The 60,948-nt window shown below is 41.3% G+C and overlaps 2 protein-coding genes across 2 annotated transcripts in view; both read left to right on the top strand.

Moving 5' to 3' along the window:
* The first annotated feature begins 22,302 nt into the window (after nt 1-22,302).
* LOC113154559 (ubiquinol-cytochrome-c reductase complex assembly factor 1) lies at nt 22,303-37,679 on the top strand. The gene is made up of 9 exons (XM_026348826.1): nt 22,303-22,515; nt 24,087-24,194; nt 25,655-25,762; nt 28,257-28,329; nt 29,310-29,367; nt 29,804-29,912; nt 34,357-34,434; nt 34,692-34,805; nt 36,763-37,679. Exons 1-9 carry the CDS (start codon nt 22,444-22,446, stop codon nt 36,895-36,897), a joined length of 855 nt encoding a protein of 284 aa, XP_026204611.1. The 5' UTR covers nt 22,303-22,443; the 3' UTR covers nt 36,898-37,679.
* Nucleotides 37,680-53,166: 15,487 nt separating this feature from the next.
* Nucleotides 53,167-60,948, top strand: part of fam83c (family with sequence similarity 83 member C) — a 13,091-nt gene continuing 5,309 nt past the window's right edge. Inside the window, exons 1-3 of the mRNA XM_026348997.1 lie at nt 53,167-54,034; nt 56,571-56,738; nt 58,399-58,523. Of these exons, the coding sequence (XP_026204782.1) occupies nt 53,489-54,034; nt 56,571-56,738; nt 58,399-58,523 (839 nt within the window). The 5' untranslated portion in view covers nt 53,167-53,488. The remainder of the gene's footprint in view (nt 54,035-56,570; nt 56,739-58,398; nt 58,524-60,948) is intronic.

Below are 60,948 nucleotides of genomic sequence, written 5' to 3'. Positions count from 1 at the left end.
CTCAGTTTGACAATCTTGTTGCATATGTAAAAGCCGTAAACTGGAGATCTCACGTGTACAAACAGAACAAACAAGTCAAAGATGAGTCTGAAAAAAGGACCTTCCTCTGTCTGGTTCACCAGAACATGGACTTCTGCTGCTACAGGTATAAATAAAACTTGCCACCCTTCTATTTCCAATGTACCATACCAGCAGCACACAAAGTACAAACCAACTATAATGGTATGTCAGGGGATATGCCCCCCCCCCCCCCAGTATTTGAAAAGTGCCAAAGTGCCTTTTAGGTAATTGCCTAGTTCACCCGTATGGTCATGCCGGCACTGGATTTGGCAAGAAAAGAGATGTGAATCAAAAATCCAAGTTGCTAAATTTCTAGTTGGAAATGTTGTTGTTGGAAATCTGTACGAGGCCAGTTTGGCCCGAAGTTGCATGGTGAGAAGATTGTAGACTCTCTGGCAGTTATTCAGACCAACAGTAAGTGGACTCAGAAGGGTTTGTCTCCGTCTCCAAGTGCTTTTTCCTATGATTAAAAAAAAAGTGAATTCTGGAGCGAACTGACAAAAGTGCGGGAATTTTGCTGAGCCAAAGACAGAATATGAATCCAAAGTGTTGAAAGGGAATCAGGTAAATGATGAGAAATGGACCCTACAACAGGTTTCAAGAAAATATTTCATTCCTACTGTGCAGAGATTGCAGTTTGTGACATATTCATGCAGGCCTTTAATCATTACAACAATTCTCCTTACTCTTTATACTTTAAAGGGGTCATGCTGAGATTTTTGCGTTACACATGTACTTTTGTATGTTGGGTGTCCATGTTGCACATTGTCAGAGGCCCAAAGCTTGAGGTGAACATTTTGGATGGTGCCGTGTAATGTTGGTTTCAGTCTGGACATTTTGCTTTAATTTTGTCACAATGCCGCATCAGTTAATGTCAAGCTGTGTTAAAATCCATCTGGGCTCTTCTATAACCACTAAATCACTCAGGTTAGCCACACACATAGTCTGAGTGCTTTTGCAGAAGTCCATTTGTCTCACTCATTTGTGTCACTGACTATATCTGTATCTGTATAAGTAAATTACCTAAATACAAAAGCATAAATCAACAATGGTTTGATTAATGTTTTTATCCGTTCATGGCACTTCACAGACCACTGTTTTTACTACCTGCCCCACAATGCATCAGGATTTTTATCTAGGGTGTAGCTGAAGGATGATGTTATTCCAATTGACCCCCAGTAAGACTTCCACAAGTTGGCCAATCAGAAGAGTGGGAGGGGGGAAACGGGCCTTATACGTCTTATTTAATTCAATTAAATGTAGTTAAATTACATTTCATTTATATAACATGAAATGACAACAGAAGTAATCTAAAGGCACTTTACAGTGTTTAAGGTTTCATACCTTACAAAATATAACTGTATACAGAATTATATAGAAAACCCAACAACCACTGAGCAGCACCAGGAGACAGTGGAGAGGAAAAACTCCCTTTAGAGGAAGAAACCTCCAGCAGAACCAGGATCGGGGTGGGCGGCCATCTGCCTCGACCGGTTGGGGTGAGTGAAAAGAGGAGAGAAAAACAAACAGCAGGCAATAAAAAACAACAAGCAGCTAAAACAGCTCCAAGGAGGAGGATACCTGCAGAGGAGAACAGAGAGAGGGAGACAGAGAGGAGGAAACACAACTACAGGAGAGAGAAGACACAAAGTTAATGACATGAAATGGTGGCATTTGAATGGAGAAAGGAGAAAGGAGAGAGGAGAGGAGCTCAGTTTATCAGTAGAGTTCCCCCAGCAGACTAAGCTATATCAGCAGAACTAAGAGATGGTTCAGTGTCACCTCATACTCGCATTCACTATTACACACAGTATTAATAAATCTGTAGTCGTCTAGAACCGATCACCACTCCCAGTAACATTAGAGCGCCTGTTCTCGGTTTTGAAGCTGTATCTGTTGTTGATTCCTCCTGAATATGTGGATTTTTACCCAAACCAAACACAGAATTTGTTTCCACTGAAAACACATGAGGATCAATAAAAAGAGGTAAAGTTTGGTTTTAAGAGCAGATGAACTTTTTGCCCTGTCAGGTACCAGGTTAATTTACCATGTATATGCTATGCTAATGTGGTTTTAATAGATGTAATACCTCAGGTGAAATGTTTTTAAATGTTAACATTGTAAAGATACAGGCAGCAGGTGAAAACTCTGAGGATGTCGACAGCCGACTTAGTTGTTAATGATTAAACGTGAAATGAACTGACGTCCAGGTTCAGCTCGGTGCATGCATTATGCTTTTGTCTGCACATGCATGTGTGTATCTGTTCCAGTGTTTTGATAAAAGTGTCATAATATTATTATGGGATGGAGATGCCAAGAAAGACACCAGTGGTGTAATCCATTCCTCCTGTCAAACACACTTAAAACCTGGACAATGAAAGGTAAACTAGACTGAGCTCTGCAGTGTGTGTGTGAGATTCCCCTGGTGGTGACAAGGTGTGGTGGACCACCCTGTTGAAGAGCCGTCTTTTCTGGACCATTGTTATTGATTTCAGTGTTGTAGAGCCAAATGTTCTGAATATGCTGACTCGAAGCCACTTCCATCTTTCCCAGAAACAGCTTTGGAAGAAACATCTGTAGATGCATCTGTATGTGCGTGTTGTTTGTATCAAACAGAGCGGAATCAAACGCCTGCTGTAATCACTTCAAGACTGACCACTTCTGTCTTTTGACATGTGTAAACAACCCGTCCATCAGGACAGATCCCTGCAGACGTGTAGGAAAGTTCCTAATTATAAGCAGGTACTCATTTCTGCATTAATGTGTTCTTCTCAGATTTATGGATGAGAACATTACAAATGTACTGTATGTCTAATTCCAACGATAAAACGTGTGCATGTCCCCTTGAAAAAAAAACTAAAACAGCCTTAAAATCATTAATTGGTGCCTGAGTTTAGAACTGGGGACCTTGTGTCCTGCTAATTAACAAAAGCACCAGTAACTTCCTGTGATTCAATTCATGGAGAATAAAAGATTTGAAAGAATGAATGTCTCCTTCATCATTGACTGGACATGTGTTGGCTGTAAACACTGAAAGAGACTTTAGAGTTTAAGGTCACGGTGTGTTCTGCTGCTGTAAGACAGGAGCAATTGAGAATGAGAATAGTGTCAATGAGACTCACATGAGATGAAAACATTTCAGTTTGAGTGAAGTCACCTCCAGGTTTTATGAATGAGTTCCAGTGATACTTGCTGCTGAGGGTGAACCCACTCTCTGTGGACACGGCCAGCAGGGACCTACTGCATGATACCAGCTAAACTATCAGAATAAATCTCTATGGACCAGAGATAATGCTAAATATATTGCAAGGGAATGCTTAAGTAAAATTTTGTGGCTCCATCTTATGTTATCTGTGTACATGAGCTCCATGATGCAGCAATGTACCATCTTTTAAATAAATGTACTTACTACTCAAAACTCCCTTGATAAAACAAACGAGGTTTGTAACTTAAGCATTTCATTTTCAGAATCATATTAACTATTAACTGCTGAATTCAGTTGGTGGAGCAGTTGTCCATTAACTGCAGAGTCAGCGATCTGACTCCTGGTTCCCTCTGGTCACATATTAAGGTATTGGACAAGACACCAAAACACCTCTAGAAAGTCCATCCTATTTGTGCAGCTGTCCATTATAACTCATGTTGTAATAAGGTATCTCATTAATAATAATATAGGGAATGGTTTGTCATGTCATTAAATTATAAATATTATATTGAACAGAGACTAAATGCCTCAGTTGTTCTTCAGTTGTGCCTCAGTTGTGCCTCAGTTGACCATAGTGCCATTCTGTTCCCATGTCTCCACTGTAAAATCAAACAAAGAACTAAGAAATATCCTAAATCTGGGAACTGCAGTCAGCGTGACGCCTCCTGTGCCGCCTCGTAATGTCAGCACTCTCCCTGGACTAATGGTCATAAAATGGCCAAACTCACTAACCTGCTGCACAATTTCCCAAATGCACCAACATTCACTCCCCCCCCCACTGACCTGCTGTACAATAGCACTACGTTAATGTAAGAAGCCTTTGGGCAGCCGGGCAGAGAGGTGAGTGTGTTAATATGAGCCGGGTGCTGACAGCTGGAGGGGGTCATATAGGCTCATTATAGGAGCACAAACTGTGGGGGTTTGTATCCAGCTTCAATAAAATGATATGAGCTTTCTCTGTCTGTTTCACTTCTGTCATTCAGTCTGAATTTGAGGCTGCCCCTCATCGCTGCCCCTCATCTTTTCTTTTCTTTCACTGGTCTTTTCGTGACACAGCTGTGATCATCCTGTTTATAAAAGCGAATGGGGTTCACCCTCTGAAACCGACGTTAAGCAGCACCAGTAAACCGGCTCTCTACTAAAGAGACGTCTGAACACTACACAGTCACCTACTATTAAAACACAAACACGTGTGTCAGAACCTGTGGGTTTGAGCCAGTTCTCTGAGAGGCAGATCAGAGGACTTCTTTGGATAAAGATGACTGTAAGTTAATAACTTGACAAAGGGCTGAACCACTGAAACGCCTGTGTCCTATAACACTGATCCACTGTCCGCTCAGCTTCTGCTGTGATCTTCTCATTAACTCTTTGCTGCCATCGTTTCCCCTTCTATTGCGATCTTCTTCTTCTCTTCTTCTTCTTCTCCCATCCTGTTTTATTTCCTCCAGTTCAGCTCCTGATCTCCTCGTCCTTCAAAGTGGAGAGGCTAAACTTTTGCTCCAGCAAAGGAAAACATGGAAAAGGCAGCGGTGCCCTGTATCTGTCATGATGTCATTGAGTCCCACTACTCAGCTTAAGTTATCTGGAACTGCTTTATGACTTGACTGTGTGTGTGTGAGAGAGGAGAGAGATTAAGTTTGTGTGTGTGTGTTTTATGACAGGCCAGGGGCTAGGTGTGCTTACCTAGCCTAATAAATCCTGACAAGCTCTCTACAATAACCTGGATGAGGTTTCTCTCTTCTCTCACTCACACACTTTTTCCCTTGACGGCCGGCCTAACCTCTGTGCTCCGCTGCATATTATACCTGCCACCTACTGTTTCCTCAACTTCTGGATAGGGGGAACACACACACACACACACACAAATATGAAGTTACGCTGAGCTGGAGGACGAACGAGAACGGTGTAATATTTATTGACTGAATGGGATTTGAACCCTGCTCTGCTCTCGTCACAGCCAAAGCTGACTATAATCACCAGACCTGGAGGAATACTACTGTTTGTAGCCAGTCACTGATCCCCACTATGGATTTTTAATGGGTCCGATTGGCTGAATCATCCAGCCAGACTGCGCCATGACGCTCGAGCTGTTTGCAGAATGACACAGGTTTTGGCTCAGAAAAGACTCATCAGTCAGTTTGACTGCAGCAGTGTGAGAAATCAGCGCTGCCACAACCGTGGAAATGATCATAACTGTGATCGTGTGACCTATTTAACACGTATGTTACGCTAATCTTTTATTAGAAGGAATGAAATGGAACGACTGTCTGAAGCCTCTCTAGCAGGATGCTGCTACAGATGGAAATGTGTGTCGGATTCGTCCAGACTGAAACTTTTCATCTGGTGCCATTATCCAATAATTTGGTTTATGATCAGTTATGAAGTTATGACGTCTCCATCAGCTTCAGCCGCACGTGTTTATGTGTTTACTGCTGATGTGTAACCCTTTACAGACACTCTACAGCCCTTCCTCCATTTAGTTTCAAGTTAAAAACATGGAGAGAGCCCCTGATGTGTTGTTACTGCTGATGAGCCACACTCTCCCAGTCAGACTATCTACTATCTCTTTTAATCAAGTAGGGGTTCTTGTAGCAGCACGATTCATCACCATATGGAAGTGTTGGGGAGAGCACACATGACCAATACAGGTAAAGACTTCTTCATCAGAAGTCGATGAATGGAAACGACTTCCGTCTCCATCTTGTCGTCACCTTCTTTCCTCTAACCTTTTCTCTCTGCTTGCCGTCGCCCTGTTTCTCCCTCACCTCTCTCGCACCAACAAACTCTCTTGCTCCCCCTTTCGTCCCCTCTCTCTCTTTCTCAACACAAACACACAGAGGAGTAGCGAGCGGTGAAGTCATTATCAGCTCTAATAGGTGACGAGGCAGCGAGTTCCACACGGCGCTGCAGGGAAATAACATGACAGCAAAGCAAACAGCCGCGTTAGTCATACTTAACAGCACCTGTAAATCAGCTCTGTGTGTATATGCTGCATGAGCTTTTATGACGGGTTCATGTGGTGTGTTTGTATGCTGCTGTGTACTTAACAGGTTATTTGCTCCACAACTGCAACCAGTGGAAAATATGAGCCTACACATGACTGACAAAGTATGATGAATGCACTTTAAACACAAATTGTTGGTGAGTTTTACACTCTGCTCATGTTTTGCTGAACACAGATTATTCACACACTGTGACCAGTCCCTGTTAATATTTTCCACTACAGAGCTAAATGATTCAAGCCAAAGCTCACTCAGTTACTAATTTGTCACAGCTAGAATCCTACTGGGCCAATGAACATACATTATGAGCTTAGTTACAGGGCCGAGCAGGTCTACTTCTAATCTGCTTGTCATCTTACTTTCTACTATGGTACATGCCTGAACGGGGCTACTCAGCATTTTCTCTTTTAACGGTAACTTATCCACACAGACTGACTTCACTCAGTGGTTCCACAGAAGGTTCTTTGGCAAAATGTGTTGGATTAATGAAATGCAGATTCCTCCAGTCAGTCAGTGCTGCTGAGTGCTTGTAGCTCCTCTTCTGCAGAAACCAGTGTTGTTTCTCCAGGAAGATGTGAATCTATGTTGAAGAAGAAATCACTATGATGTGAAGCACTTGGAAGAGGTCTGTTATTTTTTGGAAGTTGAGGCCAGGTCAGCTGTTTAACGTGACCCCGACCTCCCCCAAAGCCTGAACAGTTGCCTGGTGCCGCGTTGTGCTGGGTTTTGTGGAGTTTAATCAGTTCATTACAAACGTGTCTCAGTGTGTTGTGTAAAAACGTTCGATGTTGTGTTATAAAAAAAATCTGATTTTAACAAATGTGTCATTTAAAGAGAAAAATCATGAAACGAAGCATCATAATAGAAAATCAATGTTTGTTGTGCAACTGTGTTACAGATGATTCTCATTAAATTGTTACTTTATTCTTTGAATATTTCAACTTTCCGTCTTGAAAGATGATTTTTTTCTTAGAACATTACAACGTACAACTATTGAAACATGACTTATTATGTTTTTATACTGATTTAACTCAAATTATATGAAACATGACAAAGACAGGAATTCTATGCCCTGTTGCAAAAGGTGACTAAGAACCTGTTCCTGCTGTAGATAAAACGTCTGGTTTCATTTTGGTAACAACACATTTAGAAATAAGTTAGCACATCGGTGCAGACATTTGTTTTCTTATCAGCTGTGTTGTTCAGTCTGGATCCTCCAAGTTCAATTATAACCAATAATGTTTTGAACCTTTTCCGTGGAGGATCACAACTTACAGTAATATCTGAGTTCTCTTCAAGTCACGGGTCCAATGCTCCACCTGAAAACGTAATAGCGGTGAGAGGCTCCTACTGGCTGCACGGTTTCAGTCTGTTCCTGTGTTAATCCTGCATAAACTCTCAGCAGCTGGACCTGAATGTGCAGCAGCATGAAGCTGGAGAACTGCTGAAGTGTAAAGAGTCTGATGGGACTGTCAATGAAAACCAGGCTGCAGCAATAAAATGCCAACCAAACAACGAGCCACTCAGCACAGCTATGACCCCCTACATGCACACACACACACACACACACACACGTGCTATTCGAGTCATACTCCCAACTAAACAATAAAAACTGAAACTCCAGCATTGTCTTACTGTTGACTGAAGGGGCGGTGGTAACAATGGAAAAGACAGAAGCTTTGTTTTAGACCGAAGATGATTTGTCAAACTCTGACAAGCAAAAGTTAAAGATAACAAGTGATGGAGAAGAATGTGTGTGAGCGAGCTGAGAGCGAGCAGGAAGGAGACGAGGAAACAGCTCCACTCACTGTTTCCAGCCAAACACAGCAAAACAGCTGACACGATCTTTTAACGTGGCTCCAAGTGATTTGAACTATGTGAGGTTCAAACAGAACACGTAACTCTCAGCATGACCAGTGTCTGTAGGTGAAATCAAGTGACCTGATCGCAGAGCAGTGGTGACATAAGAAGAAAACCTTCAAAATAAAGTCGTACTTTTGCAATATTTTTTTTTATATATATATTTTAAGAGTGAACAATAAATTGTATATATCATTACCTTACAATAATTATGGTCATCATGTTATGAGATAATTTCTATGGAATACGATTAATAAAAAGTCTTAATAGAATATTTAAGGAATCAAATCCCAGTTTGTGCTTGAAAACAAAATCCCAAAAGGAGTAAAAAAAAAAAAAACATCAGAATTAAGTTAATATAATTAAGTCTTATTATAACTGAGAATAAAACTATAGTGGTGAGGTGTTTATCACCTCACAGACAGAAGGCCTCGGGTTGAATCCACTGGTCCAATCCAATGTTTGTCTCTCTCCTCCTCAAATTATCAAATGATTCTTCTCCTAACAGTGGTTACCTCATCGTAAAATAACGAAGCATAATTAGTCAAAGAATAACATTTTCTCTGATGTGGTCGTTTTGACAGAGAGATGGTTCCGACTGAATGAAGTCACTTCAGGTTTTAACTCCTATGGTTGTGTTTCAGGTTAATACTGTGGTTTGGCGTGTGTGTGTGTGTGTGTGTGTGTGTGTGTGTGTGTGTGTGGTGTGTGTGTGTGTGTACATGCATATTTATATGTGTGTATCTGTGTTTTGTGTGTATTTGTGTGTCCTTCCTGAGCCCTGAGCTCTGGGAGTTTATAAAGCCTCTCTGGACGTTCAGTGGGTGATTATATGTTAGCACAAACTTTACTGAAGTGAGGTCACCTCTGTGTGTGTGTGTGTGTGTGTGTGTGTGTGTGTGTGTGTGTGTGTGTGTGTGTGTGTGTGTGTGTGACAGTGTGTCGCCAACACCAACAATGTTCTGACTGGACTGATCAACCTGTTGGCTCGTCACTGGCTTCAGTCCCTCCCTCCTCTTCTCTTCTCTTTGCTCCTTCCACGTCTCCCTTTATATTACAAATTATACATATGTTAAAACATTGAAGTAATGATAAAAGGTTTTTTAGTATCAGGTCTTGATCAGAACTCTTCTGGGCTCAGTGTTTCCATCTTCAGTTCAGTATTGGTAACAGGACCAGATTCCGCTTTTGCCTTTTTCTTAGTAAATTTTAAAACTAGTTAACACCATGAGATGATCTCATCACTGATAGGTGATTTAAAATGATATAAAGGAAGTCTGGGTATCCCTGCTTAGATTGCTGCCCCTGTGGGCCGGCCAGGATAAGCAGAAGAAGATGGAGGGATGCACTGACGTTACATTAGTGAATTGTTGCAAGAAACGTTTTGCCCAGAGTTGTCAGTCATTCACTGTTTATTGTGCCAGCTAGAATTAACTTAATATGATATTGTAAAATTGTGCAACTGTGTGATATACGAGTAAAACATGTGGTTAGCAGAAGTTGGGAAGTTGTAAAGTTCCAGGTGATCATTCAAGTTTATAGAACAATAAAAACACAAGTTTCTGTGCAAGATTCACTGAAAACTACACCGAGTTTTGGCCCAGACCTCCTGCTGTTCTGGACGTGAGTGAGTGTGTGGACCTCAGTAAATTCAGGAGATCTTCAGTCAGATTATTTGGATGATGTAACGGCTGATTACACGGTGGTTTTGTACACACTGCTTCACTGTTCCCTCTGTTTTATTGGATGGTTTTGTTTCAAGCAGATTAATTATTTTTTCCCAGAGGAATTTTGTGATTGCCATGTTTGTTCTTATTGTTTTTTCTGCCCTCAATTTGAAAAATGGTGTTTAACCACAAACCTGCCAACTGGAAACAAATCTACACTGGAACTAATCTGTGGGCACAGAGGCACCAACGTCATCCTTGACCAAGACGCCGAATCCTGGTTTCCCTCCATGGTTAGACCAGAGCAGCCACTGGTGTAAAGTACAATATAAAGCAGTGTTTTCTTACTCTAATTTACATTTGTATGATTTTAACATTTAAAAAAATAAATCTTATTTTATCAGTGTCAAATCCAAAATATATAATCACTGCTATAATAGTAAAATTATGTCTATTGGTTACATTAGATTAAATAATGACCCCCACAAACAGGTTCTGTGGTCTATCTTTAAACAGACGTCAGGTTCTCTGTGCCAAACACAAAAGACCAGCCAGACTGTTACTAGTGAAAGGTGCAACAGCATCTGTGACAGTGGCCACACAATGGGCGACTTGACCGTGTGTGAGGTACAATCGCTGCAATTATTTGGGATTTTAGAGACATCAAAGCAACGTCGTTAGGAACTCAGTGGATATTTCAGTTTAGTTCTGCACGTACAGCAGCATGACATTTACATTCAGTCATTTGGCACTGACAAGCAGGGTGCAAGGTACAAGGACCCCTACTGGAGGTAGACCACAGCCACACTACACCAGCCAACCAGCACGACCTACAACATGTGTGGAGCATCCTGAAGAGGAGATTCAGACAAGACACACAGTTATCAGTTCCCAAAATACAAAAAGTGCCTCTAAGATCTGTTCTGTCATACACCAACAGAATTTGGGAACACGAATTATCACTGTAAAAATGCTGCATCACATTGATAATAAAATTGTCAACATGCTGATGTATAACAGCCATAATGTTCACCATGTTCACCACCTGAGTTTAATATGTGCTATAGCAAAATTAGCTAATTAGCTCTGTCAATAGGTTCGTAGGGATCTGGTCAAAAAACAAATCATTTACAAGAGAAAAATTTGACCTGATGATGGCACAAGTTGTCATGGGAATACATCCCATGGTTGGCGAGACCAAACTCATTAGATGTCATCCTCGCAGTACCTTTGTCCCAGTCCATCTGCTGAATACTAAAATATTCACCAAATGACATTGTTTACATTGTTGTGTGTGTGTGTGGGGAGGATGACCAAAGTTCACATTTATTGATCATACACACATGTTGTACTGACTTCGTGAAAATCTAGGTTACCTGCATGTGTCTTAGAATATTCCAAGGTGAACAGGACCAAATAATCCTAAATGTAAAACAAACAGACAGAGAGGTTATGTAATTGGTAAATTAATAGTAAGCAGACATAACCGTCTCAGAAACACTGTGCTCTAGTGGGAGCAACATTAACATTGTTGTTAAGGTGATGTTGACTACAGGGCCTCATTTATCACATGAACACACCATTAGTCCTTTTCCACTACAGAACCCTATTGACCCATAACTGAACTTACCCATTGTATCGGGTTCTTCTTTTGTTCCCACAGACCTCCATCCACTTTGGGGTGGAGGTCTGAAGTTCCAGGAACCTAATTTCAACACCCTTTAGGAGGTGGTACTATATCAAATTACCCAGTTAGCACATACTCCACATGCGCTCTCACCTACCTGTGAAGGTGATCAAGAAGAAAGAATTAGTTCTTTATTTCAGATGTATTACTGTCTGGATGAAGAGATGATGAGCTTCGTCTCACTGTTTCATGCTGCTGTTTCTGTCCCGCTAACAGTAACGCTCAGACTTCAGCTTGCACTTTAATCCTATTAGAGTTTTTCAAGCTTGGAGCGTCCACTCAAGTATGAACTATAGAACTCAGGTTAAATAACCTTCATTTTGCAAACTGCAGCATGAGCATTTCTTATAGCATATAAGTCGTAAAGGTGACCGTGACAAAGTACATGTTCAGATGTTCATGGAGTACAACTGAAGTTTTCCGTTTGTTTGGTTTATTAGAAAGGTCGTCACAGATTTTGTTTTCCTACTTGGCCAGATTTGCCACACTACCATCCCCCAATCTCTTTGTTACTGAGCCCCAAACTGCAGATGCTTTTAGTTCCCAGGCATTGGCACACACACACACACACACACACACTACTGCTTTTACTGTGTGTGTGTGTGTGTGTGTGTGTGTGTGTGTGTGTGTGTGTGTGTGTGTGTGTGTTAGCTTTGGCTGTGTTCCCGTAGTAGCTATAATCAGGGGCGTCTTTGACATGTCACAGTTTCCCCATCTAGGCATGACCTGCCCTCAGCCAGGAAACACTGAACAAACCAACTCTGCCCACACGTGTGTGTGTGTGTGTGTGTGTGTGTGTGTGTGTGTGTGTGTGTGTGTGTGTGTGTGTGTGTGTGAGACAGAAAGCAAGAGAATAAGGGAAAGAAATTGTGAGTATAGGTATCATACAAGTACATTCACTGGAGCTCTGAGCATGACTTTTACTGAATCAGTCATATTTTCACTCTGTAGACTCTGAACAGACACAAATGTCTTTTTGAAACATAAATTCATCGAATGCACGAACAGTGAGTTGACAGAGTAAACTACATGCAATGATTAAAAGTACATATAAATACCTGATCTTAAAATATTAGAAGACCCATGTGAATTAGGATGAATACTTCTGAGTTTGGAGTCCTTTCTTCTAGTGAAGTGCCCCCTCAGGATGAATTCACCTTTTGTGATGCTCAGATCTTTCATCTTCACATCAGTCCAAAAACTAGTTAATAACTTACTTTTACTTTATGTGTGCATCAACAACTTTGAACAAAGCCTGAGCTGCTGATTTTTGTAAATTTATTTTCACAGTAGTTGGAAACTCTGCTGATAAATAGCTGAACACGACAGCATCAGTTATAAAACAAACCAGTAAATGACAACATGAGGTTCATAATGTAGGCTGCAGTAAATTCTAATAACTTCACAAAGTGAGAACTTAAGTCTTAAAAATAACTTAATGACGCCTAACATCTAAATTCTATTAACTTTGTTACTAGACTGTCATCAGTGTCACATGATGACAGGTTGCGTTCTGTTCGTGACTTTCACCGCAGCACAGCATGAAGTCCAAGGTCCCTGCTCTGCTTTTCTGTTATTTCACTGTAATCAACAGCTGGCGTTGTCTCTCACACGATATAACAAGTGGAAGGCCAAGACAAACCGCTGATTGTAGAGTTCTCCTCATTCCTGCACGATTCCTCTTTGTGAGATGTGAGAGGCACTACGTTGGTGTCACATCAAGTACTTTATATTTATAAGAAGTCTGTTTAAGCAGGTTTCCATCCACCTGGTTTCTATGCACATTATTTCACAAGTAAGAATAAGAAAAGTTGGTGCATTGATCTAAATAAAATCCTATGAAGTTCAACACAAGCATGAATTGTGTTCAGGTAGGGTTCACTCAGGTGGGTCAAACCTTTTGGACAAAATAATTAGCTACATGAATCTTCTTTAGTCCAAGTTAAAGTAGTATTAAAATTACAATTAGGTATTGGCTGCGGTGCTTCTGGAAGAAAAACAACACAGACTTAAATGCATCTAGTCAGCGGTTCCACAGACAAGCAAGAAAAATAATAAACATGGAGTTGAGCACCGTCGACATCAGAGTCAACTCAGGGCAACAGCGTCTGTGCCCAGTGTGAGAGCCACACATGATTATATAACTGTCAGTGGATGCATGTGTCCAGAGCATGAAGCATGATGAGCAGAAGACTTTCCAGATATGTCCTAAAATGTCAGATGGGTCTTTAAAAGGATAAAGATCCAAGAGGATTCACACACAGATACTCACATGAACACACACACACACACACACACACACACACTGCATTGCCAGGAAACACTTTAGTGAAACTAAGAGGACTGAGGAGGCGATGAAGTTAAGTTCTGTGTTATTTCACATCTCAACCTCTCTCTCTTTCTCTCTGTCAGTGTGTTTCCGTCACCTTTTTTTTTCATTTCATATTTGTTTATAGATGGATGGTGGGGGTGTGTGGAGCTTAGATGATTACAACTTCTCTGTTTAATACATGAAACGTACAGACATGCTTCATTACCATCATGTCTTCTTTTTTTCTGCCGGTCTCCTACAATTTATGTAATGTTTTAAAGTCCATTTTCTTTTCAGATTTTCACAATTTCGTTAAAATTCATGTAACATTTTGATGGAAACTCAATGTTTCTCTCTAATAACACAGATGGAAGCGTTTCCAAGCCTTACTGTCAGCACATTACCGTCACCTGTCGACTGCTTTAAGCCTTCTAGTGTTTCCTCTGGCTTGTGTTTTCTTAAGTACAGAGGATTAAATATCAGACCAGCTGCAGCAGGGATCAGGCGTGAATAGGCGTTATGAAATTCATGATATAAAGAGTTTATTATTGGTTGATTTGGAAATGTTGGCTGACTGATCAGTCGGAGCTGTAACAATCAGATCAAACAGCCTTGATTAGTATCGAACCACAACTACAATTCATGGAGATAGAAATCACATTTTAACAACATGACAATCTAAACCTGATTAAAGTAAATGAGTTGTTTGGGTAACATCATCTAATATGATTAGTCCTACTGATTTGATTTATTTACAGAGAAATGCTGAATTATTGACCAAAGGGAACTGAATAAGGGACCATGGTTTAAATGCTAAAACCTACTGATGACTGTTACTGACGACATGATGATACATGATGTTTATCTGAAAACAGACTTCCATCTTCTAATGTCTCCTTCCAGCAGACCACACTCATTGTGATAAAGCACATGACGCTAGTTGCACCAACATGACAGTAAACCAGAACAAATTCTAATTCTATACAACTAAAGTATATTCATGAACAAAAACTCAATCCAGAATGAAGTCCTTGGGGTGGATGTCAGACAGGATGTGATGAACTGCACCACAGATCTGAGGTAGACTCCAGTCTGTGGTTAAGGTTAGGAAAAGGCACCAGGCAGAAACAGGTGAACATTTTGCAGCTAAACAGGAGCTGGTAGAGACCAAAACGGAGCTAAAAAAGAAGTATTGTTGAATGTGGATTCACCAGAGGGACATGAAGACCACTCCAAACTAATCATCCTGTAGGACTGCTGAAGATAGGGAATAATTTAGCTTCAGAATATGAACTTAAAGTTGGTTCACAGCTAGTTTCTGCTACTCCAAAGTTCAAGAGAATTAGTGGTTACAAGGTCAAAATAGTTAGAACATGTTAGTTGGGCCTGAAAGATCTCATAATGTGTTCTGGCAACAGTAACTTTGTGTGGAAGAAAACTCCCCAGCAGAGTTTTCTTCCACACTTAAACTTGTCTCAGCTCCTTTCCTGCGTTCTGGATGCCACTGCCTCTTCGAACAGCTGAAGGCATATTATGTTTCCTGACTACACACACCCTCACATACAATGTCTGCATGCAGACACACACACACAACACGAACACACACTGCCACACAAACACACCGAGTTGGGCTCAAACCCAGCAGCTGTGGTGGTTAGATCATCAGTTTGTACAGCAGGCTGGTACCCAGTCCTGCGTCAGTAGGTGTTAGTGGTAACACTAGCCAGCGGAGTGAAGGAAGGAAGAGCTGGGGGCTGACGGAGGAGGAGGATGGAGAGAGTAAAAGAGAAACAGAAAGAGAGGGAGAGGTGGAGTGTAATTTAAGGCTTAAACGTGTCATTTGTGTTGTTGTTTTAGCCCCACCATTTAAACACTCAGGAAATCAGGCTGTCTTAGCAGGAGAGCCGCTCTGTCATCACACACTCAGACACCCTCTTATGTTTCCATGTTGTTTCTCTGCACCCTTCTGAGCGCTCCTTGCTAGAGTTACTCCTTCTTATCACTCTTTCTTTCATTTTGAAATCCACGGGACAACTTGTGGGCAGGTTTGAAGACACCAGTTGACACGACAGGATGTAGACACGGGCTCACCGTGCCACACTTTATTATTAGTGGTTGCATTTGGCGTCCATCTTGACTTGGTTTGAAGTGACTAATGTAGATTTATGGAAAGTGATTCAGTGTGGAATATTTTCATTCTGACGAGCTGCACTTTAATCCTGTTGCACCAGGTTTGGAAGCCATGATCACAAGTGGGAACGTCCATGCTCACGCCACTGATCAGTGGTATTAGTCATTTAAAGTAGATACTGGTGAGGGTGACTGAAAACTGTTTCATGTGAAGCTGATTTCTTTTTCTCTTAAGCTGCAGAATGTGTGGTACTCTTGTGATTTAAGCAAAGTGTCTAGAAGTCCATTTTTCTGCATTCATTTTTGAACTAAAAGTAGAATTTATAACATCATCACTGTACTGCACACTTCTAGATAGTATTTTGCAGCCATGAGATCACAGCTAGCTGGAACACAAGGAAATGTAAAATTGGCAAACTTTTGAATCAGGACAAAACCAGCAGAGCGACAACCAAACACATCAGTTTCCACACCTGAGGTATTTAGTTTGTGCTCTGACTAAAGGACTGCGTGGTGCACAGGTAACACCCCTAAAGGCTGAGGCCAGACATCCTTTGAAAGAAGCTCATTTCAGCTGCTTGTATTAGTGATCTCATTGTTTCAGTCAGTACCAAAAGCTTGTGACCCTAATTTAGGGCTTGAACATGGACCAACCCACACTGTAGTACTGAAAGAAAATTGGAATAGAATAGAATGATAGCACTTTTGTTTGCTTGCCTTGTTCCTCACTTGTAAATCGCTTTGGATAAAAGCGTCTGCTGAATGACGAAATGTAAATTTAGAATATAGTTATAAAATATTTAAATTAAACATTAAATTGACTTTTAATGCATCAAACATGCTTACGTTTACATTTACATTAAGTCATTTAGCCGACGCTTTTATCCAAATATTTAAGCACTTGTTTAGTTTCTGTGGTGTTTTTGATGATGTAACATTTTCCTTTTTGTAGAAAATGAACTGTAAGTAATTTATATTTTACATTTTCATCTAAACACTGTTTATTTCACATCCTATTTCCTTTCTTACCGTTTCACTGTTATCTCTTTTTGCTGTTAGTTTTCCGTCATGTTTTCTAGTTTGCAAATGGGGAACATCTCCACATACACGTTTCCTCAATTGTAGTGTGAATAGAATCTCGTCTGAGTCTGGGTCCATCTGAGGACAAGCAGAAACTGTGAATGGCTTTACGGTAACTTGTGTTTATGTAGCCTAAAAGGCGTGACGCAGGGCGTAAGAAGTCCATCAAGCAAACACTGCAGCCAGTTTATTGTTCTGAGTGCAAAGTAATAGCTGAAAATGAGCTTGATTTAACAGCTGGGAAGATTTTAATGAGGAAATCCATCAGAAATAAATCGAATGGACAAAAACAGTATTTTGAGTCTTGTTGTTATGTGACAGGTGCAGATTTTGAAAAACCTAATCTAAAGAATCTCTCACAGTGTCCATCACTTTATTTATGCAGCATTTCAGGTCTCAGACTTTCTGAGGTAGACTACCTACAGATAGGCTGATGAAGATTTGGGGATTAAAGTCATCCTGGTGGTTCAGCCCACTAACCCACCAGGATGACAACCATCTGTCTCCATTTACAAACTTCCAAGTCTAATCTGAGCGCACTTTTATTGTTTTCAAAATCCCATTAGGAGCTGCATGTGGCTAACGCAACCCTTCTCATTATGAAGTAAATTGCCTCTGAATCTAATCTGAAGCTGCGATCAACAGTTAGAGGTCGATTTAAGGGCTTCTGGACTCTGCTGCTTTGCTTCTTAATGGTTCTGCACCTCAAGAAACACTCTTTCAAACCGGGGACTATGTGGAAATAAGGTGCTTACACGTTGTGGTGAAACGTTTGCCCTGTGGAGGGAGTCGATGATGGAACAGACACACACCACATAAACGCATACACACTTTTACTACGTGTCTTTGAGGAGAGGCAGGGCCATGGCTCGCTTTGTGTGTGTGTGTGTGTGTGTGTGTGTGTGTGTGTGTGTGTGTGTGTGTGTGGGAGATTATAAATACATCCTTGACCTTTGTTTTCTTTGCACTGTTTCTCCTGTGGGATTCTGTTAAAAGTGGACACACATACTCAGTGTAGTATTGCGGGCAGGATGGCGGGGTGGCAGCCATTATTTATGTCTGCTTTCTTTAGCGAGGTTTCTCACAGGAACAGGAGCCGAGCAGGAATCCAACGCTTCCTCTGCGCCCGCCATTTATCACTTTTTATTAATACAAAAACAAGCACACACGTAAATGCACCAGCCGTGGACACAGTTAGAGACCAGACAATTACACAAACACACACAAATATGCATACGCACAAAAAAATAGACACATTATTGCGTGTCAGGTATGCAGGAGGATACAGGCAATATCACACACGCTGACACAGTAATACTGAGCAGTCGTACACCGCAATGTGCAGACACACACATTGAAATAGAAAAACAATATTTATGTAAAGAGATTCCTGTGATCAAAGGGGAAGTAGCTAAAATATGTTTCTAACTCTTTTTCTTTACAGTAAAAGAGATTTAACAGGATACAACACTGATGTCATATCATTTCATAGTAACCTTGATCCATGAGATGCCCAGCCTGCCTGTCAACAAAGCCTGAAGAAAACACTGTTAAATACACTGTAACTTTGAAAAATGCTCAGATAATAACAGTTAGAGGCAAAAATCATGACATAGTTGGAGGAATTCAATGTTCTGTCCCTGCTTCCACGTTAGACTCTCTGACTCTGACACTGTTTTAGTTTTGCATTTTGGTATTTTGATGTGGCCATTCTTTTGTCCTGCAGAGGTTTAGTTTAATGCTGCCTTCATCATAATGCTTTTTGTGTATTGATCAGTATAGACAGAGTATGGTAAAGTAAAATAAATGTACAGTTACTGCATAAATAATGTGAGCTAATTAAGCTAGTCCATGACTCCCTGCTTAGGTTACAGTAGTTTGTATGTAAGAGATTGTATGCAATTAACGCACATTTTCAATATTTACAAGGTACAGATTAGCCTGTTGGGAATGTCCAGTGTTTTGCAGGTCAGGAGACCAGTTAGTAATGACTTTTACAGCATCAATATACTGCATGATGTCCACTGTTTGAAAACTCCAGATGTGGAATTGATCCTTTAATGACATGAACACACCAGAATTTGGAGTTCCAGTGACATTTAGATTTTGCCATGAAGGATTACAAACACATGAAACTGAGGCCAAGTGCTGGGACCTTTAGCAGCTTCCTAGGAGGGTTATCCAGTCCTAGATCAAGGTCATAGATGGGACATACTCTGTAAATGTGTGTGTATTGCAGGTGAGGTCACTGCAGGGTATGCAGCACCTGACTGATTGCAGAGGAAATAGCAGTGGCTAGACCTGACGCTGCCCCACTCAGTCACGTCTCATAACTCACTGCTGGAGTATTATTGTAACTTTCACGTTCAGCATCAATCTGCAGCCGCTGATTTCATTTCCTCAGTCACAGAGTTTCAGCTCTCAGCCAGATCGCTGGTCCAGAAATCTCAACTTGACCTTTTAGTTTTCCCTTTTCACACCCTTTTGCTTTGTTTCTCCCTCAAAGAATTGTTGGTTTGTGCTTTTTCTGTCTCACTTTGTTTCACTCCACCTCGGCTCTTGCTTTCTCACTTCTTTGTGCTTTGTACTCACACATGCACACAAGCAGACAAACACACAAACGCACTTTTGCTTCATTAATCAGCAGTGATTGATTGTGTCCACAAACTGCAACTGAGGAATCAACAGGCTTCTCAGGCCAAATAAGAAAAACACAAACTCAAAACATGAACATCTGCACTGGCTCCACTTTTATTTATGCCAGGAAAGTTAAATTTGACATAATGAGAAAATGAGGGAAACTAAGCAAATTAGAATAAATCAGAATAAAACTATACAACCACTCTTAGAATGTCAGTAAGCATGATTACATCACTAAACCGTTTTGGCCTTGAGTTTTTCCTAAACTAGAAATTCACTTGCTGCATATTAATATTTGGACAACGTGCCGCACCGTCCATTTTCCTAAACATACTACAGTATAAAGTTATGTGAGTGGGTGTGTGTATTAGTTAAATGTGAACTTCCTGATTGTCACATAACTCCAAAGGAGGAAATCTGTCACCTTTACACACACAAACACACTTTTAAAGTGACACACATTAAAAACAGAAAGTCTCAGAGGCAATTAAAATATTATCTCACAATTAAAACATTATCTCACCTCACCTGAAGAAAACGTCAGATTAAAAAACAGGCAGCTGCTGGTTTTCTTTATCAAAATGTGAAGGTTATGCAGTATAGCTCTTGATATACCTACTTTAGCGTGCAAACTGCACCTTCATGCCCAGCTTGGTTTCTTTGTGTGTCGTGCGTTCACAGATATTGATGCAATTCATCTGCAAGATAGAAATTCAGCACCTCAGCAGAGGCAGCAGAGAGTTAGGACAGCAGCAGTTTTGTGTCACCACAACAATGGTGGAAAGCTTTGAAAAGAAACTGCCGAACCATCAGCGATGTTGCTGATTGCTGGTGCTGCAGCCAGTGTCTACAAGTGTTTGTTGGCAAAAAGCGAGTATTTCTGTTTGTAGCTTCTGCCAATGTACACAAACTACTCCAGCTTTCTTCTCTTTCTCTCTGTCTGATGGCCGCCCACCCTGATCCTGGTTCTTCTGTCCTTTTAACAGTTTCTTCTGTTACAGGGACTGGCTGGGCCCCCCTTGATACACTAAGCTCGTTTCATTTCTCTATCTATTTATATGCCACCTGTCATTAGCTTTGTGTGCTATCCTGTTGTGCTTCCTTCTCTCTCTCTCTCCCACTCTCTCAGCTGGACTCATACTCTTACTCAGCTACTTACCCCACCAACCTACCACTGAAATGTTTGCTGCTCATTGTTCTTCTTTTTTTTTGTCTCTCCTCTTTCTATTCACCTCAACCAGTCGAGGCAGATGACCGCCCACCCAAAGTCTTGTTCTGCTGGAGTTTCCTTCTGTTAAATCAAGTTTTTTTTTTTTTTTTTTGGGGCACTTTTTCAATTGAATTGGGCTGAATTGAAGCTGGTCCCTTTGTGAACAAAAACAAGTATTTCTGTGTCCTAAGTCTACAACTTTATGATCCAGAGTTGATTTTTAAATGCTAATCTTAATAAGAATGCTAATATCAGAATCAGCAAAACTGGAATTTGACTTGAAATAGAATTCAAGACCAATGAAAAATAGAAATAACTGAAAAAGTGAAGTAGAAAGTAGAATGTTGTTCATTTGGATGTCAAACTCTATTTGAGCTTGTATGCACATTTATGCCTGAGGATGGGACTAACATGTTATCTTATCTAGTCCTTCATGCAGAAATACATACTGTTACTGTTGGCTTTAGCTTAAGCAGGAAGTAGATGAATAACTGATGGCTTTGAACAATCTGTGGAGGCATCCAATGCATGGCTCAGCAGAGTCATGGCATACGATTTCTGTGTGCTATAATTGATTTGTTGTAATACTTGCTTCAGGAGGAATTAAATAGCAATAGAATTAAAACCTATACAGAAGAGAAGATAAATTTGAGAGAATTGTATGTTTACTTAGTTTCTAGTGTCACTGAAACCTAATTAAAGCTGCATCAATATTTTCACCATCAATACTACTGCTAGTAGTATTAGTTTTTTTAAACTAAGTTGAAGACACATTTCAACTTTTAGTAGATTTGTGTGAGAAAAAGCTTCATTTCCCAGAATCTACTTTCCAATTGTGATTCGTGATAACTTTTGCTCATGTTCGTTGGGTCTGTCACTTCTTTTGGTGTTTTCTCCAGTATGTCCATAGACCTGAAGACATTCACATAAGTGCACTATTTGTGTAGGCTGATCCCAGATTAGTAAACACTCTGAAGAAATGCAGGACAGTGGGAATCACGGTGAAGTTATAGACATCTTGTTTTGAGAAGTTTAACTTATGAAACAAACAACATTTACATATTTAAAGAATATGCCACATGCCATAGACTGTAGCTGCAAAGTCCCCAGTTCAGGTCCGGCAGGGGGCTTATGTTGCACGTCTCGTCATCTCTCTCTCCTCAAGTTTTCTGTCTCTCTGCTATAATGAACTATCAAAGGCTAAAATACCCCAAAAAAATCTTTAAAAATAAGAACTGTTGTGGAAAAACTATATATAAGATAGTTTCAATGTAGAGGCATTTAATGACGGAGGGAAACTTAAATAAATAAGCTATTATTGAATTATCCTACATATTAAAATGTTAATTTTAACATGTAGGATACATATTGCATCATAGGCTATGGTTTGATTACTTAAGCGGACCATTTCTCAGCTGAGACATCGTTTCCGGCCGGACAGAGTTGGGCGTCGGACCCATTCCGTTGACATTGCTGAGGAGGAGGCGGCGGGCACCGGACTGGAGTTACCAAACCTGAAGGTGTCGGTGCAGGGAGCCGCAGCTCAGTGGCAGTCCGCTCTTCAGCTCTAAGTTTAGGATATTGTGGAGTCATGTATCGGCGGCCGCTGCAGTCTGCCGTCAGAAACTTTATGACTGCGACCGCGTCCAGAGCCGCCAGACAGGTAACGAACACCGTTACAGCTAGCGTTAGCTTAGCTGCTAATGGGATTTATGTTATGTGCACACGCTAACGTTACACACGGTAATAAGAACTAACGGGGGGAGACCAGAGTCACAAACCAGCGAGGGACGTGAAGGACAGAGATATAAGTGGTGTGAGTCAGGATCTGACACCAGGATCTGACTGAGCCATTAAATCAGTGTAATGAGATTAACAGGTGAACGTACCTGAGCGTCTGTCAGCTGGTTTGTGCAGAAGAAGCTGGTCTGCGGTAAAAGACAGGTTCACAGGGTAAATCTTCATTCGTATCAACTGCTAAAGAAATAATGTCCTCATGTGGGAGAAAATCCATGTCAAAAAGCAACCAAATAAAGTTTATGTCCTAAATCTACTGACATATAAATAGAATCCTCCTTTGTGTGATTGACCATGATTTCAGTTCACTTCAACAGTGAAACCCAGATAATGTTGTTCAGAATATACTGTAATTATGAACAATAACCTTGAGCTGATGCTATGGATGACTCTTATAATGGACGAATATAAACAGGAGGAAACAATTACAGGAGGCAAAACCTGTTTCAGTGTTCATGTGTGCAGCTTTTTTAGGACTTGTAAAATTGTCAGAACATGACTGACAAGCCTCGTACTTTATCATATCAAATAACCATTTCATTTAGCTTTCTAGCAGACAGAATGAAATGTCTCTGGGTTTTGCTTCTCAAGAAGAATGTGCTTATATGAGCCATGTCTCGCAAAAAAGAACCTTTAGAGGATGTATAATCAGGAATTGATGATTTACATAAAGCTGGAAAGGGGTTACAAAATGATATCAGAGACTTTAAAAATTCACCAGTCAACAATCTACAAATGGAGACACTTTGGGACTGTGGCTACTCTACCCAGAGAGACAGACAACATCAGGCAACATTGGAAGTGGCTAACATCTGTGTTCATGAGTCTACAGTAGGTAAAACATTGAACCAGCAGGGTGTCTATGGCCAAACACCACAAAGGAAGCTGCTGTTTACTAAAAAGAACACTGCTGAATGACTGACGTTTTCCAGAGAGCACATTGACACTACACAGCAGTATTGGCAAAATGTTTTTGTGGACTGATTAAACTATTTTGAACTATTGGAAAGAACATAGCACAACATCAAAACATCATCCCAACTGTAAAGTATGGTGGAGGAAACATCACGATTTGGGCCCGCTTTGCTGCATCATGGCCTGGCCAGCTTGCAGTGATTGGGTGGAGGATGAATTCCCAAGTGTATCAGAAAATTCTTCAGAATAATGTGAGAATATCTGTACGTCAGCTGAAACTCTGTAGACGTTGAGTCCAGACCTCAACCCAGTAGAGATGCTATGGAACGACTTGGAGAGAGCCACACATGAGACGTCCAAAGAATATGACAGAGCTAAAGCAGTTCTGCAGGAAGAATGGGCTCAAATTCCTCAGTTTCTTTTGCTGTCATTTTTACAGTTTGTTGTCCCTCTGTCAGTGCCTAATATCTCATTCTCCTCTTGTCTCTCTTTCTTTTTGGTGTTCCCTCCATGTCCACCCAGCCATTAGATCAAGAAGCCTCCTTTTCCAGAGTTTTAGCAGCTCGTCAACAGTCCAGAGTCTCCTCTTCCTGTTTAATGCCATGTCGCACCCTGCACATCTCTACACAGGTAACTGCACACAATCCTGATGAGGGATTCTATAAAAAATCTATTTCAGTTTAATGTGTAATAAATTGGGTAGGTGATGAAAGAAACCCTCAAACCCTCAGGTGTGACACTTGCTCCTGCAGAGAGTCCTGTGTTATATACCTTTTATGGCATTTTTGTAGCATAAATGTTTGGCGAGCAAGTTGCGTCAGATCTGTGTTGTAGTGTGTAAGTCAGTCAGCTTTAAGAGTGGGTGACCTATTTTAACCTACAACACTGTCTGTTGATTTGTTCAGCATGTTTTGCTGCAGTGTGGGAAATAAATTCCCAACGAGTGAAAATGAATCCAAAGTGTTTCCTGCTGACTTTACTGCAGAAACATCTTTTAAGCAGCCAAGAATGTCTGGATAAAGCTCAAACTGACGGAAATGTTTGCAGAGAAAATCATTAGAGTGGTCGACTGTAGAGGGTGTGAGAGAGAAATGTGGGATTTATGTTTTGCAAAATCATTTCATGTTCCATTTATACAACAGAAATGGGTTCAAGGATTATTGACTGCATTTACATTGCATTTCACATTTACAGAATATTTTTTTTATCAGTCGCTGATTTCTTAACTGAATGTAAATCAGAAAGGTGTGTTTTATAAATTGAGGTAGATTAGAGGGGATTAGGCTAGACTGGACTTCCCCAGGTTTCTAATTGGCTTTTTAGACCACATGTGCAGGAGTTTCCTCTGTATGCTGCATGTATTAAATACAAATAGTTAATGCTGTCAAAGCAGTTCGGTTCTGTTCTGATTAGTTACCAGGTTACTACAGTCCACACAAAGTGCGGCACTGATTCAAGACTAATCTGAAAGTGTTGACAGCCTTGTTTTATAGTCGGGACCTTATGCTTCCTGACTACACTGGACATTAAACACAGACACAAAACGCTCAGCTGGTGTCATTGTTTAATAGATGTTGAGCAGAAATCATTCTGCAAGAAAAAATCTCTATTGCTCTTATACCAAAGCAAAACTGGAGATGAAGGATAGCTGGGGGTCGTGGCAGCTGTAATAAAACTGTCAAGACATGAAGACAACACGCAGCTTAGAATAGGTCAGTTTATTAAATTACTCAGCAGCTGCAGTAAAGGCCATGTTCACCAGGTGTGTGTCGTCATACTGCTGTTGATTTAATGAGGGTTATGCAGTATATACACAGGGAATATTAAACCTCTTAAAGGAGTGGTTTCTTCCTATGCTGTGTCATCTCTGCCATAGTTGTTATCACTCTTCTCTTTCTCACTGTTTCTTTGACTCTCTATAAGAGACCTTTTATCCCACCACCTTAGCCCCTTACCGTTCCCTCCTTTGGGTCTCTAGCATTTTTTCTGGCATTGTCATCTCTCACACTCCCACTTACCTTGCTGTCATCTCCTCTTTCACCCTTTTGTCATTCTCTCCTCACTGTTTTTCTTTCTGTCTCATTTGTCAGCTCTGCAGTGTGAAGGAGACACCCCAGCACAGCGAGGAAGAAGTCGGGGCCTTCACAAAGCTCATTGAGGCCATGGGCTTCACAGGACCTCTGAAGTACAACAAATGGGTGAGCGATGGAGGGAAGGTGGATGTAACAGGGACGACAAGTATGAGGGAAGAAGGAGTGAGATTTTTGATGAAGTAGGAGGAGGAACCACAACTTGTTCACATCACAGTCCTTGTCTCCATGTGGTGTCTCTGTATCTGTTGTAGCTCTGACCTGGTTATATTCTTGAGGTTTACTTCAGCTACCGAATTTATTCACCATGTGCCCTAAAGAAAATTTGTAACAATATCATTAAGTAGTAGTAGTCATGTGTTATGAGAAGCTATAAACCTTTATATGTCTTTGTAAAGCTGGACCCGGGGCCTGTACTGAGCTGAGTGCAGAGAAAAAAATGTTTAAATACAATAACAGCTGCACCTTTACCCTTATTTAAGCTGGTAGTTGAGTACAGACATGTAAACAACCCCCCAGGGCAATAATGTTGGGAGGGAGGCATTGGTAGAATGAGCAGAAATAGAGAAAGGGAAGGACAGAGATCTAAGAAATGTATAATGGTGTTATGTAACTTTCATTCAAACCAAACTAGGTTTTATCTAATATCACAGTGATACACAGGGTTGTTAGCTACAGCACGTCTGTGATCAGAGAAGGAAAGAAGAGCTCCGACTCTCAGCAGGGAGGTTAATTTATGGGCTGTCAGCCAGGAATCTTCCTCACAGCTCGTAGGTACATTCTCACTAACTCACACACAGCTCAGCAAATCTCCTTTGCTGTGTTCTGATGCACACACAGTTCTGAAGGAAACACGGTATTCTTACTACAAACCATTTAACATTTTAACATTTTTTTAAATCTGTGTCCCCCAGGATAGTAATCTGTTAAAGCCAGCTTCCCACTTAATGTTACTCTGCTGTGGCTGAGAAAGGAAACACAAAGAAGGATTTATGCACTGAACAGAATAACCTGGGAAGGTCCGGGTTTGATCTGACTCAGTCAGAGATCTGTCCACAGAGAATATGGACAGGAGGGACAATTATAGCGACCGCTAATCAGTCCCTGCAGGATTTTGCAGATCATTTGAAGTTGTTGTTGCCTAATTTGCCAGATTTTGCTGCAACTTTTTAAAATTATTATGATGCATGTTGCAATGTTTTAAAATAGCAAAAACAGTCTCTTTTTTGTGTAATTCATAGAAAATCTATGTCAACTTGAATAATCATCACTGTTCTGAACGTGTTATACAAACAGACAAGCATGCCTTTGTCACTTTGTGATGATTTGTCTTGTCTGTTGACCCTGTTTGAACCACTCCAGGTGTGTTTTGCAGTAGAAAAATGTTTGTCAAACCACCAGAGCGTTGGATGCTGTATATGTGTTTTATACAGAACACCAGGGAAAGGCCTTGCACAATGTTTAGTAATAACTTTTGCAGTTGGACGTTCTGGGAGTCTCTTGTGTCCTCCTATGATATACAGTATCCCAGAAATCAGATATTTATGCCTTTTGTAACCGTAGGTTATTTTTTTTAATGAAAGTTACATACTGAAGTGTTGGCAAGTGCTCATCAGTGGTGCACGTGCAGGGACAGGGCAGAGTGTGGGTCAGAGCTGCAGAAAAGTTGTGGTGACAAGTTTGCACAGAATTCAGAGGGATTGGTTGAATTTACTTTCATCACAACAGACGTTGGATTAGGCAGGATAACTTTGGTATGAAGAAGGACATTAAAATCCCATAACAGCAGAAGAGAATGTTTTCATGTCACTGATGACGTTCGTACAGTAGGTGAGTGAAATATGTTTGTCTCATATTTATATGTAAGGTGTAGTGAAGAAGAGGCATCATGACAGACGGATATAGGACGACTAATTTTGAGTTGACTCTAAATATTCTCCAGTAGGGGTCCTTAGGCAAGACCTCCTTACGCCTTGTACCTTGTACCTCACTTCGCTTTGGGTGAAAGCGTGTGCCAAATGACTAAATGTAAAAATAAATATTGTGATTCTGTTAAACTGATTAAATTAGATAAATTCTGTGATGCTGTACATTGTTCAGAGCAGTAACATATGTTTCTGGTTATACCTGTTGCATCAGCCTCATAGTGAGTGTGTTTTCCAGGAATACACACATCATTAAAGCTTAAACATTTACAGCCATGGTGAGGTTTGGTAATGTGGGAGGTTTTAGCTAAAGAGTGGAAGAGGAATGTGGGTTATTGTGTCATCAAGTGAAGTGTTGGGCTGCACGCCTGCTTGGCAGAGTTTGGCATGAGCACTTACACATCTCTGACCTCATCTCTGTCCTGTTTCTGCTTGGCATTGAGCCTTTTCTGTCTACAATTGGTTTACAGTGTTTGCAGCAGCCACGATAGTGAAGCTACCAGAGCCATGACTCTAAACAAAGATCTGCGAAAAAAACATTTATCAAACCCGTTATCAAAACACGTTTTTGACTTTTTGGGCTGATGTAAATCACTTTAAATAGTTTTTATTTATTGCACTTTTAAAAGTTTATACATATAAAGTAGTTTCAATACATGTATGAATTGTCTCCACAGAAAATCAAGATTGCTGCCTTGCGGATGTACACATGCTGTGTAGAGAGAATCAATTACGACGAGTTCTTTGAAAGTAAGTACAGAGCAGCTTGACTTGTGATAAAAAGTATGAACCACAGCTTGTGCCTGTTGGCTGCTCTGCTCCTCTCAGATCTGGTGTGGACTCTCTGCTCCAGTATTTTAACCCAACACTGGTGCAGACAGTCTCCTGGCGTCCAGTGTGACAGGTGGACTGACAGTGCTGTCAGCAGCCCGGCAGGAGTGATGCTCCACAGTTTGAACACCATGCATAGTTTTAAAGGATGACGAATGTTTAAGTGTGTTTTTTAATACAGGAGTAAACACTTTTTTTCATCATACAATCTGACACTTAAACACACTCTTTGCTACCTGGCACACAGAGACACACACACACTCTCTGACACGAGTGGTCTCTTAACAGCAACTTCCTACCTGAACACTCTCGTCCAGGTCTGCCATCCCTCTCACCCACTGCACTCTGCCAATGGTGGTCCCTTTACCACACACGAAGCAAAGTTCTTCTGCTCAGAGGTCCCACGATGGGCCCCGTTTCTCATTCTGTTTTCAGTCTAACACTTGATGTAACAAAGAAATCTATGTGCACAGGTTGATGGAAAACAACTTCATCTATTTATCAGGATTCTGGCTTAAAAACTGAGCCATATAAGCAGTATAATTAACCTGTATAAAAGCTGTCCAGTTACACATTAATTTGAGTTATTCAACTGATCCATCAGTACATCATAAGTTTGTCACAGTAATGAGTGACTAGAGCACTTTACAGAAATGTAGTGGTGACGTTGAACATGTTTCGGTTTGTCGTGTCGGCTTCATAACAAGCAGCTTTTTTAAGAAGTCCTGTAGCAGAAAAAAATCATTTCCAGTTAATAACCCAATATATTTTTAATTATTCATTATGTTGAGAAGTTGTTAAATTAAATCCCTTTTATGCAGAGAAACGGTGCATAAGTAGAACAACTCTTACTGTTGTGTAGCTTGTGTTGTAACACACTCGTGTTTTGTTTCTTTCAGAGTGCTCCCTCCCCGACACTCTCAACTCTTGGTTCTTAATATCACAGCTGCATGTATGGTGAGTTAATGCACCTTTTACCCACTTGTTGTCTTATTATGTTTTTCACTTCTTTTCACCCCCCACATACTGACATACATCATTTGCACATTTGATTTTTTATTTTGTGTGTGTGTGTGTGTCTTTTTACATACATTTGCATATAAGTAAAATAAAGGTTATGTTTTTATTCTTGATGTATGTGTTGCTTCTCATAAAGATCATGTCAGGACATAAAGAAGTTCAGGTGCTTCGTCTCATTTGATTATCCCAAGAAATGCTGTTCACTTCATGAAGACGTTTCACCTTTTAGTTGGCTTTATGAGTTGTGCAATGTGAGGTTTTCTGGATGGAAGGTGAAATGTTTTTAAGAACTTAAAGTCCAGTTGCTACTAACGACAGTTTGTGGGATTATGACCTAGATGACAGACATCTCATTAGACTCTGTCCTTTCTAGGATGTGTTTGGTGCGGATGCGTCAGGAGGGCCGAACAGGAAAGTACATGTGCCGTTACATTGTGCACTCCATGTGGGAGGATGTAAATCAGAGGAGCAAAATCATGGGGGTAGGTTCTCTGTGTGTTTACGTGTGTGTCTGTTCTCCTGGAGCTCAGACAGCAGGATCAAACCCACAAGATCATAAAACACGTTTCCACAGTAAACACACATATTGTACATAGATTACATAAAACTTGCAGCCTAATGGATATCCTGCCATCAGGCTGCAACACAGTTCACTGGTGTAACTGGTGAATTCAAGCTGAAACTAACGGTCAGTGTGTTTTATTCAGTTTAGTTTTAAAAACAAAACAAGAATTCATGTCCCTCAGTAAAATCTAATGGTTATTATAAAGTCTTCAATTTCATTTACAAAGTCTTAAATATTATCTGCTTATAGTTATTTTTAGTTAATCTGTTATAGTTGAATTAACATTTCAGTTATAGACTTATTAGACAATGAGACCTTAAAAGTAAAACCCTCCCACTCTTCCTTCACCCCTGAACTAGGAGATGTGAAATCTCTACAAATGGTTTGTGTCTTGTTGTTTTCATTTTGAGCTTCTTTGGGATCGTGGTCTTCTAACTGAGCTCTGTGACTTTCACATAAAATTAAATGTATTTATTTAGTCTGTACAACATATGACTCCCTCTGTTCTTAGACCCTTGGATCAGGTGAAGAAAACTTAAAGATAAATATTAAGTCACTTTATACAGAACTTCAGGAGCCACCTGGGTCTGTTCAGTAACTGAGACAGGTCACATTAATTATATTACTATGATGTATTGTTTTACAGCTGGGAAGCACTGACAGACATATGATGCAGATTTCTATAAATTAATGTACATAATGAATGATTATACTCCCTTAGTTTGATATGGTTCTTTATCGGTGTGACTATAAAGGACACTGAATTTGATTCTCTGCTTTACAGAACTAAAAACACCCCAGAAACCCATGAATCAGGCAACATGAAAAATGACAGTTGATATAAATACCATAAATACTGTTTCCATTAATCAACTTAATGGCTTCAGTTCTGGAATGAACCATGAAAACTAAAACCAGTCAGTCGTTTAGAACAGAAAAGCTTAAAAAATGACCAGTAATAATGTTTTTGTTGTATGAAAGCGGAGTTCGCTTTTGTCAGAATTTATTACAGGTACTTTTTAAATCTCTGTGCATCTGCAGCAACAGAGGAACAGGTTTTGTTTTGTTTAGTGGCCTCAGCAGCTCAGTTTTCTTGAGTGGTGCTGTGCCTCTAAGTGGCCACAAATGCAAACAACGTCCAAACCTGACCTTTCAGCCTGAAAACAACCAAATGTCACCCTATTAAATAAATATTCATTACTTCATAAACATTTCCTCTTCGGGCTGATGCAATAGTGCATTAAGTTTTATTCGTGCTATTGCATGCTGCAAAGGATGCAGGTTTTGTTTATTTAAAGTTTTACATCAGCATAATTGTGCCAGCAGTTCTCAACCAGAAAGTGAAGCCAAATCCCCGGAGAGTCGGTCTGGCTGCCGTCACCGTGTCCACAGAGTTGTTCACTATTCTTTGTCAGTGGAGCAGCTCCAGGAAGTGTCGCTCATTGACATCACAGCCTTAAAGCATGGCTTTGCTCACATGCAGCGTTGAGAAAAAACTCTTTCACACTCAAATTATACTGGAATGAACTCTCCAAGTTCATACTCTACGTATTGTTTATATGTCATTTACCTTTTAAGTGTTGTTGTTAAAGGGTTTGCAACAAAGGTAAATATACTAAGGGAGGATGTTTTACAGCCGCTAAACAATTACTACTCTTTACTTTAGATAATTAATGGATCAAAATGTAGTTAAACAAAAATTGTGAGGAGAGCAGTAACATAACTAATTATTAGCAGGGCTCACTTTGTTCCATTTAGTCTCCTGTTACCAGATAAAGACACTTGAAATGAACTTTACGGAGGCGCTCGACTAAAACAACAAACCAAACAACAAACTAAACATGAAAGAAAACCTCACTACTAACTAACTGACAGAGAGAAGTACAGTCCTGAACCTGGTTCCATGTCAACAGTGAATAGAGAAGAACTATGGACTACTACAGTAAGTCACGACCAATAACAAGTACTCGTATTTTAAGCAGACAGGATTTGGCCAAAAGACACAACAATGCAGCTCCCCACTTCTTATTTATGCCCCTGTGCTGTAGACTACAGTTGGCAGCAGATGCTCAGTTATCAGCCAACGATGACAGAGACTAAGAGACTAAATATACAGTAGAACATGAATGAAAGATTCAATAAGGGATTTTTTTGGCAATGGAGATTAATGAATCCAGCTTGTTGCCAGCGTGGAACAGGATCCAAAATGGAGCCAGCTATTAGAACCCATCCCTAGCTGAGTGTTTAATGTCTTAATTTGAAAATTAGCTGTTGTTAGCTGCCAAACACGCCGTTCCCTTCTATTTATTCAGCGTCTGCAAACTGTACATCCGCTGTCACAAATATGAAAGGGTGATTTGCTGCACACTTAAAGTACATAAAGACGTTTTCATCTGTGAACTTTTTATTCACACACATATTTCTAAGTTAGAAGTGCAGTAAATGTTACAAGTGTAAGATTATTGCACCAATTTGCCATAAAGTTCCTTAATTTCCAACAACAGGAAGAGAAATTGGCTCATCCACCTTAATGTCTGCATACAAGGGGACATGCATATCAGGGGTTTGCGGTGAAGATTCAGCATTTGGAGGAAGTCAACTGAAAAAGGAGCAAGTCCAACTAGTTGTATGTTATGTTCAACACTTTCTGTACTCCAACGCTAACCAGTTACCTCTGCCCACTCTCTCAGCCAGTGTTACCAGATCTAAGGAGAGAAACAGGGCCATCTCTTGTCAATTCCACGACTTTGATGTGTTTTGAATTGAATGTAGTAGGGAAGGGAAACGGTTCTGGACAAACTGGACAGTTTCACTTTGTTAGACGAGTATAACAGAGTGAGACGGGAGATGGGGAGCAGCCCAAATAAGCAACTACACTTTTGCAAATAATCTGCAGCCCACAACTTAATAACTATAATATTTATAGTTGACTTTACCAAAAATCAAGCCTAAAGTCACTTGTAACACGTGGCCTGGAGTGCACGCAGTGGTCCTTCTCATCATGAGCATGTTTTTACAGGAAGACAAAAATAGCAACAGCACATACTTATACATATACATCCAATATTTTATATGTACTGTGTGTGTAATACATCATATATGTTGTACGTTCTGCCGGCCTGTCAGAGTTTAGCTTAAATAACAAAAGTCGTCCTAACGGCAAAATGTCCATCACTGTCTTAAAAGGCCCAGAGATGTTTTGATTTGTCAGGTTTAAGTCAACAGATTCATGTCAGACTAACTCCCAGGTCACGTATATTTCTTTCAGTAAAATGAGCTTGAGGCAGCTAAACCCCAGAAAAATTCTCTTTTATTATTGGTGATTTTAATAAACTAAGATGGTTGAACCATAGCCAGGGTTCAGCATGGGGTCTTAGCTTTAGCTCTTTTTGCTGTGTGTGACAGAAAGAGGTCAGAGATGAGGAATTGCAGCGTGGTTTGTGAGCTCACTCTTGGTGTGTGTACTCGCATGTATTGGGCAGAGCACAGGGGGTGAGGCATGTGTCTCGGGGAGGTGATGCAGGTGTTTTCACAGCTGCCTATGTGAACTTTTGTCAGGCTGTGTACATACAGTACACTTACGTATGTCTTTATGTGCTGGCACATGTTCACATCACCCAGTATTAAAATCTTAATTTGATCCCCAATAAAAAGATGAGATGTGATTTTAATTTCTTTCTTCAATTTAATCTGAACACATCAACTTTTACACATGATTGGACTAAAACCTTCTTATTGAAAGTGTTTGTTGACCTGATGATGTAAAAATAACAAAATAATCAAAAATGGAAAATAAAATATGAATATAAAGAAATGGTGTGAGCTCCTTCTAAAGCTCAAGAGGCAGGACAACAACACTCAACACTCCCTTACTTCATAAAACACACTTGCACTATACAAACCTCTCACTATACATTCACTCCTGTGTGTTTTTGTTACTACAGCATCGTGTAGTAACATTTTCTGTGTGTGTTTTAGACAAATGTCCCTAATCGAGCCCTACATGTATTTTTACAGCACACACAGTGATTGGAGTTGATCTTAGGTTTCATGCTGATTGTGGTAAAGAGCAGTAAAAACATTGGTCATTTTCTCCACCTTCATAATTACTGCTGCTTTCACTTGACACCAACCAAATTCTACAACAACTTTTCACTGTGTACTTACTGAACTGCTGCTGCACCGCGCCTTCATCCTCAGGACACATGGTGACACGACATTTATTAGGCTGAAAATTGATTCCAGTCTTTAACATAAACTGTCACAAACTCTGGTTGGTGGTGTAAATCAAACAAGGCGGAATTAGTTTTCTACATGTTTCTGCCGTGTTAACTTTGATTTTCTGTCTTTCTCGGATGTAGATTGACGCCCAGCAAAGAAAGGAATCGATGAAAGTGATGACAGAGACCTTCTATGCTGCAATATTTGGATACGATGAGGTGATGCACTTAAAACAGAGTTTTACACTGTAGAACCACACTGTGTTTCAGTGAAGTATTTAAGTAGCACCTGAGAAGACAAACCTCCTAATTTAAAGTGTTCTGTTCGACTTGTTTCTCTCACTTTTCTGCAGCCAGACTCCACAAACAAGTGGATTTTTAACCTGGAGTCATCAGTGCTGACTGATACACAACACATGAGAAGCTGCAGTCTCTTTGGTTTTCATAGAACAAATGATGTGTGTGTCTCTCTACAGGGCCTGCTGTCTGATGACTCTGTGCTGGCTGCAGCTCTGTGGAGAAATCTGTTCACTTGTCAGTGTGAAGACCCCCGACAGCTGGAACTCATGGTGGAATACGTACGCAAACAGGTTAGTTTACGTTTTGCTTTGTGTACTTACACTTCGCAGTATTTGCATTATTGATTTGTCTGTGGGAAGTACTAGTACTTCTTCTCTTGAAGTACAAGAGTGATTTGTATCTCTTTTAAAAACTTTATTAAACCATATACAAAACCACAGATCTTCCATTCCTATATTTAGTCACTATGTAAATCCAGCTTGGAGTTTAAGTTTGGATTGGAGTGATTCAGGAAAGTTCTCAGAGAAACTCTGAGTAGGTAAGACAGAGAACTCTTGATCTCACTGAGAGGTGTCTGTGGTGATGCATCGTTTTAAAACTTGGTAACTGGCTCATCAGTGTGTTGTAGAACAGTGAGTGCAAGTACTTGTGTCTGGTAACGTTTAGGTTGAAGTTGGTAAATTAGTATCGTTGTAAACCTCAGTACAGTTTTGTTGATGGTGTCATTGTGGTTTAATTAGAGGTTCCTGTAGCAGTTACTGGGCTCAGTATATGTTTATCTCAGTTAATCTCAATATAAGTAAAGCAACAACATAGTGCACTGTGCAGTGAAAGCGTCTAATCCCATATTATTAAATAGTCTAATTATGGTTATAATCATAGTAAAAGTATTCTAATTTAAATGATATGAACTTTGTAGGGTTATTTTTTTTACAATGTTTATTAATGTGGGATATTTTTACACTCGAACTGGTTCTTCAGTAATGATCTGAATTCTTCTTCCACCACTTCTCCAGGCTCAGTATTTAAATCCAGTACTGGGTCAGTAAAACCAAATGTTAGTCGTCAGTATTTGCTAAAATCCCGACACTCTATCCATTTCCGCCCCTCCCGTCCCCCATTTCTCCTCTCCTTCTAACCTCCTCCTCTCTCTTTTTTCTGTATATTTTCTTTCCCTCTGTGAGATTGAAAACACGCTCCTGGTTTCAGAAACACCTGCAGGCCTCCATCTGCTGCTGGGGCCACATGGTCCAGGACCCCTTCTCCTTTTAATCTCCTCTCTTAATAGTTCTTCAGCAGACTTCCTGTCACCGTTCATGCTTTTAATATTTCTTTTGTCTCAGCCAGTGGACATAAATGTCCTACACCTACTGCTGCATCTTTATTCGCTTTTCTTACTGTCAACAAACAACACTGGAGACACACACACACACAGATGCAGGTGTGTTAAAGGTCATGGAAGCAGTGTCCGACTCAATCAGCCAACAAAGTGTCCCCGGCAGTCTGTGTGTCTTACGTCAGAAAACAAACAAATGACACACTCCTGCAAAAGTGTGTGCCTGCTGGTTATAAATGCAGCCTCTCCTGACTCCCTCAGTGAATCACACTGTACGTACACATCTAAAAGAAGAAAATATGTTTGTCAGGTTGTCACTGTACCAGTACAAGTGTAACATATAAACATATAAACCTGCTGTGGCTCACGACATGATGCAAACAGGACAAACAGACAAAAACAGGAAAGACAACACTAACTTCTCTTGTCAAATCAGCATGTCTGGTAGATGGAGACAGAGACTTGACACAAGCCGAGGGAGATTTACAGATTATATTTGGGTTCAGTGGTGTAGGTCAAACTTTAGACTAAACGGATGTAATTGCATCTGTAGTCTAAATGTGTCACTTATTAAAGTCACTTAGTTTCTTCATTCGCCTAAAGGGCTATAAAATAATCTCTAATTCTTGATATTGGTATCATCTCCACATACAACTGCACAGAATACTCAATTGTTTCCTGTTTGTTCTGTAGATTTGACAACTGTGTGCGACTTGAGGTGTATGTTTCTGTGTGTGATGGCTACTTCAACAGCAGAATGTCTCTTCTGGGATTAATAAAGTATCTTAATTTAGAGAGTACCTATGGGTTTATATGGTTTATTTACTTATTATAGTTGACTCATTGTTGTACTGGTACTTTACTGAGGTGAAGATTCTCAGTCTTTCTTCCACTCCTGCTGTTTTGTCCAGATGCAGTACATCGACGCTCTGGATGGGGAGGACCTGCTGCTGACAGGAGAGGTCAAGTGGCGCCCTCTAGTGGAGGACAATGCACAGAGCATCCTGAAGGTGGTCACGCCGACGTACAACGACACAGGACTGTGAGACGCAGAGACCGACTCTGACGTCCTCATTGTTGGTTTCATCTCTTCCCGTTTCCTTTCTCCCTCCTGTCTCTCTTACTCTCACTCGCCTTCTCCTGTCATATAATCATGGAATGGGATTTTAAATGTGTAATAAGGTTTGTTGCTGTTGTCCCCCCCCCACACACACACACTTCTGTGTTTGCCCACAGCATCCTCCTCCTCTCTTTCCTTCTCTTCTAACTGATTTGTCCAGAAGTCCGTTTCTGGAGGTAGGGAAAGTCAGGCACCGTCTGATTTTTACACACAACCCGAACTCGTACACCCACCACCCTATAAATCCAAAACCAGAAAATGCTATGCATCATCATCCTTGTTGTATTTGAGAGCCTCTACTGCTTCCTGTCTGCAAGCTGAGCGAACGAGACACTCTGTATTTATATTTTTCTAGTTCTTTTTCCACGGATGCCACTCTGTATTTATAAAGTATTTTGTATACCTCCTCGTTTACACTTTCCTCCTGCAGAGGTGTTGGCTTACACTTCTGTCACTGCTCCTCACTGTGTGTTAGAGAATGTTTCCCTCTAAATCTATGTGATTAATGTTAAGTGACATGGAAACAGTGGTTTTAGAAAACAAAAGCTAAACAGTCTGCTCTTCTGTAAGGCTGCAACTCATGAAGCCTTCGGACCTGAACAGGAAGCTGAGCCCTCAATGACCCAAACGTCATCACTGTATTAAAAAAATGAGGTTTTTCTTTTTAAGAAGTGAATTAATAAAATGTTCTCTGGATGCATAAAACTACTGAGCTGTGTTTGATTCGTGTTCTAGTTTGTGTCAACAGTAACTGCTCACTTTAGATTCAAGTCACTAACCCTCAGGAGCGCAGGACCGACCTCGATGAAGTTCTTGATTCAGGTAAACGACTCTTGCTGTCTGCTACGACCCGCAGCTCGACCTGCAGCTCGTCCTGCAGCTCGTCCTGCAGCTCGACCCGCAGCTCGTCCCGCAGCTCGTCCCGCAGCTCGTCCCGCAGCTCGACCCGCAGCTCGACCCGCAGCTCGTCCTGTTGTGTGAGAGTATACTTGACTCAGTCAGCAAAATCCTAGAATCACTTGAAGACCTCAATGTGTTCTTGATATCTATAAACCGGCCTGAGTTTAAAGGCTTCACTGAACCACTACAGAGGAAGAAGAAGACACAATGAGATGTTAATAAAACCACTGTGGAATTTCTGGATCTGACCTGTTGTTTTCAACTCTTCACACGTGATTAATGTCCGACCTTAATTTGTACCGAGCCTTTTATACAGATGTTTGACTATCACAGTGAAATACAGATAACTAACAAACAATAATTCACACTTGATAAAGACTATAAAATAAATGGAAAACACATTCTCCTCTTTTGCTAAATGAGAAATCGTGTACAGTCGCTGCAGTTTCATCATTGTTCATACATATAGTGTCAAACTCAGACACTATATGATTAATGTGACCTAATTATAATTTCAGAACTTAATTTTAGGAGGGTAACCATCTTAAGGATTTATCCTGCTGCTCGTATTCTCTCATTGTACTGAGGGAGTCAATGGGTTAAATCACGTTTACAACTCTGACCATTCTTTATGTGATGTGGAGTTTCACCCTATAAAATGATCTGGAGGACAAAGTGACTGAACAATATTCAGTTGTTTCCTGCAGAGGGAGCCACACTTCAGTTTTTTAAAGAGCACACACCAGCCTGCTGTTCCTGGTGCAGTGTCTGCAACATTATACAGTATATTTTTAACATTTCACATTCTGCCCACGCTCGCTCTCTAAAGCCGGAACAGTCTTTACTAGCTGACAAAGCAGAGGCGTCCAGGTCTGCACAGATTAAAGGCTTTGTAGAGGACAAACCAAAGACAGACGGACGGTTTGGTTCTGTGCTACAGTATCTGTGACATATGTTCACTCTACAGGAGGAGTTTGCATGTTTCATTGTTTTACAGCATTTAAATAAAAGTAGCAGCAGCGCAGTAAAACAATAAAACATGAACACATAGAAGTGGGTGAACACCTTTTATATCCACTGGAGGACTGCTCTATCTACTGTACAAAGTAAATTCAACTCCTGCCAGTATCACATGGTGTTTGCACAGACTGCCGTGACCACACTCAGTGGAAAACAACCTTCTGACCTTTGTGTCTCAGGTTGTTGTGAGCTCCTCTGACCGCTGTTTCAAGAGCAGAGTCGGTAGAAGCTTCTTCATTGTTGATGTTTCTTTCTTTCTTCTTCTTTACTCTCTTGAGCTCAGCTCAGTTTTAAATATGAGCTCTGCTCATTTTGCAGTAGTTTTCTCTGTGTACCACGTCGAAGGACTGAGATCGATCCAGTCAGTGCAGCAGCAGGTCTGTGTATGTGCAGCTTCATGTTGTCCTGCAGTTAAACCACTGTGGACAAATTCATGTCACTTATGCTATTAAAAGAAACTGAAGAAATGATTTAACTAACACGAGAAACCACAGGCTCTGCAGGGGGGCTAACTGTGCACAGCTTTAGTCCAAACGAGAGAATCATTTGAAGCACGCTCAGATGGACAGGAAGTCTGCAGTAACACAGTGTCTCTGACAGAAGACAAAAATGCAACACAACAGTAAACAGTGTTAAATCACACTGAATGTGCATCAGTCAGTCTGCTGCTGTATGTGGACGTTCTCATGAGGTCCTTTTAGCGTGTGGTGCAGATTCACAGCTCTTTCTTGGTAAATCAGTGGCAGCTAGACTTTTAGATTTAGTCTGGGGGTCATGCTGCATTCAAGACCTTACTCACACAAACGGGGTTTCTACCATCTTATTTTTATTTAGTTCTACTCTGTGCAGGTCGTGATGTGAAGGATGATTTATTCCTAGTAGTATTCTATCTGCACATGTGCAGCTACACACACACAGCAGTTAAACATGTTTAAGTCTTTCAAACTACTGGATGAAGACTGTGAATGTTTTGTTGGTACTAAAAGTTCAAATCTTGGTTAATAAAGATAAAGAAGTCGCCTCAGTTACAGGTGCAGCTAGTAACATAAAGTATGTGCGACACACACCCCACATCACTAAGTATGACATTAACATGTTGCACAGCATTTGTCTTTGTACAGTACAGAGACCATAGAGGCTTTTGATTAAGTGTTAGAGGGTTCGTCTCTCCTCAGATCTCCAGTTTCGATTTGTCCTCCTCTGTTGTGCTCTGTAAATGAATGAATGGTCATTTCATAATGTTACAAAGATCAGACTTCCGGCCTCTTCCACCGTCCCACTCTGTTCTGATTGGGCTCCTTTGGGAATTCTTCCTGTGGGTCAAACTCTGACCAGCTGCCACTGCACCGTCCGTCCAGAACAGACAGACAGGAACGGATTTCCTCACTTGTTTTAATGTGACCCACAGTGGACAGTTACACCTCGACCACGTCTCCTTTGTCGACTGACTCACTAGAAAAGTTCACCCACTTTCATTCAGAACTAAAAGTGTTTGTCCCAGTAGGAGAGATTCTCTCCTTATGTGTGTCAGGACCTGAACTGGGTCATCAACCAGGTTTCATTATGGAGGATCCCCAGTGACAGTCGCTTCCTGACATCTGGGTCAATCAGAAGTTGTAACCTGCTGCAGGTCAGAGCAGGATGTTCACAGGAGATGAGTCTCTATTTGAGTGAGTCCAGCACTGTGACAGCAGCTGACATGTTAAAGACAATATGGCCGCTGTAGCTTCTTACAGTATGAACAGCTCCACAGACTAAAACCAGCATCACTGTCATCGGCTCTGTACGGCAGAGGTCACATGATCAGACGTGCTGTTCTCATTACATTTGTCACCTGTTGCAGCTTTCTGACCTTAAAGCTCTTTGAACGTCTGAAACACAAGAAGAGACGTGATGGTGTGATGCAGATATCATGACGGTGGCCCAGAGTGTTCAGAAGAAGAAGGACTGTACATCAGAGGGAGTGTGAGGGTCACAGCCAACACTAACGGTGTCTGCACAGAACGACAGGAAGCTGACGGTGCAGCTGTGGTCGGTGCTGAGACAACATGAGCGGGAACAGATACTTCAGGAGGTGGAAGATTCAGAACCACAATCACAGAATATTCACTTTTTACAAGGTGGAAAACAAACAAAGAACAGGGACTGATCCAACACCAGCTGGAGCAGAGACGGCGAGAAGCTGAAAGTGAAGCTGTCTACAGAGAAACAGGTCCGACACCGGACCGGTCTGGGTCAGGGACGACAGCAGGAAGCTGTCGAACAGCGGAACCATGAAAGTCACCAGGGCGTAGATTCACAGAGACGAATCAGCTGATCAACGTAGAAAAACGTCAGTAAAATGATTTGAGGAACTGTCACCGTGGAAACGTTTGACCTCAGTTCATCAGTGTGTGTGTGTGTGTGTGTGTCTGTGTGTGTGTGTCTGTGTGTGTGTGTGTGTGTGTGTGTGTGTGTGTGTCTGTGTGTGTGTGTGTGTGTGTGTGTGTGTGTGTGTGTGTGTGTCTGTGTGTGTGTGTGTGTGTGTGTGTGTGTGTGTGTGTGTGTGTGTGTGTGTGTGTGTGTGTGTGTGTGTCTTTGGTTTTAATGGTCTCAGTCAGTTCTCAGTCTGTTTCTGCTCCAGGTGACTCATTGTTCTCACAGGTGCGTGAAGCCGTTGGTCGTCTGACAGAACTCGTTTCCATCACAGCTTCTTTTCGCCCTCTGCAGCTGTGGGACGGACTTCTATGAATATCAGTTGACACGTCTCCACAGGATGATTAATAATAACCTGTTGATCATGGATCTTATCCAGTGTCACTAGAAGATCCGAACACTGAGCTGCACATGAACAGTAGGAACCAAAGTCAGATGAGCTGCAGTGAACCGTCCGTCTGCAGGATGACGTGATAGAATCTATACGATTTGTATTTGACGTGACAGCTGTCGGTCGACCACTGTTTGCTCACACTGTAACAGTCCGTTTAATATTCTGATCGTATTCACACTGCAGGACATTTTTTAGCACGCTGCTCTCAGAAAGCAGCTCATGACTCACTCAGTGCATCATCATCATCATCATCATCATCATCATCATCAGAGCTCTGCTCTCATGCTCAGTTTGTGCAAATGAGAGTCGGACGTGTGCTGCGTTCTTTCCTTCTGTCTTTCCTTATTTCCTTCTTTCTTTCCTTATTTCCTTCTTTCTTTCCTTCTTTCTTTCCTTCTTTCTTTCTTTCCTTCTTTCCTTCCTTCTTCCTTCTTCCTTTCCTTCTTCCTTCTTCCTTTCCTTCTTTCCGTCTTTCTTTCTTATCTTATCTTATTTGCGTCTACACTGAAACTACGACCACCTTCTTGAACTTCCATTCTTTCGTCATCTCACCCTCTGTCCCCTCTCCCCGTCCCCCGGCCTCCATCACGCCTCCTGTTTGTTGCTGGTGTTTGTGCAGTGGTTCAGGGTTCGTGAGGTCAGGAGCTACAAACCTTTCTTCTGTCTTTCTTCTGGTCTCTATCGTTTCTTTTCTTTCGCCCTGCTTTGTCAAATAAAGTCCTTACATTAAAACAACATGGGGGACGGGGCCCTGGGGGGTCGGTTTCATGTATCAGTGAGACAATGAAATATGATCTGTGAAGTCCAGTGTTTACAACGCTTGTTATTCGCCGTAAGGCAGCAGCGGACAGTACGACCCCTTCTGTATGTTTCTAATCTGCAGGTCTATAACTCCACTTCCTGTCTCGCTGCTCTTCTTATTCTTCTTAAACTCACACTCAGAGGTCTGAGGACAGAAGGTGTCGTTGTGGCGCATTGTAAAGAACCACTTGAGGCATATTAGTGATTTAAGTCTATATAAATAAAACCTGATTTAATAGTTCGTTAACACGGCAGCAGCTTCTTACATACACATGATTAGACAGCATCGTCTCTTCAGGACGACATGTTCAGACAACAGAGACAGTTTTACACACAGACGCCTTAACTTCTCCCAGCTCTGTAAGCCGTAGGAATGCTTTTCATTTTGGACCATTGTGCAGCACATTATTACGTCCAGTGGTTGTGTTCAGTGCCAGATCAAGATTTAGAGCCTTTTATACAGCGAGGCGGAAACAAAGGGTGTGGATGTGTCTGAATGTCGTGTGGGAGACGATAACGTTTGCATCCAGGCCAACAATAGATGTTTGCTTTTTTGAACCATGGTGTTGCACAGGTTGTCATGATCTCCTGACATTTGTTTTCTAAAACCCTGTAAAGTGTCACCTGATTGGGATTCCCACAGGATTTATCCTAATGACTGAGGTAATCCTCTGACTGCTGTCAGCAGCTTTCCAAAATAGTTTTGTACTGAATTATCTTCACGTCCAATATAGACGTTGGTTCACATGTCACACGTGTTCACCTCAGAATGAACTGTCGGATGGTTTGTGATCATCTTCAACCTCCGAGGTTCTTGGCAAATTAAATCCACGCATACCTGCAGAGTACTGTAACTGTGATTTCCACCATTTATGTTTTAGGGAAAGACTTACTGTTTGCTATTTAGCAGACAACTATAGTACTCAGTCTTATCTATCTATCTATTTAACCATTTGGTAAATTTAACCGGCTTTAACCAGACGTTGCTTGTAAGGCTTCTAAAGCTAAAGTTCATTCTTCTGCTGTCTGTGTCAACGGTACATGTGTGATAGCTCATATTGTGTTTGTCAGAATAGTTTCTCTATGTCACCACCCACAGAATCACAAGAAGAAACTACTCATGGAAACTTAATGTGTGCTGCTCTTGAATTCAGTTCGGTCTGTTCTGACAAATCCTCTGTGTTCACTCTGTGTTCGAACAGCCTCAACTGTGGGTTTTATTCAAACATCTGAACTCCTCCTCTGAGCCTGGATTTCTCCACAATGGTCTCTTGTGAGGTTTATTTTAATTTCAGCCTTTTTCTTTTGTCTCGGTGAACACATTTTCTTTTGACAGGACTTGAGTCTCACACTCTGTGGTATGAGCTGCAACCTTTAGCGGCTGACCAGCAGCTCTTCATCAATGCTGTTCTGTCAGAGCGGCGGAGCTGTGGGTGGAGAGCGACTGTGAAAGTCTGGGCTCGAGTTGGAGATATCAGCTCTAAACTCAGAACATTTCTGTTACTCCCTCGGCCGTCGTGCCACAATTATCAGCAGTCCAACATGTTCATGTGTTGGATCCTGTGAATGGTGAAGTGAGTGCAGCCCTCATTCCTGCTGCTGCAGCGTTACCAGTCAGGAAGAAGATTTCCTCTTCTAACTTCCCTGAATGAATAATGGATGAAGAAGGTTTCCCTTGAGGCCATGAATCCTGACCTTTAATCTGAATTCCCCAAATGAGAACAGCTCTCCTTGTGTGTATTAGTTAAAGAGTGTCTTAGTTCATGCGTAGGTTAAATTAGCACGTATCAGATTCAAACCTCTTATTGCACTGATTGTACCTTAATGTAGGACTGAGAGTTACTTCTAAAGCTTCAGCACCGACCTTGTGCACAGAAGGACGAAATAGAAACAAGTTGACGTTGCTGTGTCGACTCAGCATTTTGGATTATTACACATAGCTTTAAAGCAAATGCCGAAAGCAGAAACATTTGTGTTTATGTGTCTATATAAAAATTAATTAGTCCAATGACCAAGATTATGGAAAGTTCGGATTCCAAAACCTTAATCACATGCAGATGTTTTACAGTAATCAGAGAAGCTGCTCACATGCTGTGCATTCATTGGGAGTTGTGAAATGATTTTATGTGCACGGTGCCGTTTCACTGTTTTACAGCCACCTCCTGCTTGAATTGTGCTCATACTAATAAGGTAGAAATCCACGTGTGGGCTGCAGCACACCTGCCCATCAACACACTATTTCCCACTTTGTGTCAAACAAGTATAAAGAATTCATTTCTGTCATGTCTCTCATTGTTTCCAACACACTGCTCAGATATGAAATATTACTTTATGATTGTACGTGTTGCAGCACAGTGAGATGCAAATTAACATAAAGATGAGACTTGAGTGAAAAACATGCATTTATCTCAGGGCTTTGTGGATCTGCTGTGGAAATGTGCAGGAACAACTCAGTTGTTCAACTCATACAAGTGGGAGTGTGAGTATGGTGGAAGTAAAGCTTGTGGCTGGAGGTTTGCTGGTTCAGTGCTCTGTGGTTGTACTGGGACTCTGCCAGAGGTGAAAGTGACCGGTTTGTTCCTGTCTGAACACCTGAACAGCTCAGGACTCCTCGCTCTTGTCGTCCGTGTAGTAGCTTTATAACCACTTCCTTTTATGAAATGTTTAATCCTCACCCTGAAATGCTTCAGCTTGTTTCCAACAAAGACGTTCTTTTCATTTCTGCTGCCTTCACCATCTTTAATTGTTTCTCCTGTGCTGCCAACAATGCACACAGATCAGTGTTTCCTTTATGAAACGCAGCCAGTCACAGCGCAGCCGGCTGTCTCATGTTCACACTGTGTTAGATGCAAAATGAAAAGTCGCTGCCTCATTATGTAACGTTCTCCATTCATGATGACGTCTGTGTGCACAGATCCCACAGCACACACCTCCACTACTGCAACAATGCAAACACTTCGCCTGAATATCTTTTACAGAACATCTACTGTGGCCATTTAACAGTGATAAAGGCTCCGGGAAAATTGTTGGTGGGTTTGGTAATTCAGTGTAATGGAAACACGGCTACATGTTGTCTTTAGGTATCTTACTGTCAGAGCTGCGTTGGCTCAGAGCTTCTTTATCTGACCTTCTTCCCTCCTGACCTGCACGTCTCCTGTTTCCCACCAGCCCAGTTGTCCTGCTCCTCCCTCCTACTCACCTGCAGAGTATCAGCTAATCACTCACCTGTGTATTTACAGCAGCCTGCTCCTGAACATCGCTGCCACGCTGTACAATGTGTTTCTATACTATCCCCTAACTTTTCCCTGAGCTGTTGATTGTTTGTTGATGTGAGAGCCAATAAGAATGTCCTCACAACATAAAGACGTGCCCACACACACACACACACACACACACACACACACACACACACACACACACACACACACACACACACACACACACACACACACACACAGAGCATTCACATTAATCTCCGGCTGGTTTTCATGTTGCTGCTTGTACTGTACAACCAGAGAAACCTGCTGATGCAGCAGATCCTTAGTGTTCAACAAAGTGACATGAGCACAAAGTGAATGGAAATGTTAATAATTTCATAAACAGGCTCTGAGTAATGGAGGAATTGTTTAACAGTCACTCTGGATTTGGGTTTTTGCACTGAAGCAGCAATAAAGTGTAAGATTTTACCTCTGAATCAGTCTGACAGTAAAGTTTTTTAGTCTCTAAATAACCTCAGCTTTTACTGTCCATCAAAGAAACCTGTTGTGCTGAAGAGCAACATGAATAACGCTTAATTTATTCAGTTTTTAATGGTACATGAGCGAGGCAGGGAAGGAAGAAAGAAGACAGAGAAACCTTTGTGTTGATATTTTCACAGTTTGGCATGAAGATCGACAGTTGGCATTTCAAGTACTTGACTGATTTCCAGACAGTGGGTGTTGCCTGTGTTTCCTGCACTTAATGAGAAGCGCCTGAGAGCAGGGTTTGTCATTCAGGCCACAGTTGTTATCCTTGAACACAACATATTCAACATACAGTGGAGGTGGTGGTGTTGTGTTGTATGTGTGGTCTTTATGTTTTTAATATCTAGTTAACTCCAAGAACCTGATGCAAACATGTTCATGTGGTTGTTTAGTGAGAGCAGGTTTGACAGCCGACAGGACAGCAGAACATATTTCAGGTTGCAGCAGCTGCAGGACACCGACCCTCTCCTGACCGAGCGACATTTGCATATTCCAGTCGCGTATTTCAGTGGCAGGTAGAAACTAGAGCGAGGTTTGAACATGAGACGCCGCCGTGATGCTGGTCTGATGCCAAACTTCACTACTGAAGCTCACAAACATCAGAGTGAACCTCTCATCAGTTCTATGATTTACAGTTGCACCTGTTACTGCTGCTGTTTTATTGAAGCTATGAACAAATTGCTGCTTCTATGAAAAGCAGATCCTGCAGATAGATAAACGTTTGACTTTTCTTTTACTGTTTAGGTTTCAGTGAAGCATTTGCAGGTAAGTAATTGTTTATTTTGCATCGTGTTCACACATCAGATCTTTATCTGTGTTATTTCACACATGTCTGTCGTACACAATGGAGTTAACATTGTGGGTTGACAGTTCTCTGTTTGTTCTTCTCTTGATCTAAACCAAGCAGCTTTTCAACTGTCAAACACAAGTTATTAAAGAAATAAATCACCCCCATTTTTACTGCACTGGTTCAACCGGTCTCCACGTTTTCCCTTTTCTAAATATTCTCATAGTGGTCTTACTGCATTGTTCCTTCTGGTGATTCCCCTCTCCACATCCTTTTGTATACTTTTGCTCGAGGGTTGTTTTCTATGATTTGTGCTGTTCTTAGTTCCTCTTTAAGAGGAACTTTATAAAATAAACTCTGTGATCTCCATGAAGAAAGGCCTGTGCTGAGGTGTTAGGAATTTGACTCAAACCAAAACCTTTTAAATAAACTGAAATGCAAATTCCTGAAACTGACAATCCAGCATTCACACCCACTTCATGCAGTGGGCAGGTGTGTGAAGGTGAGAACGTGCTCTTTCAACACTTCCAACACTGAATACAACAGTAAGAATCTGCATGTTTGATGGCCGACGCTCCATCGCACCTTTTTCTTTCTGGCATTAATTCTCTGAATGGGAGAAAATGGCTGAAGCCAAAATGTGGTGGAAAATCTGAAATCAGAGGAGTGAAGATGGTCCAAATGTTTCTGGTGAGTGGTGGAAGAAGTACTCAGGTATTTTACTTAAGTAAAAGTACCACAGTGGATACAAACAAATACAAATCCTCAACTTTAGGTTTAAGTAAGCAGATGTAGAATAGCTTAAGCATCAGTTGACATATGAAGACATCATGTAGGTTCCTCATGGAGTTTAACAAAGTATTTTAAAATCAATACCACGGCCGGCCCAGCAGCAAACAGCAGGCTGTAGAATAACCACAAATGAATGTGTACGTTCACTGTTACGGGTCCAAACACAACGTGTGTGTTAAGAAGGGTTAAGAAGTGCATTCAATGAATTCCCGACCTCATAAAAGATTATGAAGCAGTTTTTCCTGCTGTTGTTGACACATTACTGGCACCTGCTGATCAGCTTTTAGCAGAAACTAGTTGTGAACACAACACTGTCAAGTAGATGTGATGAACATGTTGGGAAACAGTTTCTTATTTCCACACCCAGCAGTTTCAGAACAACATGATGATTCATGTGAAGTGCTGTTTGTGTCTAAGTGCGACATTCCTTCTCTTTTAGCACCGTTTTTGGTCTCCTCCACCTCCTGAGTTTCTGTGTTTGTCCAGTATTTGAACAGATTCAGTCACTAACCAATAAGCTGTAAAGTCACTGCAGCTGTACTGAGCTGTAGTTTTCTACTGTGATGTTTGTTTTTGTCAGGTTATCACGTCAGGTCATTCATGACTGTAAAATGCTGATTAAGCACTTTAAAGTTGTTCCTCGTCGTACTTCAGTCTTTCTCTTTTAGCCTCTCTTCATATCTCTTTGGGAAACATGAAGTTACAGCTTTAGTTGGAAATCCTACGTCCGTCCTACAGTACAGTTCCTACAGTGTTTTCATCATTCTCTTCCTCAGGAGTTTCCTGCCTAACCTCTCTCTCAGTTCTTCTTTCCACCAGTATGTTGATGAAGTTGCGTGTGTTGTGCCACAGTCCTGACTCACTGGTTTCAGCTTTCCAATTACTGGAGCACATAACCCTGGAAGTTATTTCCACTATGACAGGTGTTTACTGTGATTCATCCAGGTGACTTCCCCTCAGCACCATGAGATGACTCACCTCAAACATGTGACTTGTAATATCTATGTTTTACACCTGCTACCAGGACGTCAGGTCTGATATCATCACTGCCATTAATTCATTTCAAATTAACAGTTGTGTTGTTTTCCTCTCTATAAACAGCTGATACTTCTGCGGTTCTGCTAAAATCCTTACAACAGTTTGTATTTCTTTAGATTTTATTCTTCTAAAAAATGTAAACTAAAAATAGATTGAGTGACAGGTGTCCCAAGAAAAAATCCCCTCCGTGCTAATAGCTGATAGTGTCATTGACTGACAACAGACTGACAATTAAAAATAAGTTGGTAACAGGAAGCAGCCAGTCTGTGATTGACATGTGGACTTTAGCTTACGGTGCAGACGCGACAGCAGCATTTTGTGAGATGACAAAAAAATATTCCAAACCAGAAGCACCAGTTTGACTGACTGTCTTACAAACTTGACATTTAAGCTCAGGGTACGACTGAGCAGGTAAGAGATAAGGCACAGAGGAACTGCTATCTATTGTTTGAAACAATGGAGCATTTAAAAAATGAAATCAGGGCCTCCTGTGGAAATACAGTGAAAAACCTCTTTCTGTGCCATTAAAACCCAGCTGACCTATATTTGGAACAACAGCTTTGTCTTCAGTGCCTCCTGCCACCGTGGATAATGACTTACTTAGCACAGGTTAACCAGTCAGTCCAGTGTGACTGCTTCTTTTTTCACCCATCTCATGACATGTATGTAAATGAAATCCACTTTACAGGAAAGTGCCACTTTTTGCTACACGCAAATCAGCGAACTTACTTATTCAAACATCTCCAACAGTGAGGTGATGTCAAACACTTGCAGCACAGAGATGTTTGGTCTGCGCACAGACACCTCACCCTTTTGTGTCAATATTAAGTCACACGTTAATATGAATCCATCCCGGATGTTTACGACCATTTAAGAACATTTAGTACCGTCCTCTTCCACTTAAATTAAAATGAAGTCATACATGTTCCATTTAAAAAGATAAATGGTCAAAGTAAAGACCTGAGTTCAGGCTGGATATAAGTTGTTCTCATTCAACACCTGATGGTGACGACACTGTGACTGTTTGACCCCTAGTACAGAGAATCATTTAGGACAGATGAGATCAGAAACATTCTCTGTTCAACTGTTAATTTTGTCGTTTCCCAGAGGAGCAGAGGCAGAAATGATGAATCCCTCTCTGTCTCTGTCAAATGTTCCACATGAAAAAGCTCTGAACATTGGCACTAATCTTAGCAGAACTAGAGACCGTGTTGCATGATGGGATGTTGATTTCAGAGAAACTAGCTTAAGATGAACTAGTTCACGATTCACACGGTTGAGATTCATTTATCTCTAGAAAACCTCTGAAATCTCGACATGCTGAGGTGAAATTCTACGGACATCATGTAGACTGTATCTGAACTGACCCATGCTTTGTGCGGTCCCTGAATGCCTCACACACATTGAGGGAATAAAGTCTTGCTGGTCATTTTCACCCTGCGTGTTAACGAGGCTCACGTAGTATTAATGTAGTAACAGACGACGTATGGACCTCAGGGTTAGTGGTTCAGTTCCCTGTTCCTCCTGACTCCCTGTCGAGGCGTCTTTGGACGAGACACCGAAACCCTGTAGTATCACTAACATGTTAATACGTAGTTATTCAGAAGCATCCACCAAATGACTAAATGTGTGAAATTCAACACTGGCCATGTGAGGAATTCTGAATTTCATTTTACTTTCCAACAGACAACAACATCATTTCAATCCATTCCTTCAATCTGTCCACGTCTGCTCTGCAGTGTGTCAGGTTACACGGGTCCTACCTGAAAACCCCTATTAGGAAGTTACACTTCCTGTAAGATGAACCTTTTCTATGACACATGATTGTTGCTGCTTTTGAGTTTTGTTAAAACACGTCGTTGTTGTCGTTGTCGTTGTTGTTGTTGTTGTTGTTGTTGTTGTTGTTGTTGTTGTTGTTGTTGTTGTTGTCTTTTCTTTTTTCTTTTTCTCTGTAACAAGTATTTGTTTTGTCTCCAGTGAAACTTCGGCTGATGTACTGTAACTGTACCCTGAGCCACAGATCAGTGCATTAATTAAATGGATTGTGAAACAAACCACCTCAGTGCCTGCTGATGACTTTAAGTTATGAAGTAAACATGTGACTGAATGTGGTCATGTCAGAATGCACCAGCTCCTCCTTTTGTCTAAAGAGCTATTTTTACCCAGTCTGTCTTGGTGCGGCTCGTTGCATGACTGAGTCTGTTGAAACAGTCCAATCACCTGTCATCAACATGCTTTTGCTTTAATATTATCAGGACAAAACCAGCAGCTGTTGATGTCCCATACTCCACCTTAAAGTCTGTGTTGATTTCTCCCGTAAAGGTTTGTGTCTGTTTTCATTCCTCCACTGAAATCACCTAAAGATACTGAATATATCAGATCTCAACATCTGCTCCATCTGTGGGCGCTCTTCCTTCAGTAACAAGTGCACATGAAACCAACAGTAGATCATGTCGTGGAGGAAGACGACAAACACACAGCTCCAAATATCAAACAGGTTTCAGATTTAATGAATAAAGTGACGAAGACTGTTTCTGTCATCAGAAAGAAACAAGAACATTAACGAACCCCTGCCGTGTTTTGTGTTTGGTTGTTTTCTGTGTAATGACCTCAGCTGCACGTTGGTCCCTCTGCTCTGACTTCCCCGACACTCAGGTGGAGCGTATTGTGTGAAGACCTCTGGGGAATCAATGTGTCCAAAGCAGGGACCAGGAAGTGGAACAAAAGTTCTGGGAGTCTTTGATGCTCCTCTGCACAATGGATCAACTCACCTTAGACTAAAAAAAACAATTCAGATGATTTTCAGGAAATTTGTCAACTCTGGATAAACTTTTACAAACTTCCATCATCGGGTGACTTTCTATTCTTTGTGCAGTTCTTTGTTTCCTTTCACAATATTAATTGGTCGTTTTGATTTAATACTGTACTATGTCATATCTTTGAACATATTAAAGAAAAATAAAATAAAGAACCTGATACTGCAGATATCATCTAGTTCGTCTTCAGCAGTAATCTGAACATTTCAAAAGAAGGTTTGATTAAATATAATTTTAGTCTGTAGGAATGAAACCATTGAATGAATCTAGATTTAAAGTAACAAAGGGGATTACAGTAATCCAGTTTATGTAATATATTTAAATATATATTTAACATAGGCTCAGTTTGAACTCTAAAAACGAATGTTTTGGCTCAATAAAGAAAAAACTATTGGTTATAACCTTTTTAAATTATAACAAGATCTGATAAATATAAATTGAACCAACATACTACTCTACTCTGAGCTTTTCTGCTAGAATTAAATGCATTTTTATTTACTACATAATTAATTTAAATTCACTGCTCACAAATATTAAATTGCTACAATTAGTTTGTCCAGTATTTTGAAGACACATGTACTTAATTATGAGCACATGTTTTTTAATCAGTTCAATAGTAATAGGGGAGCTTCATGTGGATAGGCAGCTACATTTGGGGGTTCGGGGTCTTGTTAAGGGACACTTTGACATGTGAGCAGGAACAGGAGTCCAATCATCAACCCTGAAGTCTGACATGGACCACTGCCACACCAACTGCACCACAGTCTTTATGTCTCTGGTGATGACAGTTTACACCTTGTGCCTAAGAAACTTCTGTTTATGAGAGACATTCATACTTTATATGTTTATATATCACTTTTTATATATTTATCATGTATATATAACATATAACACACAGGAAGTGAAACCCTCAAAATAAAAGCATGACACTTGTGGCAGTGAGAGAGAGAAAGACTTTTAGCAGCGGATGAGGATCCTGTCTGATCCTCTTATTCCTGGACAATCTCTCCAACCCACCATGAACACCAAGTGTTCCACAGAGAACCACGGGAGAGCCTTTCTCCCAGTGACCATTAAACGGACGTTTCATCCATCTTTCTATTTTTGTTGTTCTTTCTGATTTCTTGTATTGGTGTTCTTTTGTGTTTTTGCAGGTTTTTGCTGGTCGTGCTTGTTTTATTTTATTTTGAGCAGCTGTAACAAGGTAAAACTGTTTCCCCCTGGGATTAATGAACTTTAACAGCAGATGAAAATGAGCCTTTTGGCTCCTTTACAGTTTATTACTGTGTGATGAAGCTGTCAAATAAAGTAAATGTACAGGTGAGTTCTCGTTTTCTTGGAACTTTATTTTGAAATAACCCCCCCCCCCCTCCCTCCCTCCTCCCTTGTGAGCTGGTTGGCCTGGTAACACTGGGGGCGACACTGGGGGCGGAGCCTGTCCCCGTAGAGAACCAATGGCAGCACAGCGCCAGGTGAGCAGAGCCCCACACCTCACAGGGAGCGGAGCGGAGCAGCTGCTGTAAAACCTCCCGGGACGCGGATCCGGTCTGACATGACAGGGAACCGGAGAAGCCAGGACCATTTCACCAGCGAGGACTGAAGCCCTGAAGACCCGATCCTGAACCTGCTTCAGAGAGAACCGGACCGGAGTTTTGACCTGTTGATCTGCGCACTCTGGGACCGGGTCTGTGGACTAGTCCTGCTCCTGGTCTCCTCTGTAATGTTTCTGCAGCTCATCAACTCTGGGACTAATTCTGTTCTTTAAGCTCCGTCTGTTCCTCTTTAGAGGATTAATCGGACTCTGAGGGTTTATGAGACCGGGTCATCCCAGAACTGCAGACCACACACGCACCATGATCAGCTCGGAGGGCCTGAGGCCGACCACGAACGGCAGGAAGCCCCTGGGGAAGCTCGCCTCCCGGCTGGAGGAGGTGAAGAACCCGTGGCGTCAGGTCTCCACGCTGGAGCTGAGCCACAACGAGGCCGCGCGTCTGGCGACGGACGCGCTGCTGGAGCTCGGAGAGAAGGAGTACCGCAGGGTCCTGACCGAGGAGCGGGAGGTGAACTTCCTGTCCCCGCTGGAGATCCGCTACATCACCCAGCACGGGGCCAAGTCGTGCGACTCCGAGAGCAACGGCACCGGCGACCGGGACTTTGGGGACGGAGACGCCGTGTCCGAGCTCACCTCCGGGACTTACTTCCCTATGATGTCCGACGAGGAGCCGCCGATGCTGGAGCTCGGCTGGCCGGAGACCCCGGTGCGCTACGGACCGTCGGAGACTCAGATCTACTTCCAGAGGGACAAGTCTCACAACATCAAGGACCTGATCAGGTCCCTGATCAACAAAGCCAAAAGGGTAAGAAGGAAGTGAGGCTCTCAAAGGGGGTCTTTGGAGCCAGTGGCCCCCGAAACGACAGGAGCCAAACCAGGAGCAGTTTTAACAGGGTTTTTGTTAATGAGGAGGTTTTTACCAGTCCTGTAGAGACCGTTTCAGCCCTGGAGCCTTTTCCATTTCAGTCCTCTTAAAGTCAATATTAGTGAAAGACAAACACCTGAAAACAGAATGTAGGTTAATCACATAGTAGTTCCACTGGTTTCAGGTCCACGACGGGACTCAGACTAGATGTCAGAGCAGTTTCAGGCCCCAGATGATCGAGCTTCAGCTGCTCAGTGGTTTTTCACTTGGTTTGAATAGAAACACATGTGTCGGTCCACGTCCCTGCTGTCAGCTTTGATCAGCTCTTATCTCCCTCTGACCTGTTGTGGTAGAAAAGAAGGTTTGAAGACGGGACAGTGTCCCTGGGCCCCTGGAAAAGGCCCCCACCTCCTGATCCAGCCACACAGGAATAAGATCCTCAGACCGTCTGTTACTGGTCACTTTGTCTCTGTAGTTACTTCTCTGTCTTATAGTTTTGTGTCTTTGTCTCTCAGCATCTCTCTCTAGTTATTTAGTGTCTCTGTGTCTCTTTGTGGTTTTGTCTCTTTGTGGTTTTGTCTCTTTGTGATTTTGTCTCTTTGTGATTTTGTCTCTTTGTGGTTTTGGCTCTTTGTGGTTTTGTCTCTTTGTGGTTTTGGCTCTTTGTGATTTTGTCTCTTTGTGGTTTTGGCTCTTTGTGGTTTTGGCTCTTTGTGGTTTTGGCTCTTTGTGGTTTTGTCTCCTTGTTCTTTATGTCTCTTTGTATCTTTAATATCATTTTGTTGTTGGACGTTTCAGAATCTTTCCTTCTTTGTCTCGTTGTAGTTGTTTGACACAGTCAGAGTCGTCTCAAACAGAATCTGCAGCTCCTTCATTAAACTCCTGGTTTCTAATCTTTAATTGAAACTGATCAGTTCCAGTTATTTACTGTTATCAGCTGTGACTTAAACTCAAGAGTTTGTCTCATGATCTCTGCAGTGAGAAGCTTTTGTTCGACAGTCCTGCACATGCTGTGTATGCGTCACCTCTCCTCAGACACTTCCTCCTTCTGTTTGTATAAATAGACGTTGGGATTGATGTGTTGACCACTGAAGCTGCTGCTAATAAAAAGGAAACCAGTTGTTCCACAGTGAGTTTCCCTCAGACAGAGACACCAGCACTGACCTCTTTCTCACATGTTTGTGCAGCGTCAGCAGGTTTGAGATCAAATAACAGTCTGAGAGCAGATCAGTCAGTGGAGACGGCTGCTAAACACTGTCTGTTGGCACAGCTCATCCCACTAAGATCAGAACAATACATGAACTTTGAACTCTGCACAGTGTGATGAAGTTGGAATCTCAGTTTAAATCTGACCTGAGCTTCACCCCATTACGTAATAACTGTATTTATCAGAAATATAATTCAGTTCAAGTCCAGAATCAAGAGAGAGACACTTTGAAAACCAATCTAAACATAGCTGAAATACTTATTAAGTAGAATATGATATTACTGTAATATCTTCATGTGTGAATGTCTCCAGGTGCTACACCTGGTGAAGGTGGAGCTGGCTTCACCCTTTATGTTTTGACAGAAGCTTCAGTCATAATAACATCAGCTTCTACTCTTTGCTGCAGCGAACATCAAAAAACTAAAGCTGCCAAATAAACGCAGGAGTAAAAGTGGAAATACTCAAGTAAAGTACAAGTACTTCAAGATGGTAGATAAGTGCAGTACTTTACTGAGTTGTTTTCTGGTATTATTTCTATTCTCACTGCTGCAGAGCTTCACTGTGCTTCATTAATCAGTCTGAGGAGCCGTCAGTCACATTAAGTTCAGGTTCTTCGTTTGCACGCATATGTATATTTCTGCCTGCAGGCGTGTACTGTACGTGTCTGTACGTGTGGTGTGTGTGTGTGTGTATTTGTACATTCTTGGTGTGTGTTTGAACATTAAATTTAATTTAACTTCTTTTCAATTCAGCGTAGGAGTTTATTTGTAAAATGAGTCGTTCTATATTTCAGTTGCTGTAAAACGAGGCTGAATTATGCAGCAGAGGAAGCAGGAAACCGCTCGCGGTGTTAAACATGGAGCTTTAAGCAGCGCGGCAGCAAATACTTTGACGCCATGACTCTGGTTATGACCAGAGACCTATTGAACAAGTTCTTCAAAAAACAGTTCTAGTTTTCAAAACCATAATTATCTTTAGTTCTGAAATGACTGAGTCATCAACGCTTCTGTCTTTTATCTCAACACTGTTGCTGCTGTGGCGCTTTTCAAAATATACTGAAATAAAATATGAAACAGTGTTTCTGAGCAGTTCAGCTGTATTTTAGATAATTTGTTCAGACTATTAAATGCTAATTATCTTAATTGTTGGTGACTAATCCTCCGTCAATAGACTAATTAACTAATCAGCCAATTACCTCAGTGAACATGTGACAAATCCTTCATCGAGGTCCGCACTCATGAAATCCGTCTTATGTTTCTGCCGCTCCAGGTCATAGCAGTGGTGATGGACGTGTTCACAGATGTGGACCTGCTGTGTGACCTCATGGAGGCGGCCAACAAACGCAGGGTCCCCGTCTACATCCTGCTGGATGAGAAGAACCTCATGTACTTCACAGACATGTGCTCCACGCTCGACATTCAGAACTCTCACCTGAGTGTAAGTACAGTGCTGGATGGTTTTATACCAACATTTCATTTGTCAGTCTGAGGCTCACACATCACCGCTGACTGAACATGAGGCTGAAGATTAGTCAAAGTGAAAGCATTACAAAGTGAATACTGTCTTTCTCTTTCTGAATCTACTAACCTACTCTTTGCTCTGAGCCTCACTCAGTCTGAAGGTCAGTGTGATGAATAAATGCAGACAATAAGTTTACAGAGTTAAGTCAACTGAGTTTGAACTAAATTCAACTTGTATTGACAGCTTTTCCGTTCGTTTTCAGATTTTTAAATCGCTGCATGAACTCACTCATTTCAAACTTGTTCTGTGTTATAACATCTGAAAGAGAAAAGTGAGAAAATAAGAATTATTACATTTTAAATTCATCCAAACACAGAGGAACTAACGGGCAGCTAGAAAACAGCAGTTCTCTTGTTACACACTGTACACACAGCATTGACCTGTTTGTCCCACTTGACGTCTGCAGTGAAGAAGAGATTTTCCTGTAGCTCATGTGTTTCACTGTGAACTGAGTTTATTAAGGAACTTTTCAGGGAAGTTTCTCCTGCACTCAGATGGAAAATGATCTGGAAACACTATGACCTCAGTGTGTGTGTACAGTATCTTACTGTGTGAACCTACGCGCTCATGTTCCATGAAAGAAGAATTTGCAGCACGTCTACACACTTAACTTCTACAAGTCACACTGCAGTGAGAATATATGCAGTGTGTGTGTGTGTGTGTGTTAAGGTGAGACGTGCACACCACCCTCTTGTTTGCCGACTCCATTATTTCTTTTGTCAAGTGTCATTTCAACCTCATTACGAGGCTGAAATGTCCCCGAGCAACAAACTGAAACTAGTCTCTAGTAGTAAAGTAAAAATCAGTTGTGTGGAGTTGACTGCAAGAGAAAATACTCCCATTCAGAGTTTTATGATCCTGTGGCTGCAGACAGTCTGACTCCACCACTTTTTTAGAGAAATCTATGTGGGAGAGAGAAACTCAGATGTCAGAGCTTCCTTGAACTCACCAGGAGGGGTAGTTTAATGACCGCTTTTCCTGCACAGAGATGAGACGACAGTGACTGATCCCCCGCCACTTGTTGGTTACTCGAAGTAACTGAAACTAAAGACTGACTGAAAACAAGAAAATAAATATGCGAAGAAACCGGTTTGGTGATTGTGAGGAGAACATTAGCTGAAATGAGAATTTATAATAAAAACAAGCTACTGAAGAAAGGTTGTTGGACTGTTTCTGCCCATCTGTCACACTGACCTTTACATCCTCCCACCTCACTATGTTACGTCATCTGCATTATGCCATTTCAGTTTGGAACTGAACAGGAATGAAAGGTTTAAAGATCTGTGAATATCTGTGCATCACAATCGTCCAAGTTGTCTCAGTTTGTCAAAGTAACTGAAAAACATTCGTTCATGAGACGTTTCTGCACCACTTATAGTCCAATCATTCCATTAATGCTACAGATATGAATCAGACTCATTAACAGCGTTCTGAAGATGAACTGCTTCATTGTTGGAGTTTAGAGACTTCTGTCTCTGAATGCAACAGTGCTGCAGAACATGTTACGGACACATCGACCAGGTCACCAGACGCTTGTGTTTCTACATGTGAAAGGTGTTTGTGTGTTTCTGTGCAGAACATGCGGATTCGCAGCGTGTGCGGCGACACTTACTGCACCAAGAGCGGCAAGAAATTCACCGGTCAGGTCCTGGAAAAGTTTATGATCATCGACTGCGAAGAGGTCATCGCAGGATCATACAGGTGAGGAAGGGACACACACACAAATACACACACACACTAACAATCATTAACCCTACTTAACCCTTTCCTGTTGGTGTTTCACTCTGTCAGCCGGCTTTAATGACCAAGCTTGGCAACACATACAGGAAAATGTACGTTTGTTGGCTCTGAAAGACAGAACATGTCGAGCAGAATGACAGAAACAGGACAAACCAGGGTGCAAGAGTGTGTGTCACACTTCAAGGTGCAGGTGCATGTGTTGTCCTTGTGTGGGGGTGTAGTGGGTATTAGTGTTAGTATGTCCAACGTGTACAGTGCAGTATGAGTAGCAGCGGTGTAGCAGTTACTGTATATGAGGACAGTTGTTATTAAGTGTGATGTGCTGTGGAAAGAACCTGTTCCTGTGTCTGGTGGTTTGGGCAAACGGAGCTGGAGGAGGGAGGAGGTTCTATAGTGACTTTCTTCTGTCCTTGACAGAGACAGAGGTTCACACAAGAAGCCCTGAAATAATGTGAAACACTTAGTAAAATGTCTGCACACAGGAGCACAGGCTGCTCTGCTGTTCAGCACGTATAACAGCGTGGTGAGCTCGGCTGCCACATAGTCACCAAACAGATGTCTACTGTTCACGGACAGGAATCTGCCTGAGGCACAAGTTAGAAGTCACTAACAACTAAAAGCATTGAACACCCACATAAACACAGTATGTGCTGCAAGTTTAAAATGATTTGGTTATTTCAAATGAGAGGTTGAAGTTTGTTCCTGTTCCTTGTTCCTTAGAAAAACAGGTTGTTCTTCTCTGCACCAATCCGGGTTTAAACTGTACATGTGGTGGCAGTTATGGGCCCTGATGTTGATTGTATTCAAGCTACTCCCACACGATCCTGACAAAGCAGAATCTGTCAGGTTTTCACTGGAAATCCATGAACAAATAATACATAATGATGTGGATTTAACTTTGGTGTTTGTCAGTGTTCATGTTGTTATAATGTCGCAGTGACTTTAAGAAGAAGGTTTAAAGCCTAGAATGAGAAACAGATCACAGGTTGATGATCTGGAGCTGTAAGAAAACGTGTAGGTGGAATCTTCCTTCAGGAGAAAGCACACAAATAAAGAGACAGCAATAAGCAGAGACAGCTGAGCTGAACACAGTCAACACAACATGGATGAACATAAAAATAGGTTTGAACAGAGTCTGTGCACTGCTCACATTTCACAGTTTGACATTTATTTGCATCCCTCCTGATAAGCAGGACTAACTGTGGATGAAGAGGAAGCTGAGCTCAGACACCATAATGAGTTTGCAAATGTTCGTGTGTGGATAAGCTGTGAACAAAGCTTGTGTTGTGCAGCAGAGAGCCGGTGCTGCTTCTGCTGCTGCTGGAGGTGGTGTTGAAACTGTTATGAGAATACCTGAGTAATACCTGCAATTACAGCTACACGCTCAACAACAGGGGGGCTGAAGGAGCACGAGTGCTGAGTGCAGATTTCAAAACATAGCAGAAGAAATTTCATTTCATTCAAAAACTGATGAAAACTATATTAGGAACTAGTGACTGCAGCTTAAGAAGAGATAATAAGAATAACCTAGATTTGTGTTAATATCACAGTAGATTTTACATTTAGTTTTAGTAGTTTGTGGATATACATACTACATACCAACAGGTTGCAGCTTTAAAGCAGAAAGTCTGTGGCTTCTTCGTTGTTCTTTAGCTCAGACTCCATTTTGTTTTGCTGTTTCAGCTTCAGTCTTGCAGGAAGAAGTTTGCACGTACGCGTATTGAGAGTAACGTCTCAGAGGAGCTGCCAAACACACATTACTGTAAAACTCTGAGTGATCAGACTCCCACTTGATGGTTAATTATACCTCCTGCCTTCTCATTAACGCAGCACAGATCAGAAGGTTTTGATTTTGAAGAGATTGTTAAAACATTCTAAAAAACTTGTTTTCACTAGATTAAGTCTACAGCAGAATAAAGTGAAGGAGGCTGAAAACGTGCTGCAGTCGCGGTGTGTAAACTTGTGCAGCTTCTGGCTGCATCCTACTGTCGCTGATCTAGAATGAAATTCCAGTTGATACTAAATGCAGGAAGATGCAGCTCTGTTTCGTTTTTCTATGTGTGTGTGTAAATGTGCGACAGCCTCACAGCTGACAGTGTGACGAGGCTAAAAGAGAGTTGTGAGTGAACCTCTTCTCTAAGAAACAGCCATCGTGCTGTGAGGTGTTTGAAGATGAAGGAACTTAACAGGAATAACCGGATGCTGTCGTCACTTCATCACTTTATGGGACCATGATGAATGATTGACAGGAGGGAGTGAGGGTTCTTAGACTGCACACACTTTCAGTTCATCACTTCTCTGTTAAATCATTTTGCTTCTCGTCTTCTTTTCATATGAAATTCTCTTGAGTCACATTTTTATTTACTCCTCACATATTGGAAAGAAG

Source organism: Anabas testudineus, chromosome 5, assembly GCF_900324465.2.
Source record: "Anabas testudineus chromosome 5, fAnaTes1.2, whole genome shotgun sequence".
NCBI classification, from domain to species: Eukaryota; Metazoa; Chordata; class Actinopteri; order Anabantiformes; family Anabantidae; genus Anabas; species Anabas testudineus.
Note: the sequence above shows the minus strand (reverse complement) of the source record. Positions and strands in the feature narration are given on the sequence as shown.

What these genes read in the sequence shown, in the direction of transcription:
- LOC113154559 (XM_026348826.1), top strand. Translation starts at nt 22,444, where the DNA reads ATGTATCGGCGGCCGCTGCAGTCTGCCGTCAGAAACTTTATGACTGCG. An exon ending in CCCTGCACATCTCTACACAG is followed by an intron (nt 24,195 to 25,654) that starts GTAACTGCACAC and finishes CTCATTTGTCAG; the next exon opens with CTCTGCAGTGTGAAGGAGAC. An exon ending in CAATATTTGGATACGATGAG is followed by an intron (nt 34,435 to 34,691) that starts GTGATGCACTTA and finishes GTCTCTCTACAG; the next exon opens with GGCCTGCTGTCTGATGACTC.